The 72,089-nt window shown below is 36.6% G+C and overlaps 1 pseudogene; it reads left to right on the top strand.

Moving 5' to 3' along the window:
• The first annotated feature begins 25,013 nt into the window (after positions 1–25,013).
• On the top strand, positions 25,014–45,644 carry LOC124974650 (flavin-containing monooxygenase 5-like; annotated as a pseudogene).
• Positions 45,645–72,089: the final 26,445 nt, after the last annotated feature.

The following is a 72,089-nucleotide window of genomic DNA, read 5'->3' as shown; positions in this document are numbered from 1 at the left end:
GCAATGATGTTTCTCATTTTAGTTATTTCCTATGTTTCTATGGGAAGGATAGTTTCTCCCTTTGATAAGTAAATTTTATTTATGATACCAAAAGATGCAATTTATATGACAATAAGATTAATAAGAAGGGAGAGAGAAAACTATATTGAAGTAAAGCTTTGTATACTATTGAAATTGTTGGCATCAATCTGTTCAAAATTATTTTAAGTGAAGATGTTTATTATAATCACTAGGGCAACCATAAAGAAAATTTTTCAAAAATATATAAAGAAAGGAAACAAAGACATCAATTGGTATGCTAGAGGATATCTATCTCAAAATCAGGCAGTAATGAATATATACAGGAAGAAAAAAACAGACTACTAGCCTTGAAATTGCAGAATGATAACAGTAACACCCACTGGATCCTCCCCCATCAGATCCTGTGTCTTAACCTACAGTGTTTTGGTTCAAATATTCTGAAATAAAATCATTGAATATGACAAGATTTTGATTTATGATATTTTACACATCATCTAGAAAAATATCAACATAAATAATAAAAGTCCAGCTACATCTACTCTGTACCTTTCCATCTCTTCTTTCCAGTTGTTCAAAACAGAGGACAAATAATCATAAATGGTCCTTAATCATTTAACCATCCTGCCAAGTAAATTATGAGAGCAATCATCTGAAACAAAGCAAGAAGGCAGGTTTGATCACATTTTCCCATAAGAAACAACAAAGTTCCCACAGCTGTAGGTTGAAAACACAAACTCTTACATATGACTTGCTTCATAAAGAAATTATGTACAATCTTTCACACATTAGGACACTAGTACATTCCTAGAGCAAAATTAGGTAAGCCTCAGTGAGCTTGCTGAGGGAATTAATGGTGTTTGATTACTTCAGGAGTTAACAAACAATAAGGCTCAATATTTGTGTAATTGAACTTCTAACAGAAGCAAAAAAAGTCAGGAAAAAATAGAAATGAATGAAACCAACACAACTGATGGAGAAGAGCAGACTTACTTGAAAATATCAAGGCAGAAATGCTAAGACCTGACTATAAACAGGACTTACACATTGTGGCCTCTGCTGCTGACCCAGCTACCCTGATGAGAGTGCTTTCCTTCCTACCCAACTGTCTCCTGCCTCCTGTGTTTTCCTTCTTTCTATATAAATTTATAAAGTGACTTCTATTGGCTCAAGTTCTATGTGAACAAAACCTATAAAGGCCCTTGGTCTTTTTTAGTTGGTGCATTATGATTATACTGAATAGTGGGATTTGTTATGCCATATTTGTATATGCTCATATCTAGAACACACATTCAAGTGGGGAAAATAGACAATAAATCATTCTCATAAGAAATATGGGTATAAATTAAAACTTTGTAAATCCAAATGGGTATACTTCAGGAGATGGCTGAAGGCACTTATGACTCTAAAATTGCAGTAATATGCAAGGAAAAAGAATACTCTCAACAAATGAAAACATTTGAAGACCTTGCATTCTCAAATACAGTGATATTTCTGAGAAAAAAATAGGCTCTAAGGCTCAAATTCAAAATCCTATGAAAACTATATGCTCAAAGACGTTCACAACAAAATTAACTTAAGTAACCCCCCCAAAAAAGGGAGACTCATGACTCCTCTCAATAGAACACTTAAGTAAATTATAAATTCTCTTGATGGCATTTTATGCAGCCAGTTGAAAATGATTTTGATATAATAAAATGCAACATTACAGTGGCAGTGGTACATTAACAAATAGAAACCATACGAGCTATATGTGTACTATAATTTCATTGATAGAAAACACCTTGCTTCTTGCAGGTGGTTAGAATGCTGTGATGATAGAGTGGCAGTTCACTTTTGTTGACATGATCATATTAATTTCATAAAGTAAATAATTTTCTTATTTAACTATCCCAGCCCAAACTGTGCCCAGAGCAACCCTATAATATGTTAGTTAATGGATTAAAATCATTCTGTTTAGTATTCCCTGAGGATACAATTTAGAAAAAAAGTTTTCTTTTATTATCAAAAATCAGATGTGTCTACAAAGTTAATGTGGAGTTATTAGTGAATTATATCAAACATCTAAAAAATAAATGATAACAATTCTACATAAACTCTTCCTGAAAATTTAAGAGGAACACTTTTCAACTTATTCGATGAGGCCAGATTGACCAAAATACTAACACCAGAAAAAATTATTATAAGAAAGGAAAATTGCAAACCAATATTCTTTATAATGTAGATGCAAAAATTCTAAACACACTTCTACCAAAACAGAATGGGAGTTGGTATATATTTAAAGAATTTAAACTAGAGCTGGAAAGGCAAAGGACAAGTGGAATTTTCTGGCTCTCAATGAAGTTGGTAAGACAATTTCAATGACTGAGAAAAAAGAGATTGTAGGAAGGACACATGCAGCACTGCTCCAGCTCAAATTTTAAATATGTAAGGTGAGCATTGGAGAAGATGGTGAACTTCTAAAATGATGATGAGACCCTTGCTCATTCTCACCAGTGACCACTGGTGAAACTTTATTGGGATTAGGAAGTTTTTTTCCTCCTAATTTCTGATCAAACTGCCTGTGACATATATCATAATTATACCAGGATATCTTTGGTATCCTTCACTTAAGTAATCCTTGTGTGATTAACCCAAGGGGTGTTGTGTTGTGTTAAAGTTTTCCTTTAATTCAAGCCCACATATATCGATCCAGGGCAGTATTGCTGATTATCCTGACAGAAGCATCAATTTCAACACACCACCTACTTATCAATGCCCAAGGGGGGCACATCTGATTCTCCAGATTTCTAGACTCTACCTCACCTGCAACACCTTTTAAAAAAAATGTTAGTTGTCAATGGATCCTTATTTTATTTATTTTTATGTGGTGCTGAGAACTGAACAAGGTGCCTCACACATGCTAGGCAAGTTCTCTAACACTGAGTTAAAGCCCCAGCCCCATACCTCACACCCTTTTAAGGCCATTAGATGGCTAAGTTGTATTTTGGAAAATAGTGTACTTCCTCTTCATTTCTCTATCATAGTATAAAAATGGGAATCAGCCCCACCCCAAACCACCCCCACTGAGGAAGGGAGATTAAAATTAGAAGCAATACAGTTAACTTCATTAAGTGTTATTAAGGAGGTCAAAGTTAATTTGATCCTTGGTCAAGTATACATACTAACACAGAGAAAAGTCCTAAGCCTGGGCCCATTAACTGCACTTCTAACTCAAGTAATTAACTCTTCTCATAGGTACATGACAAAGCTCAGATAAAATAAGGGTAATGACATGATTCTTAACCACCCCCACAACTGGAAAAAATCAAGTCCAAGTTTGTGATCTCTCAATAAAAGTGAGGCATTTCACATCCTAGTATAAAAATAGATCTTGTAGCTAACAGTTAAGATGGTAATGAAATGTGAGGAGGTATTTAGGTGGAGGTGAACAGTGCTTGCTCCACACTAACATTCCTGGCAGGTATTACTGAGACCCATCTCATTTTCCAGGATGCAGCCATTCTGACGATTGAAGCATGGGATCAGTCAGTTGACTCCCTCCAGTTGATAAGGTTGTAGATTAATTCCTAGAATTAAAAAAATACAGCACAACCAGAGGGTAGACATATATATATAGTCTAAGCTCTAAGGCTCTGAATGAAGAACATGGCTTACATTCCCTTAATGTCAAACTTTAATACCCATATATTTTACTGGGAAGTTCTATGTATAAAAGCATAAGCTGATTTCCAAATTATTTATGTGCATACTTGGGTCACCAATCAAAGCCCTAAAATAGCCTGTTGCTGTTATATACTCCACTTGATAGATGAGAAACTCAGCTTGGGATTTGTTCTCTAATACCCAGCTCATGCCATTGTCCTGTCCTGGAAATGAAGCACTCCTGGTAATGATGCAACTTAACAAACAATATATGGATATTTTACATGTTTGATTAATGGCACCTATCTGAATTTGCCATTTGTGCTATGTTGTTACTAAAGAAAAGAGGAATAGTAAAACACCATAACCCTGAATGCTCCCTTTCTGTTCCCAAAAACCTACCAAAATTAAGGAAGCAATGAGAGCAAGGCTGATCTGGGAAGTTCAGACACATATTATTTTAAAGGGCACTGAATTTCTCTCATGCACACTGGGACTAGGGCAAGTTAGTGTTATGTGTAAAAAATCTACTTTCTTGTATGTAAACTGGGACAGTTGCTCCTTGGAATGCTGGTCATATAAGCAAACTAATGCTGATGTCACTGCTTCTTCAGTCTAACACATAAGGCCCCCTGAATGGGGATAAGCAAAGAACTGAGAACACTGGGGAAAGGTCACTCATTTGGCCAGTGCTACTAGGTAAAACACCACAGAAAGTGAAGTACTGCTTGGAGAAGCACCTTAAGAGATACAGATCCTTGCAATCAGTCTGTTGCCATGGAACTCTTCCTGCAGCTGCCACTGATCTTCTATAAGCTTTCCCCAATGAATCATGTCTCTCAAGCTGTCTTCAAGTACCTTCTCTGGCCTTCCCACAACCTAGTACTACTGGCTGTGGAGTGGCACCTGCTAAAGGACAAAATAAAAATAGGACTGTATGCTTCAACAGAGAAGCAGAGAGAAGAATGGAAATGTATGAGCATCTATCTATCTATATAGAGTTCAAAAGTAAAAGGTTGGAGTGGTAGATAAAGCATGTCCTTCAAAGAGTTCATGTGTAGACCCCAAAATCAGTGAGTATGTTACTTTATTTGGCAAAAAAGATTCCACAGACACAATTAAGTTTCAGGGTCTTGAGATGGGAAGTTTGTACTGAATTATTCTGGACTACCCATACACCTTTAGGAAAGGGAAACCTTTACTGGTTGTGATTAGTCAGTGACTATAGTAAAGCAGACTAGGTACACCCACCCAAAAGACCCTTGCCATAATTAAGCTTCTCCTCTTTGCAGATCAGTAGTATGTCTTGGGGTTTGAAGCTTCCCCTTTTTTGTAAATGCCAGGTTTGCACACAAAAGGTGTGACAGATTTAGTCTGCATGCTTATTGTACAAAAAGATATTATCTCTGTTTCCTTGATAAAAACTTATGAAACCTGGTCTAGGGGATGGATCAAAAAGCAGTAGTCATGTAAAACCTCCAAATCCCTCCTCCCACTGGATATAAAGTTCAAAAAATTTCCAAAGTCTTTGTTCAGAGGAAGAATTCTTAGGCAAGATTCACCCTGGATCCTGCAATCAATAAACCTCCTTCCTGAAAACTCCTCAGGTATCCAGCCTCTTCTGTCCTACATCAACAAAAGGATCCAATATATGCATGTTGCAGGAACTAAAACAGGAGAACAGAGGCCCTGGCATGTTTTTTATAATTACCTTTTTTGCTTAGTTTTTTGGAAGAGTGGCCACATATGACCTGTTGGATCTCCAGAGTTAGGCCTCAGTCCTAGGACTCCAGTAACAGAAATGTTCAGGCTCTTGACTATATCAATTAAAGTTCTGGGCCATAATATTCTAAATAGTTGTGCAAGATATTACCATTGGAGAAACTGAGTAAGATTACATGGTATCTCTATTATGTTTTTTAAACAGAATGTGAATCTGTAATTACCATACAAAACATTTAATTAAAATATGAAACTATGTCCACAAAGATAACAGTATTTAATACTTGAGACAAATGCAAAACTAAAAAAAATCCAAGAAATTTAGGCAGAAAAGAATATAATGTAGGGAAATAGTCACATTAAAATTCTTTTAAGGGTTAGAAGAGTAGCCTCCAGGTTTAGCTTCCTGGTACAACTCCTGAATAACTACCATAGAACTGGCTCATTAAGGTAACATCAACCTCCATGACCAGAAATCCAGGAACCAGCGTGAAAGCACTGGCACAACCAAAAGCATAGGCTATTTTCCCAAATGTTTTACAAAGAACAGGAACTACTCTGGAATTAGGAAAATAAAAAATTTTAACTCAAAAAGAATAATTTCCAAAAATAGTAATTTATTTTGGCAAATAGGAATTACAAGTCACAATATTCAATGATTATGCCTTGAGCTACTTTTACTTTGTGTTTCTTTCCCTACACTATCAGTTTATAAACACCCATTGACAAATACCCCCACTAATTTTTCTATATTCTTCTGCTTTTACTCATTCTATCTCATCCTCTCCATCTTCAAAACTCTTGTCTACTCATTTTCACTAACTCATATCTACATGTAGGTTGATAGGCAAGCACACACTGTTGATAGGCAAGCACTTAGCCATTTACTTTAGTTGAGATATGCTGAACATTCAAAGGCCAGTCCAAAAATTTGTACTTAGATTGGATAAACACTCTGCCAGACTCCTAGTCTTCAAACATGCATCTTCTCCATACATCTACATCCATCACTCTTCTAAGCAGAACACATAACTGCACCTTTGGTTTTCTTTGGAGAACCATAAAACCTCACACTCCATACAGTGCATAAGTATGAGTTGAATGAACACTTGCTTTCATACTTTGAAAAGCATTTTTCACTAATCTAGAAACTCGGTGGACAGGGCCCATCTTAGCTTTGTTGTCTCCTGTACCCAATGCCCAATAGCATGCTCCCACTAGCATTTCAATAAAATGATGAGTAAATGACTATATTATTATTGAGCACAATTCTGTCACTCTGCTAAGCATCACCACGTTCTGGGTCTGATAAATAAGGACAAGGAGTCTGGGAGAGGCTGGATAGAGTGTGGGAACTATGGGTCATTCCCTGCATTCTCCAGGCTTAGAAGACTAAGAGGAGGGCAGGTGGACTTGAAATAGACAACACGTGCGGTAAGGAGCCTACAAATTTTTGCTTGTTTGCATTTGTCAAAATACAGCTTTGACGGTGAATAACCAGTGGCAAATCATCAGCTGCGCCTGCACAGTCAATGGAGAAGAAATCAAAAGTGGAACATGTGTTTTCAGAGTTTTACCTAAGCATCCGCGCGGGCCAAGCCTCCAAACCACCGGAACCTGAAGGGCAATCACATACCCTGGGGCGCCAGGACATAGTCTCTGTTCTGACACCTATGTTTTCTGTACACCTTTGTAAGTTTCCCCTTTCACTGGCCTGGCCACCCCGGTTGGGCCTAGACCCAGCTCCATCCCCCATGCGCGCAGCTCAGGCTTGGCAACTTCTGCACCCGTCCACCGCTGGCCCGGGGGCCGCGGGAAAGCTGCCCTCACGACCCCGCCGGCAAAAGGCCAGTGCCCAGGAGTAGGTGGGTCTGAGCGGTCCTTCACCTTAAATCCTGCTCCTCCACCCACGTCGCACTGCCTCCGGTCTGCCCTTCGCCTGTAGGACTAGTGAGAAGCCAGGCAAGTCGCCCTCCATCTGGCCGAGAGAGGCTCCGCCCACAGGCCCTGCGTACTTGACCTTTCAGATGCTCCAGGGAGGACCGGCTGGCGCGGTGCAGCCACCAGGGGGTGCACGCTGAGGACACCTCTGAGCTGAAGCTGCAAGTCAGCCTCAAGTTTAGTACGGGATTTCTTGCGTAGAGTGCTGGAATGGCTACTCTGGTCACAGGAACGTGCTCAATTCTGTTGACTCTAGTAATAAATTAGTTTAGACTCTGAAACCTCCTGATCTGTTCCCTGTTAGCTGTAGGCCAGGTGAAAGCCTATGAATGTAGGGAATTGAAATCATCAAAGATGTTATGCCACCAAGGATGTTTCAAGAAAACCATTGGGAGATTAACCAATGTGTTAACTTAAGGGTGACTCAACATCAGTTTTGAATGAATTTATGATGAAGCATCCCACTAATACAAATATTATGATAATAACAAAATAGCTGCATGTATTTATGTAGTTCTAGGTGCTACCCTAAGGAGTTTTCACATATTTTCTCATTTAATACTCACAACAACCTATAAATAGGTCCTATTTATTATGACTTTGAATGGTAATTGGCAAAACAGGGAAAACAAACTATTATTTTCTTATTTTATTGTGTGTTCTATTTAGTTTTACATGACAGCAGAATACATTTTGATTCTTTGTACCAAATGGAGTACAATTTTCCATTGCTCTGTTTCTATACCATGTAGATTCACACCTTTCATATAATCATACATGTACATAGGGTAATGATTTGTCTCATTCCACCATCTTTCCTTCCTCCTGCCCCCTCCATACCCCCAGTTCCCTCTACACAATCCAAAATTCCTCCATTTTCCTACCCCCCCATGTATCAGCATCCACTTATCAAATATTTGGCCTTTGTTTTTTTGGTATTGACTTATCTCATTTAGCATGATATTCTCCAACTTTATCCATTTACCTACAAATGCCATAATTTTATTCATCTTTATGACTGAATAATATTCCATTGTTTATATATACCACAATTTCTTTATTCATTTATCTATTGAAGGGCATCTAGTTTGGTTCCACAATCTAGCTATTGTGAATTGAACTGCTATAAACATTGTCATGGCTGTGTCACTGTAGTATGCTGATTTTACGACCTTTGGTATAGTCAAGGAGTGGGATAACTGGGTCAAATGGTGGTTCCATTCCAAGTTTTCAAAGGAATCTCTATACTGCTTTCCAGGGTGGCTTCATTAATTTTCAAACCCACCAGCAATGTATGAATGTACCTTTATCCCCACATTCTCACCAATATATGTTCTTGCACGTATTCTTGATAATTGTCATTCTGATTGGAGTGAGATGAATCTTTAAGTAGTTTTGATTTGCATTTCTCTAATTGCTGGAGATTTTGAACATTTTTTCATGTATTTGATGATTAATTGTTTATCTTCTTCTGTTAAGTGTCTTCTCAGTTCTTTAGTCCATTTATTGATTGGGTTATTATTATTTTTTTTGGTGTTAAGTTTTCTGAGTTTTTATAAATTCTGGAGATTAGTGATCTATCTGAAGTGTGTATGGTAAAGATTTTCTGTCACTCTGTAGACTCTCTCTTCACATTACTGATTGTTTACTTTACTGAGAAAAAGCTTTTTAGTTTGAATTCATCCCATTTACTGATTTTTGTTTTTATTTCTTGTACTTTGGGAGTATTGTTAAGAAAGTCTGGTCCCAAGCTCACATGATGAAGATTTGGACCTACTTTCAGAAACTGTATTATTTTCTAACTATCATGATAAGAATATTATTTCCATGTAAATTAATCTTGGTGCTTCCATTTTAGAAGTGCACCCCCTTCAATAAATTTATTGTTAACTACAAAGTAGTTCATTTAGGTTGTTTTTTCATAAAAACTCCAACAAGTACAGTTTTATGAAGCTAATTTTGTGTCTTGAGTCTTCGTGAATACTAATCGAGCCACCTTGTTTATGTGCCAAGCACTCCTTATGATGCTAGAGATAGAGGCTACTAATCTCATGGAGCATATATTTGAAAAGGAAAAAAAATAGACAATAAATAAAAATCTGGTAGTAATGCTAATATCAATGCTGAGACAGAAAAATTGTGTCACAACATAGGGCCACGTTGATTTCGTGCAGTACCTTTCGTGTTACCCAAGTTCTACACCAGAGGCCCAACTCTGGGCATCCTAACAAATCTGAAATACCCCAAAAAACAAATGGAAAAAATAATGGGGAAAAGAAAGCAATGAACTTTAATCAGTGTAGCTGTATTGAAAAGACAAGTGATGTCAAATGTCTCATTCCTGTCCTTCAGGTTTGATTTGAGATTTGGCTTAAATAGAGAAAGAACTTGGGCCAGAGACAAGAGGTATGTGTAATAAGCAGGCATGGTCAAACTGTGGTGTTGTTTATCGTTTTCTTGAGTTATGATCACACCAAGTCCTACTGGTGTTGAGGAAATTGCAGCAGTTCCGGGGAAATTTTCTCTTGCTTCATGGATTATTTATCTATTACATCTATGATCCTGGAATGGGGGAGAATTTAGTTCCCATGGGACTATACTGCTCCTGATGAGGGAGGGCAATCTCTTCATGGTTGATCTGCCTGCAAGACTCACTGTGGAAAATGCAGGGTAATGACTGAAGACTTCTAGGCACTACTCCAGGACTCTGGAACAGGACACAGTAAAAGCAGGCAGTTTGTGGAAAATGCCTCAGTTGTTCTGACCTTGATGTCTTCAGCCTTGAATGAAGCACATTATCAACTTTAGATGAATACTCCTTAAATAATTAATATCTTTATGCTTATTTAAACTAGTATAATCATTATGAAAATGCTGTGGGGCTCCACAAAACAACAATTAGAAGTAGAACTATCATATAATCCAGAGTTGAGCAGGAACCAACCCAAAGTTTAATAAGGTAAAAAAAAGAGAGAAATACTAAATGAAGACAGAGATGCCAAACTTTATCCTGCTTTTAGTTACCCATTGGGCATGAGCAAGTCCAAGTGTAGAGAAAGGGCTTTTTAGTAAAGGCATCCTAAGTCCCTGTTTTACTCCCCTATTTGGGTGTTTTCTAAAAACCTTATGATTTATATCCTTTGATGACTTCTCTAGAAGATCCTGTTCTATGATACTACTATTGAGTGTTTTTTTGCTTCCTGTTCTCCGACTTATTTCCTCCCATCCAGATTCTCATGCACTAAATTTATCTGCTAAAGTAATGATATCAATCACCTGCCACTTAAACAAAAGGATGCTGATTATTTTTAACTTTAACATTTCAGAGATGGTGTCCTAGCTATAAATTAAGTAGACCACTGACACAATGAATCTGGCATTTAAAATATAGTTGACAAAGGCTAGCTGAGAGACTCCAGGTGTGCAAGTTATGTAAAACATTTAGAAGTTTTACTCTGAATGCTGTATGAAATGAGCCTATAGGGGAGAAGCAGAGACTTCAGGTCAGAGACTATTGCAATAGTCTAGGCAAAAGATGATAATTTGGGGGCCATCATGGTAATAGGGGTGTGGTGAGTAGACATATTGAGTAGATAATGCCTAGAAGATTCACAAATTGAGAATTTTGGAGAAATAGGATTGTAAAAGATGATTTCAAGGATTTGGCATTAGCATGTGGTAGAATGGAGTTGCCATATGGAAGGAGAAAGACAGAACGAAGAGTTTGGGGAACTTCCTGAGTTCATTTTTGTGCTGGGCAGGTATGCAGACATAGGCAAACTCTCATACATTGCTGGTGGGAATGTAAATTAGTACAGCCATTATGAAAAACACTATGGTGCTCCTCAAAAAAAAAAAGAAACAACAAAAACTATAAGTAGGGCTACCATATGATCCAACAACTACATTAATGAGTGTATATCCAAAGGAAATAAAATCACTATGTCGAAGAGATATTACTTCCATGTTTATTACAGCACTATTCATAATAGCCAAGATATGGAATTCAAACTTTGTGGATGAATGGATAAAGAAAATGTGGCATATATATACAGTGGAATATTTTTCAGCCAAAAAAAGAATGAAATTCTATTATTTAGAGCAACATGGATGAGCCTGTGTGACATTAAGTAAAATAAGTCATACACACAAAAAAAAACTGCATATTTCCACTTAAATGTGGAAACTGAAAAAGTTGATGTCATAGAATTGGAGAGTAGAATAATGATTACCAGAGTCTAGGAAGAGTGAGAAGAAGAGGGAATGGAGAAAGAATGGTTAATGGGCACAGAGGTACAGCTGGATAGGAGAAATAACTTCTAATGCTCTCTAGCACAATGGGTTCTTATGGTTGATGATAATTAATTGAATATTTCAAAATAGTATAGAGAATAGTGAATGTTTGTAACACAATGTAATGATAAATTTTTGAGGTGATCAATAAATCAATTACCCTGATCTGATTATTTCACCTTGTTTACACATAGCAAAATGTCACTGTATCCCATAAATATGTACAATTATTATGTCCATTAAAATTTGTAAAATACGTGTATCAAAAGCTTTTTTCAAAAAGAATTCATGTTGAGAAAAAAATTCAATTTTGGACAGAGTATAACGAGACAGTAATACAGATCCAAGAACAGGTTTTGAATAGTTAACTGGATAGACTATTCTAGAGTTCAAGAGAAAGGGTTAGAACTGAGCACAAATAAGGAAATCATAATTTTAGGATGAAGCTTAAGTTCTAATATCCCCAAGACAATGACTGGAACTATAAAAAAAGACTAATTCTTGGTTAACTAATATTTAGAAATTGAGAAGAGGAGGAAGCAGAAAAGACTAGGGACAGCCAGTGAAATAGTATGAGTACTAAGAATATAGTATCCCCAAGACCAAATGAATAAGGGTTTCAAGAGTGATGGTCTGTATCAAATGCAGTTAAGATGTGGAGTAAATGTAGGATAGAAAATAAGCCCTAAATTGAACAACATTATGGTTTTCAATGGTCTTGGCAAGAGGTCCAGTGCATGACTGGAGTGATTAAATAAAGAGAATGAGAGGAAAGAAGGTGGAGACAGACCATCTCACCCCTTTTGAAGAGTTTTGGTGTAAAAGGAAGCAGAAAATTGGCAGTAGTAACTACCACATCAAGGGCAGTTTATTTGGTTTTAAGATGGTGATGTTAGAGCACATTGAAAGCTGAGGGGAATGATCCAGTGGAGATAAAATCTAATGATAGCAGGGTAATGTTCTTGAGTGAGAGGAGGTGGGATCTAATGCACAAGTAGAGAGGTTGGCCAAGACAATAAAAGACACAGTATGAAAACAAATTTGGTGAAGACAGCACCTGATCTCTCCTGATTCTACTGTCTAAATGAAATAAGAATGGCATCTAGTGAGGTTGTGTGGGAGGGATGTTGGAGATTTGAGGACAGAAATTTGTGAAATTGCTGTCTAAGGAAGTGGAGGGTGAATGGACAGGAGGAATATGGTACCATTACCAAACAGCAGTGAGGGCCACTTGAAGTTGATGGTCAGGAGACCAGGCAGCATGGTATGTGTTGGCTGCAGGTGGGGAAGAGTTAGAGAATTGAGACTTACCCGGGTTGGATATTTGCAAAATAAATACAATAGAGTGATAATAAAGTTGGTCATATCCCCAGTGTCTCGAACACAGGTTAACACAATAGATAAGATCCCTATACTTGTGGAGTTCAGGTTGTAGTGATGAATAAATATAAAAAGAAAAGAAAGTACAAATAAATTATCAGGTAGAATAGTGCTAAGAAGTTAATGATATTGAGAATAGGGCTTGGTAGCAGCTGAGTAGAGTGGTTGAAGAGGCTAGCACTAGTAAGATGACATTCAAATTAAGGTCTGAATGATGGGAAGCCAGCATTGCAAAAAAAGAGGAAGAAAGTATAGGTCAAAGGGATCACAAAGGCAAAGTCATTGAGACAAGATTTGTAAGGGATAATAAATATATTTAAAAATTGGTGACAGAGCAGTGTGCAATGGAGCACACCTGTAATCCCAGCCACTTCGAAGGCTGAGATAGGAGGATGGCAAGATGGGCAATTTAGTGACACTGTCTCAAAATAAAAATGAATGTAAAATGAAATAAAAGGTATGTAAATTGCAAAGCTATGTAGCTCATTGGTAGAACAATTACATAGCATATGTGGGGTCCTGTGTTCAATCTCTACTGAAAGAAAAAATAATTAGTGAAGATGTACTTGAAAGACTTTGGCCATTGATAAACACATGGTTAAAGGTGACAGAAACAGTTTCCAGGAAGACTCTCACAGGTGTCTACCCTGGGATGTGAATGTTTGTGCCACCACTGAGGGATTATAAGACATAAAAGCTGGTTTGAATGAGGGAGGATAATAAATTCACCTTTAGGATGTATTGTATTTGTACCTAGAACAGTGTCTGGTCCATAGGTAGCACTGAGAAAGTATTGTTAAATGCTTGAGTGAGGGGCCTTTGGAGCAGTTCAAAAAAATAGGACATATAATTTTTATAATCTTGAGGAAAAGAGAGAATATTTAACAAATGGGCAAACTAAGGCACAGAAAGTTTAGGAAACCTGTTCAGTATTTTCTAGTGAGTCAGTATTAACTGCCAAAATGAAGTCTAGCTCAATTCCTTTTTCATTCATTGCTCAGGTTATATAGTAATAATGCTTGTATTAATTCTGTTTTATTCCTCCACAAAAGGGAATGTCCTCTGACAACAACAACCCAGTAACATTAACAGTAACCAAATCATGCCTTTGATAGATCTTAACATCAACCCCAACCAAAACAAGAATGATTAAAGCACAGATTAGTGAACAGGTTATATTTGCTGTCCTCTATGCCCTTGGTCTACTGGGTTAAAATAGGACAGTAGTTGGCAGATTCTAGTTAGTCAGATATGGAACTTCAGGAAAAGATGTGACCACAGGGGAAAATGTTTCAGACCTCTTCTTGCATTCATGAACTTGGACTTTGGGCCTAAGGTTAGGATTAGGTCAGTGCCCTACACTGAGTTGAAAGCAATTTGGGTTTTCTTTCTCCCAAGCAAGGAAAAACTACACTTGACTTTGATGTAACTATATATCTTAGGCATCAGATTTATATACTAAATATAAAACCCAGAGAGCCCAAGAGCCTGAGAAGATATACCAACAAGACTGTGCATTTAAGTATAGCAGAAAGTGCTTTACAGAACTCTTTCCCAGTCACCTCTGAGAATTTTCACTCCCTTTCAATACCAAAGGTAAGGGCACACACTAAAATATTATCAAAAATTTATTGAGAACACAGGTCAGAGATTGTAGATAGCTTTGCACTGAAACTTGTCTGTCTTTTGTTTGACAGAGCATTTCTTTTTGTCCTATTTCATTTGTTTAAACTACGGGAATTGAACCCAAGGTTTTATGTATGTTAGGCAAGCACTCTCCTACTGAGCTACATCCCCATTCCTTTTTATTTTCTTTTATTTGGGGCATGGATAGTCTGGCTAAGTTGCCAAGGCTGGCCTCAAACTGTGATCTTTCTGCATTAGCCTCCTGAGCAGTTATGATGACAAGCTTGTGCCATTGTGCCCAGGTTTTTGTTGTTGTTTTTGTTCTAATTTAATACTTTTTTCAAGAGCAATTTCACTCTCTTTGGTCCAGTAGGAAAACATTTACACAATCTACCTAGCTAGTCCCTGAAGCCTTTGAGTGTACTACTGCTGGAGTTTAACTTTTCTGACAGATTTTATGTAACAAGTAGATTATCTCAGCAATAAAATTGCATAAAGACAAATGTTCCTCCTGATTCAGCCTACGCTGAAATCCAAAGAACACTCTGTGACCTTCCTCTTCCTCTGGGTTGATAAGCACCCAAAGCCATCTTATACCCTAACTTCGCAAAGCCTTGGTCTTAGGTTTGAAAAATGAACATACCTGTTGCACATATATCTATATTCCTGAGGTACAGTTGTAACATTTAGCCAAGGAAGCTTCCCATTTCAATACCAAAAATGCTCAAAAATGGTATGTAAAATAATCTTCAACCTCAGAGAACTTAAATAATCTGAGAGTGCTTCCAAAAGGCCCATGATGCATAGTAATTCATAGTGAGGACAATAGTAGTTGTCCTATAACACTGTTGACAACAGTAATAGACCACTTTTTAAAAAATATTTTTTAGATGTTGATAGACCTTTATTTTATTCATTTATTTATATGCAGTACTGAGAAATAAACCCAGTGCCTCACACATGCTAGGCAAGTGCTCTACCAGGGAGCCATAACTCCAGTTCCATCTTTCTTTTTTAAATAAGAAACAAACTACACATTTGAATTTCCAGGATATTGTAAAAGACCAAAATACTGTAGCTGGAAATAAATCTGGAGATCACCCAACTGTCTGCATCTCACCAGTAAAGACTCAAGTGATCAGGAGTTATCCTTTATGGTTGAGGTTCCATGGTAATCTCATTAGCTTGTGAAGTCCACAGGCATAGTGTTTTCCTCATTTTCATGACCCATAGATGTGGTCTCTGAAAGCAAACAGAATCACAGAGTGTGCTTTATCTACTCAATTATAGTTCATGGATAGCCAACTTTGGTAGATTGTATTCCTATTCCCAACTCTCCATCTTCTCCACTATAAGAATATTGTGCATTCAGACCCTTAGTCATGTGAGTTTCTGTGTCTCTCAATAGACAAAACCCATGTGCTTTGTTTTGGAATGTTTATGAATGTGATGTATGAGTTGAAGTTTTAAAGGCGCCTGCTTAGATTGTTCCTACTGCCTGCTATGAAAGCTATATAAATCAAATAAGTTCCATGGTGATTAAAATTTTTCCTAAACTTCCATGTAAACATTAATTCATATCATTTCAAAAAGTGTATGTGTATACATTATGTGTATGTCTTAATATCATCACCTGTAGAGGTGGAACTAGAGTTGTGCCTACATTCTCCTTCATCATGCCTCATTATGAGTCCCATATCTCCTTTACATGTTAATTCTCTACCTTAGGTCTTCTGCTAATAAGGTAAAGGTAACTGTTGTTTAATTCAATGGCTATCCTGCACATGTGTTTGGCCCTCACCACCTAGAGTTGCACTTATTGTCTGGGAAATTATCTGCTATTAATATTTTCTTTATTCTTTTAATTTAATATTTTATTTGTCCTGTTTAGTTATACATGACACTACAATGTATTTTGGCATATTATACATACATGGAGTATAATTTTCCATCCTTGTGCTTGTGAATGATGTGGAGTTACACTAGTCATGAATTCATATGTGAACATAGGAAAGTTATGTTCAATTCATTTTACTGTCTTTCCTATTCTCATTCCCCCCCTTTCCTTCATTCTCCCTTATCTAATGTACTTCTATTTTTCCCTTACCCCACCTTATTGTGCATTAGCATCTGCATATCAAAGAGGATATTCAGCCTTTGCTGTTTTGGAATTGGCTTATTTCACTTAGTATGATAGTCTCCATTTCTGTCCATTTATTTTCAAATGCCATAATTTCATTTTTCTTTATGGCTCAGTAATATTCCATTGTATATATATACCACATTTCTTTATCCATTCATCTGTTGAAGGACATCTACATTGGATCCATAGTTTAGATATTGTAAATTGAGCTGCTATAAACATTGAGGTGGCTGTGTCATCATAGTATGTTGATTTTAAGTCCTTTGGGTATAAACCTAGGAGTGGGATAACTAGGTCAAATGGTGGTTATATTCCAAGTTTTCTGAGGAAACTCCATATTGCTTTCCAGAGTGGTTGCACCAGTTTGCAGTCCCCCCAGCAATGGATGAATGAACATTTTTCACCATATCCTTGCCAACATTTATACTTACTTGTACTCTTGATAATTATTATTCTGACAGGAGTAAGATAAATTCTCAATGCCATTTTAATTTGTATTTCTCTAATCACTAGAGATGTTGAACATTTTTTAAGTTTGTTTGTTCTATTAATATTTTCAAAATAGTACAATCCTCACAGGTTAGGCAGAAGTTGCTCACATTTGCTCTTATTATGTTCCTTGGTGATAACTTGATCATAAATTTACACATAGCTTAAAGGTGAACCAGGAAAATACAGTTCTTCTTTGGACAGAGCCATTCCAAAGAGATATATTTTATTGTAAGAGGAGGAGAAAGCATTTTACTGAGTATCTAGCAGTGTCTGCTACTTGTCTAGCCAGTAAAATACAATGTTAATTCTGCTCTTGATATGCTCATTCCTACCCCAAAGATGACAACTCCAAACCCATCTGGCTACTGCATCCAACTTGAATTGTATGTCTGGGTAACATGCAGTTGTCTCTGTGATTCAGATGTAGCTCCTTGTGGTTCAGTGATTCATTAACAGAAAGAATACCATCTGTGTTCTCCAACACCTGACAAACCATGGTTTAATAGAAACTGGATGGTTGTAGATGAGATGTCCTGTTCTTAAGTATCCCTTGGCACTTCCATTACCATAGATCTTGGGAAGGATGGAATGGAAAACAAATTATTCCAAAATATCAAAGGATATTTAGGTAACTGAAAAAAAAAGAACATTGCTTTACCTTCCTAGGAGAAAGTAGCATTAGACAGAAGGAAATGTACTTGGTGACAAAAGGCACTCTTTTTGGTGGTAATCTGTGAGGACAGACACTAGTTAAATAAAAGTTTTAGTGGAAGTGTTGCAGGAACAAAGTGAGACAAGAATTCAGAGCAAAATTAAATAGCAGCTCTTTTAAAATAAGAACTTCTTGACTAGGTCATCTTTTTTTTCAAATTTTTTTTATTATTGTAAACAAATGGGATACATGTTGTTTCTCTATTTGTACATGGAGTCAAGGCATACCATTTGAGTAACATAAATTTACATAGGGCAATGCTGTTTGATTCATTCTGTTATTTTTTTCCTTATCCCCACTCCTCACACCCCTCTTTTCAGTCTATACAGTCCTTCTTCCTCCATTCTTACCACCCTCCTTATCCCTAACCCTAAACCTAACCCTAACCCCAAACCTACCCTCACACCCCCCATTATATGTCCTCATCGGCTTATCAGTGAGATCATTCGTCCTATAGTTTTTTCAGATTGATTTATCTCACGTAGCATGATATTCTCCACTTTCATCCATTTGCCTGCAAATGCCATAATTTTATCATTCTTCATAGCAGAGTAATATTCCATTGTATATATATGCCACAGTTTCTTTATCCATTCATAAACTGAAGGGCATCTAGGTTGGTTCCACAATCTGGCTATGGTGAATTGAGCAGCAATGAAAATTGATGTGGCTGTATCTCTGTAGTATGCTGATTGTAAGTCCTTTGGGTATAGGCCAAGGAGTGGGATAGCTGGGTCAAATGGTGTTTCCATTCCAAGCTTTCTGAGGAATCTCAATACTGCTTTCTAGAGTGACTGCACTAATTTGCAGCCCCACCAGCAATGTATGAGTGTACCTTTTTCCCCACATCCTCATGAACACCTATTGTTGCTTGTGTTCTTGATAATCGCCATTCTAATTGGGGTGAGATGGAATCTTAGGGTAGTTTTGATTTGCATTTCTCTTATTACTAGAGATGTTGAACATTTTTACATATATCTGTTGATTGCTTGTATATCTTCTTCTGTGAAATGTCTGTTCATTTCCTTAGCCCATTTGTTGATTGGATTATTTGTATTCTTGGTGTAGAGTTTTTAGAGTTCTTTATAGATTCTGGAAATTAGTGCTCTATCTGAATTATGAGTGGCAAAGATTTTCTCCCACTCTGTAGGCTCTCTCTTCACATTACTGATAGTTTCCTTTGCTGAGAGAAAACTTTTTAGTTTGAATCTATTCCAGTTGTTGATTCTTGCTTTTATTTCTTGTGCTATGGGAGTCCTGTTAAGGAAGCCTGATCCTAAACCAACAAGTTGAAGGTTTGGTCCTACTTTTTCTTCTATAAGATGCAGGGTCTCTGGTCTGATTCTGAGGTCCTTGATTCATTTTGAGTTGAGTTTCGTGCAGGGTGAGAGATAGGAGTTTAATTTCATTCTGTTGCATATGGATTTCCAGTTTTCCCAGCACCATTTGTTGAAGAGGCTATCTTTTCTCCATTGCATATTTTTGGCCCCTTTGTCTAGTATGAGAAAATTGTATTTATTTGGGATTGTGTCCATGTCCTCTATTCTGTACCATTGATCTACCTGTCCGTTTTTGTACCAATACCATGCTGTTTTTGCTACTATTACTTTGTAGTAGAGTTGAAGAAGTGGTATTGCGATACCCCCTGCTTCACTCTTTCTACTGAGGATTGCTTTAGCTATTCTGGGTTTTTTATTCTTCCAGATGTATTTCATAATTGCTTGCTCTAGTTCTGTAAGGTACATCATTGGGATTTTAATTCGAATTACATTGAATCTGTATAGCACTTTAGGTAGTATGGCCATTTTGACAATATTAATTCTGCCTATCCAAGAACATGGGAGATCTTTCCATCTTCTAAGGTTTACTTTAATTTCTTTCTTTAGTGTTCTGTAGTTCTCATTGTAGAGGTCTTTCAACTCTTTTGTCAGATTGATTCCCAAGTATTTTATTTTTTTTGATGCTATTGTGAATGGGGTAGTTTTCCTAATTTCTCTTTCTGAAGATTCATCACTTATGTATAAAAATGCATTGGATTTATGAGCATTGATCTTGTAACCTGCTAATTTACTGAATTCACTTATGAGTTCCACAAGTTTTCTGGTGGAATTTCCAGGTTCCTCTAATTATATAATCATGTCATCAGTGAACAGGGATAGTTTGAGTTCTTCTTTTCCAATTCGTATCCCTTTAATTTCTTTGGTTTGTCTAATTGCTCTGGCCAGAGTCTCAAGGATGATATTGAATAGAAGTGGTGAAAGAGGGCATCCCTGCCTTGTTCCAGGTTTTAGGGGGAATGTTTCCAGTTTTTCACCATTTAGAATGATATTCACCATGGGCTTAGTGTAGATGGCCTTTACAATGTTAAGGAATTTTCCCACTACCCCAAATTTTTCTAGTGTTTTGAGCATGAAGGGATGCTGTATTTTACTGAATGCTTTTTCTACATCTCTTGAAATAATCTTGTGATTCTTATCTTTAAGTCTGTCGATATGGTGAATGACATTTATTGTTTTCTGGATGTTGAACCAACCTTGCATCCCTGGGATAAAACCCACTTGATTGTGGTGCACTATCTTTTTAATATTTTTTTGTATGCAATTTGCTAAAATTTTGTTGAGAATTTTTGCGTCGACTGTTCATTAAGGATATTGTTCTGAAATTTTCTTTCCTCGATAGTGTCTCTGTCAGGTTTAGGTATCAGGGTGATTTTGGCTTCATAGAATGAGTTTGGGAAGATTTCGTCCTCTTCTATTTCATGGAATACTTTGAGGAGTATTGGAGTAAGTTCTTCTTTAAAGGTTTTGTAGAACTCGGCTGAGAACCCATCTGGTCCTGGACTTTTCTTTGTTGGTAGGCTTTTGATGACCTCTTCTATTTCACTGCTTGAAATTGATTTATTTAAGTTTTGTATGTCCTCCTCCTTCAGTTTAGGTAATTCATATGTCTCTAGAAAGTTGTTGATGTCTTCGAGGTTTTCTGTTTTGTTGGAGTATAGATTTTCAAAATAGCTTCTAATTATGTTTTGTATTTCAGTCGTGTCTGTTGTGATGTTTCCTTGTTCATTCCGAATTTTAGTAATTTGAGTTTTCTCCCTCTTTCTCTTTGTTAGTGTGGCTAAGGGTTTATCAATTTTGTTTTTTTTTTTTCAAAGAACCAACTATTTATTTTGTTAATTTTTCCGATTGTTTCTTTTGTTTCAATTTCGTTGATTTCAGCTCTGATTATAACTATTTCCTGTCTTCTACTACTTTTGGGGTTGGTCTGCTCTTCTTTTTCTAGGACTTTGAGCTGTAGTGTTAAGTCATTTTTTTGTTGATTTCTACTTCTATTGTTGAATGTGCCCCATGAAATAAATCTTCCTTTAACTATTGCTTTCATAGTGTCCCATAGATTTTGATATGATGTGTCTTTGTTCTTGTTTACCTCTAAGAATTTTTTTATTTCCCTCCTGATGTCTTGTGTTATCCATTCATCATATAAATGTGTATTACTTAATCTCCAGGTATTGGAGAAGTTTCTGTTTTTTATTCTGTCATTTATTTCTAATTTCAATCCATTATGATCTGATAGAGTACAAGGTAGTATCTCTATCTTCTTGTATTTGCTACCTTTACCTTTGTGGCATAAAATATGGTGTATTTTAGAGAAGGATCCATGTTCTGCTGAGAAGAAAGTGTATCCGTTCTTTGTTGGATGGTATATTCTATATATGTCAGTTAAGTCTAAATTGTTGATTGTGTTATTGAATTCTATGATTTCTTGAATCAATTTGTGTTAGATCTATTAAGTGGTGAGAGAGGTGTGCTAAAATCCCCTAGTATTATTGTGTTGTGGTCCTTTTGATTTCTGGAATTCAGAAGGATTTGTTTGACGTACATGGAGGAGCCAATATTCGGGGCATAGATATTTATAATTGTTATGTCTTGCTGATTTATGCTTCCCTTAAGCAGTATGTAATGTCCTTCTTTATCCCTTCTGACTAGTTTTGACTTGAAGTCCACATTATCTGAAATGAGGATGGATACTCCAGCTTTTTTGCTGTGTCCGGTGTGCATGCTATGTTTTTCCCCATCTTCACCTTTAGTCTATGGCTATCTCTTTCTATGAGATGAGTCTCCTTGCAGGCAGCATATTGTTGGATTTTTCTTTATAATCCAATCTGTCAGTCATGTCTTTGATTGATGAGTTCAGGCCATTAACATTCAGGGTTATTATTGTGATATGATTTGTATTCCCAGTCATTTGAGTCATTTTTGTTTTTTGACATGATTTGGTTTCTCCTTTATTTGGCTATTCCTTTAGGCTAGTTCCTCCAGTTGCTGATTTGCATCTTTGTTTTTCATCTCTTTCTCATGGAATATTTTGCTGAGAATGTTCTGTAATGCTGACTTTCTTTTTGTAAATTCCTTTAGCATTTGTTTATCATGGAAGGATCTTATTTTGTCATCAAATCTGAAAGTAAGTTTTGCTGGGTATAAGATTCTTGGTTGGCATCTGTTTTCTTTCAGGGCTTGGTAAATGTTGTTCCAGGCCCTTCTAGCTTTTAGGGTCTGGATTGAAAATCTGCTGATATTCTTATTGGATTCCCCCTGAGTGCAATTTGATTCTTTTCTCTCGTGGCCTTTAAAATTCTGTCCTTTTTTTTGTATGTTAGGTATTTTCATGATAATGTGCCTTGGTGTGGGTGGGTTGTAATTTTGTATATTTGGAGTCCTATAAGCCTCTTGTACTTGGTTTTCCATTTCATTCTTCAGATTTGGGAAATTTTCTGATATTATTTCATTGAATAGATTGTTCATTCCTTTGGTTTGTTTCTCTAAGCCTTCCTCAATCACAATAATTCTTAAATTTGGCCTTTTCATGATATCCCATAATTCTTGTATATTCTGTTCATGATTTCTTACTATCTTCTCTGTTTGGTCAACTTTTTTTTCAAGATTAAATATTTTGTCTTCAATGTCTGAGGTTCTGTCTTCCAGGTGTTCTATCCTATTGGTTATGCTTTCTATGGAGTTTTTAACTTGGTTTATTGTTTCCTTCATTTCAAGGATTTCTGTTTGTTTTTTTTTTTCAGTTTCTCTAACTCTTTATTGAAATGATCTCTTGCTTCCCATATTTGTTCTTTAGTTGTTGATTGGTGCGATAATTTAATGCCTGCATTTGCTCTTTCTTCTCCTCGTTTGCTTCCCTGATTGTTTTAATTATGTACATTCTGAACTCCCTTTCTGACATTTCTTCTGCTGTGCTGTCATTTGGTTTTATTGATATAGTATCTAGGTTTGTTTGGGACATTTTCTTCCCTTGTTTTCTCATATTGGTCAGATGTCAGTGGGACTCTGAGATTTTGCAGATTTCCTCTATTGGCTTATAGTGTCCCTGTAGATTTCCAGTGTATCACCTCCCAGCCTTCAGTTGTCTGAATTCTTGGAGGAACTTGATAATGCAGTGTTTCCAAAGAAAGCTGCCCTTAACCTGCTACTGGTTCCAGGTCTTGGAGCTGGTCTGTGCGGAAACGCTCTCACCAGGGGGCCTGCTCCAAGAAGCTGGCCGTGTGGGAGGAGTCCACCGTCGAGTTTGCAGGGCTACCTGAGGAAGTCTCTAACTGCCCTGCCCTGCTCTAATAAGACACCTTTATCTGGGCCTGCCACCCAGGCTGAGCTTCACCCGGTTGGGGAGACTCACCCGTGGCTCTATTTTAGTCCAAGTCTCTCAATGCCTCCCCTTCTTGAATCCTTGGTTCTGGAGCGACTGGAGATGCAGTCACCCTTGGTCCACCATCTTGCATCGCCCCATGGAAAGAGCCTGCAGCTGGAGGGGTTAGGGCTGCCCAGAGAAGTCTCTGGCTGCCCTGCCCTGATCCCAGAGGCTGCTTTGGTCAGGAGCTCTCTGTTGGCTCGGGGACTTGTGGCTGGTTCTGTGTAGAAAGGCTCTCACTCGACTAGGTCATCTTGATGTGTCCATTGAAAGATTAGTATATTTTGATGAGTAAATTTTGACAGAACCACATCAAAAAGTTAAAACATTCTGCCCAGTGCTGTGGCACTCACCTGTAATCCCAGTGACTCAGGGTGTTGAAGCAGGAGAATCACAAGTTCGAAGCCAGCTTCATAAAAGTATTGAGGCCCTAAGAAACTTAGTGAGACCCTGTCTCAAAATGAAAAATATTGGGTTGTGGCTCAGTAGGTAAGTGCCCCAGGTTCAATCTCTCATACTCCAACCAAAGTGAAAACATTCCTTTTTATTACATATATATACATATTTATGCACACAGACACAACTTCCCTTTGATCCTCTTTTCTTTCATTCTCCCACTAGGTGATGTGGACATTATGTGTTTCCCATTGTGTGCTTCCTATATTTTTACATAATTCAGACCATATAGTGGTCTAAGACAGGCATCTTCCTGATGGAGTAAAATAATTCTCCAAGCCAAAGATCTATTTGTAACCATATTTAAAAGTAATTGAAATAAAAACAGTTATATTTCATCTAAAAGTTTTTCTCCCTCCTCCTCACCTCATGGACTGGCTCTTCAGATCTACACTACTGGTAGAATTTACTTTAAAATCCCCATTAATGTTTTAAAAGTAATTTCTTCCCATTAAGAGAGGGAGAATTGCTGCCAATGAGTGAGTGGGGTGTTGGCTGAAAAGAGGTGGAACAGAACAACTCCTCTCCATTGACTGTTGCTGCTGTTTTTACTTCTGTATTTTCTATTTCTTTTATTACAGCAGAAAATCAGATTAACTTCCAGATTGCAGCTGAAGAATCAGCCAGATGCTTCTGGAAACAGTATGGACCTTCTCAGCTCTGGGTCCTGCAGGCAACAGATCTGCCCTATCCTGTGCAGGAGATTTCTTCTGAAGAGGGCAACCAAATCTGGCTTTCTGAAAGTCACCTTTTGTTACAGCATTTATTTGAGTGTCGTGACAACTGTCTTTCTTAAAAACTGTTGACAGATTTGTCCTTTCTGTCTCTTGTCATTCTTTTTTTAGGACAAGTGACATTGCCATAGCCAGGTGAAGAACTGTGGAGACCATGACCAAGAAAAGAATTGCTGTGATTGGGAGTGAATCCTGTGGACTCTCTTTTGTCAAGTGCTGCCTGGATGAAGACTTGGAATCTGTTTGCTTTGAAAGGACTGATGACATTGGAGGGCTGTGTAGGTATCCGGTAAATCTCCTTGTCCCTTAATACTTGAAGCCCTCCCTGCAGATGGGTGCATGCAACATTTTATCTCATATTGGGTAATATGAGAGCTTGATAGTGACTAAACCTGATAAAATTCTGCCTGTTGACTTAACATCTCCCCACCCTACATTTATGAGGGTTTCTCTTTACCTCTGTTGGCTGCAAAATGCATTGCACATGTCCCTTTTTTTCCTTTTCTATTGTCTATGAAACCCACAGACAATATTTTCATTTCATTAGTTTTTCTGTTTTTCAGAAGAGGAAAATGATCTGGTGAAGCAGGGAGGATGAGTAACAGAACAACATATATTAGAAAGCACAAAGGGATTAGAAAATATAGAGTGATTGTTTCTGATATGTCTAAAAGGCAAATGAGCTAGAATTACCTGCTAACAACTCCTTCCAGGAGTACCTCCCTCCAATCTTCAACTTTACTTTTTCTATTAAAAAATATCCAGGTATTTTTCTGACATTTCTTGTCCTTGAATAAGGTATAAAATTTGATAGTATTGTTTGCTGTAAACTTCTTGCTTTGAGAAGTTCAAAGTCCTTTGTCTTCCAGAAGAGGGTAGAGGGCACTGACAAATGGGTTTTCTTGTCCTTACACATACTCAGTTTTAAATTGTTTTAAATTGTTTTAATATGCACATCCAACCCTACAACTTGTTAGTAACCATTGACAATATCATCTATTTAAATGGTATGCTTAGTAACTGCCAAAAAGTATCAGTCACCTTCATTGATCTCTAACTTGGTTTACTTTTAAACTCATTTTCTGGACAAGTGAATGGAATTGAGGTGTCACAGGTATATTTCACATCATAAAAACTAACACAGTGTTGGCCAGCTACTTAAAAGTGGCCTAATGACATTTCTTAGTTGAACAAATATGTTGTATCTTGGCTCCATTTTGGAAACTAATTCTGACTATAGTCTTATTCAGATCTAAAATGAATCCCCTTAGCAAATCCCTATACCTTTATCATAATCAGATGTGGGCTGAAACCCCCTGTTAATTTGTTTTTAGTAACAGAAAATTCTACTCTTGAAATCCAGTCACACCTTAGTGTATAGGTTAAGAGCACTGTTTTAGATTCAAAGACTGTCATTTACAAGAAGTATGGCCTTGGGTATATCATTAAACCTCTCTGACCACTGCATTTTTAATCTTTAGAAAGGGATAATAGTAATACCCCCTTTGTACAGTGATCATAGGGAGTAAGTGATGAATAATTACATCCATCACTTATAAAAGTGACAGCTCTGCATACGGTTACATGTCAGTTATTATTCATGCCTAGAGTGAGACCCCCACATTTTGGGTCTCCTTAAGCATCCTAGCCAGGTTTAGCAATTACTGAATGGCAGTGAAATCAATTGAGACAGGGATAATGTTGGGAGTGTAGCCTTTATTCTGCCTGATTATAATTTTTTGCTTTTTAAACTCTAAAGGGATTTGAAGTTAAAATCTGCTGAATATACAGCCTGAGGATTTCTTTTTTATTATCCTCTGGGCAAAATTTCTACACCTTATGAACTGCTTCTATAAAAAAATAAACTTTCATTATAATGCTCTGACTTCTCTGACTTTTCTTAACACAGATGTACATATATGGCTCACTATTATATTCTAAAACCAAGAATGATGCCTGGCATATATTTCCTACCCAATATATGTATTTTTAATAAGTGGATTTTGAGAAGAAAGCTGTCCTGAGTGGCTGCTAAGAATGTTTATGGAGCTATAGACCGTCCTTTTCACATTTTTCAGTTACATAGCTGTAGGTATTGTAAACATTCTTTAATGGACTGAACATATTTTGCATGTTGCTGGTGGTTACCTTGATAACTTTTTCCTGAGATGTACATCTCTATCAGTTCCATGATTATTATTTGGAGTCTAGTTGTCCTTCCATCCCCCAAAACTTTTTTATAATTTGTTAGAGGTTTCATATGTAGAATCAATCTAAGCACATTGAAATTCCACCTCCACTGGAGGTGTCCAATAAGAACACTGGGAATTCAGGGTTTCTATTTTCTCATTTTTTGTGACAGTTTCCTGGGATTCAGTGTATTTTTATTTTCTTCTCTGGTAGTACCACTTACTCTCCTATCATGATTCCTCTTTCATTTTTCTATCTGCCAAACAAGTATTTTCTCAGACACCACTATTTCTATTTTCTGAACATGTTCCACCTACCAAACTGGTGTTGTCTCCTCCTTGTACAGCTGAAAACTTTCTAATAATAATTATATGAGCTCTCAAGACATTAATTTCAATCAATTCTTGATCTCTTCTTAACATTAAGTAAGATTGATGGTAGAAAGTAAGTTGTGATATGATATATATATCAGTTTACTCTGATGTTACCTTATGAATGAAATTACTTGAAAAGTTAATAAAATTTCTTTCAAAATGCTAAGGATTTAATAAGTACTCAATGCTATAAAATAATCTTGATATTTTTGAGTCAAACTGAAGATCTAAAAATCATTAAAGCATGCTAAACTGTGCTTTTCAAACTTTAATGTACACATGAATTACTGGAGATTCTCATGAATTAATTTGGAGTATACCAAAATTCTCCATTTCTGATAAGCCCTAAGTGATATTTATGCTGATGATCAGATAACTATTTCACATAGTAAAATTTTAAAGTATAGCAGATAGACAAATAGTTGCCATGTGGGCACACTATAATATAAAATGGTACTGTTACTATTTAATCAGAAAATTAAATAATATACACCCTTTAATGAAATATGTTTTTTTAAAAAATCATAAATTTCATAACTCCTCCTTCCTCAAAAAAATGGCAAAAAAGATAAAAAGACAATAAATGGATTGAAAAACACTTAAAAGGATATATTTGTCCACTTTTCTACATATTTAAGAATTAATCACTGGGAGAACATTAACAAAAAATGATGTCAGCCCATTCATGAGATTCTGGTTATGTTGATCTGGAGTCCCAATAAAGCACTTTGCTAGGTAATATAGGAAACATGAACAACTAAAATGTTAATTATGGCAGAGATATAGTCATAAACACAACTTAAATGAATACTTTGGTTGAAATAGGTAAAATAAATAAGAAAATACTTGAAAGAAGACTGCTGAAAACCTTATTAGGAGTCAAAAAGAAATAATTATTAGGCAGACAAATGAGTGTGGTCAATTTCGGATTCCTAGACTAAATAATTATTTAATGAGAATTGGGAGGAAAATAAACCTGAATGTGGGAAATCCAACACTCTCTTTTGTGGATATTTAATGTTTTGTATTACCCACTCTCCTAATATTTATTCATTTCTGTAATAAAAAGGAAGGAGAGGGTCCAAATTGGTTAAGGTGATTTTCTATAATCAAAAAGAATTTAAATGTAATAGATTTGAAAACCTGTGGTTTGTGACATTTCAGTGAGAGTGTAATAGGCTGGATTCATAATGCATTATTTTATTGGATTACCACCTTAACCCCATGAAGTAATTAATTGGAAATTTTTGAGTAAGCAAAAAGTTTGTTGTAGGAAGGAAGACACTGAATTAGGGATTAATGTCATCTGAACCAGTGCTTCTCAGTTTTCATGTGCATCTGAATCAGTTGAGGATTTTGTTATATTAGTTCTGATTCATTAAGTCTAGGGAGGGGCCTAAAATTCTGCATTTCTAACAATATCCCTAGTGATCCCCTTTGTGCTGGTCCACAGACCATACTTTGGGAAGCAAGGATCAAGAACAGTGTTTCTCAAATTTCAGTTATTTTTTCTTAAGCATTTAAATTGTTTTCATTTTTATTTTATGAATAATGCTGACAGTAACATCCTTTAACAATAATCTTCATTTGCAAGTCTGAATATTTCTTTATAAGGCTACATAAATTTCAAGGATTTTTATATACATTGCAAAATCACTCAGAAAATATTACACTAACTTATACTTTCCCTAGTATGTTTTGATCTAACCCATTTTTATTCATTTAAATTATTGTTACCCAGCAATAGTAACAATGGGGTAAATAACAACTTATACTGGAAAGAGACTTAGTACATTTTCTTGAGAGCAATGTCTCAATATATACAAAAATTCTTGAGACTTATTCATTCAGCTGGGAAGTTCTCATTTGGAATTTCTTGTGATGGCCATCTGATCGGTGCTAAGACTGAATGTAATGTGACTACTTTGTTCACATGTTTAGAACTTTAGGTGGGATAGCTAAAATTTCTGGGGGCTATTTGAATATTTCTCTATCCTAGGTATTTTCTTCCATGTGCCTAGGTTGGGCTTCCTAACAGTATTGTGGTCTCAATGTAGTTGGATTTTTTATAGTAAAGATTTAGAATATCCCCAAAAAGCCCAGGTGTTCAAATCTTGGTATCCAATGCAGAATTGTCCAAAGTTGGGTCCTTTGGAAAGTGATTCTTTCATTAGGGCTCTGACATCATCAATGAATTAATTCATTGACAGCTGAATGGATTACTAGGCAGTGGTAGAAACTGTAGCAGGTGAAACATGGTTGAAAAGCATATCATGGGTTCAGGGGGGTTACCCTTGGGGACTCTGTCTTGTCCTGGGCCTCTTCCCCCAACCCCTGCTTCCTGGCTACCATGAGCTGAGAAGCTTTCCTCTGCCATACCCTTCCACCATGGTTTTCTGCCTTGCCTGAAGCCAAAAGCAGTGGAACTGAAACCTCTGAATCCATGAGCCAAAAGGATTCTTTCTCATTGTCAGGTATTTGGGTCACAGCTGCAAAAGCTAAATTCTTACATGGCTGCTGGGTTCCACCAAAGTGAGCCTTCTGAGACACCCAGGTGGTAGATGCAAGGCTACTTATTACCTAGTATTGAAAGACATTCAGTGCCATTTCAACTGTATACTGTTGGTCAAAAGCAAGTCATAAAGATACTGAGATTCAAGGGGAAGAAACTACACAGAGGCCCAAGTACTGGGAGATGTATGGAGGTGGTGTATGTGTAGACTTTTTTTTAATTGGCATTTATTTCAGGAAATTTTTCAACTGTTCACTGGCTATTTTTAAATCATGAAATTAGTTCTCAAGTTGCCATGAATACTTCTAATTTACTGCAGGAAAATCCTGAAGAAGGGAGAGTCAGTATCTACAAATTGGTGATCATCAATACTTCTAAGGAGATGATGTGCTTCAGTGACTACACCATCCCAGATCATTATCTTAACTTCATGCACAATTCCCAGGTCCTTGAGTATTTCAGGATATATGCCAATGACTTCAAACTTTTAAAGTATATCCAGTTCAAGGTAGGCAGTTTTGTGGGTGTCTTTGTGCTTGAAGTTCTTCATGAAATAAATGAATAATGTGGCTTCATTTACCAGTGCTTATGTGTAAATATTAGCTTGATATGCTTAAGTACAAAGACTCCACTCTTTGATCTCTCTCTACAATATCCCTGGGAGAGTCTCTCATATATTTTCACTGCAGATACAGAAAGATAACTGCCACCAGTATTTTCATTGTCTTCATTTCATACTCTGCTTATAATAAAGGAGATGAGGGGAATGAATAGGTATGGGAACTTTAAATCTTTCTGGTTCCACTTTTCCACTATTGCTTTATTCTTTTATACTTTCTGAGGCACTTTTCAATATATTATTTTATGTGATCACCAAAAAACCTGGTGAAGTACTTAGTGACTCAGAAGTTATTGAGGAAGCAAAGAAGTTAAATCTGGTGGAGAGAGCAGAACACTGAATTAGGAAACAAAACCCTAAATTATGGCCCTTGTTCTTACCACTAATTAACTTGTGACCTGAGATGAGTTAGTTTCTCAACTTGAATTTATCATAATTTTCTTTTTATGTAAAAGAAGATGATTGTACTGTATGACTTTTGGTTCCTTTCTTCTCTAAAGTCTGCTGTGAATTTCCCATAATTTAAAATCATGACCATAAACAGATATATCACCTGGCTTAAAGTTCAAAACTTCCACCTTTTTCTGTTTAGCAACAATAATAAAATGGTAATATCTGGTGACAATTTCCAAAGTCAGACATTTATAGCCCAGTGATGCATCTTTGACCTGTTTAAGTGACAGTTCTTGAACAAGTTTGTTAATGTACTAAGCAGTGATGATGCAAAGACAAAATAATAAGTAACTTAACTAAGTAACTGTGTTTAAAGACAGAAAAATGAAGAAAATTATTATTATACATATAAGTAGTAAACCAAGTGATAAGTGCTATAGAGATCTATGCATTGCAGCTCAGAAGAGGGATGTTTAACCCATCAGGGAAGAGGAATCAAGTTCCAGGAAAGACTTTTAGAGAAGATAATGTCCAAGCTGAGTCTTGAGTAGAAAGGATTCTACCAAATGAAAAAGAAATAAAAGGATGATCCAAGTAGAAGCACCAACTTGTGTGAAAACACATGACAGGAACTATAAATAGTACAGGATGGTTTAGGCTTAGTGTCTCTATTATTCAACCAAGACATTATAGTCAAGGCCCTAGAAGCTCAATGGAATGCATTCTTGATGTTTCCTTAGGCTGGCAGAGTAACCCATATTTATTGCTTTTTTTAAAAAACTAAAAATTATACCACTATTTCCCTATCTCAAAGCCTCTTTCTCTATAATTATTTGTAAAGTGGGCATATGTAAAAGGCAAAGAGAGATTCCTTTAAAAAATAAGGGCCACTGAAATATTTTCCTGCTCTAAAATGAAAGGGAGCCTCATAGTCACATGTTTGAGGTTAGTCAAAGAGAACAGAATTTGGGTGTCAGAAGACATCAGAGAGTTTGGGGATGTCTGGGGTTAGTGAAGGAATAGATGTTTAGTGCATAGAGTTTCACAGAAGTACAGGAGAAATTCAGAATTTATTCAGGTGCTACAATGCCTTAATACAGAGACTAAAAATCCTCACAAATCCTACTTTTCTAGAGGCACAGGAGAGTACATTAGTCTGTCAACTCCATTTTACTTTATCTGCCTTATAGAAGTCTTCCCATTTGGACCACAACCTCAAACAAAACTGTTCTTTATGGAATATGAAAATCAAATATTCTTGCAAAGACCCTAATGATGTGATGGCACCAGTGGTATCAACATTTTGTGTAACATTTTGCAGAATAAGTCATGTCTGGGAAGATATACATTGTACTGGTTATGGTTACAGTCCCCTGTGTATGTTACTTTTCTTTCAGACCACTGTGTACAGTGTGAAGAAGAGGCCTGATTTCTCTACTTTAGGTCAATGGGAGGTAGTCACTGAGTGTGAAGGGAAAAAGGAGGTTAATGTCTTTGATGGATACATGGTTTGCACTGGCCATCACACTAATGCAAACTGACCCCTGGAAAGCTTTCCAGGTGAGTGACCTACCAGAAACTTAACTAAGAAAGGAGGTTGACCCTCAAGCCATGCCTTTGAAACTGAGGAATAGAAGGTTGTCGTCTGAGTGATTTTCACCTTGGGGTGAAATAAGGCTTACCCTAATTGTGCATGTTCCCTTGAAAATGGAATAATTTGTATTATTGTCATTTGGATATGGTAATTTTAGAGTTTAGAGGTCTGTGAACAATCATGCCACCACATAATGCCATTTCAGTCAATGCTGGAATACATACAGAATGGTGATCCCATAAGATTATAATGTGGACTGAAAAATTCCTTTTGGTTGAGTAGTATTATAGCTATTATAATATCATGGTGATGTTGATATACAAACCCATCTGCATTGTCAGTTGTATAAAATTATAGCTCACACAATTTTGTATATGGTACATAATAATAATAAACAACCATGTTATGGATTTATGTATTTACTACATTTAGCGTAGAGTATACTGCTTCTACTTATAGAAACATTTACTGTAAAACAGACTGCCATGTTACACCAACTAGTCTCACATGTCTCATGTTTATTGTGGGTCTTGATTGTATCAGGAGGCCATATCAAGTGACTGGCCTAAATAATCTATGCTTACATAAGTACTTCTGTGATGTTTTCACAATAATGAAACCAACTTGCAGCAAATTTTTGAGAATGTATGTATTTCTAACAAGTAGAATATGATTGTATTTAGTTTCACAATGACTTTGGTCTTCTTAAGGATCAAAAAGAAACACTGTGGAACTCTTACACAGCTTTGGTTCAGATGTGGAATTTTTAAGTGATTGAGAAAACAAACAAATATTGAGTTTCTAAAGGTTAAATGAAAGCTTGAATAATTTAGTTTCAGTTTGGGGCCTGAACTTTCTTTTTCTAAAAAAAATGCACTTTATGTATGTCCTAGAGTATACAGAAACATATATACACTAATTGAAATGGGAGTATGTATCTAAGCGAATGAAAAGACAAAAGAGAATGGCAGTTTTCTGAGGCAGTTTGGATTTGTGTATCTGCAAATACAAAATACAAACTACTTATGATATAGGAATCACAAGTTACTATTGTAACTATTGGGGCTATGGAAGAAAAAATAAGCAAATGTATTCAGAATGACAATAATAGCTGAATAAGGGGAGATCATATGGAGAATATGTGCTTCAACTTTAAATTCTACAAAAGTATGAATTTACATATGATATCCATCATATAAACTATCATTCAATACTTATTTTATGTTCTCTTGCAGGAATTGAGAAGTTCAAAGGACAGTACTTCCATAGTTGAGACTATAAAAACCCAGAGGCATTGGCTGGAAAAAGTCTTTATAATTGTTGGAAATTCTGGAGTAGATCTGGCTGTAGAGATTAGCTACACAACCAAGCAGATTTGAGTCAATGATTTACTTTGCTTCATTCTATCTTCAGTCTTATCAAGAAGGTAGACCCAACAGAGTATGGATGGCTGCACATTGCCTATCAGTACCAGTGGCAAATATGGGGCTTGGTTTCAATGCCTCAATTGGCATCATGATTTATGCTAATGGAGGGGCATGATTACTGGTTAGAGTTCCACTATTCATTTGGCTTTATACTAAGGAATAAGTTCACTACTTCAGGCTGCACTCAGAATCCCAGTTAGGGCTGGGGCTGTAGCTCAGTGGCAAAGTGCTGGCCTGGCATGTGTGAGGCACTGGGTTCCATCCTTAGCACCACAGAAAAATAAACAAATAAAACAAAGGCATACTGTCCATCTACAATTACAAAAAGATTTTTTTAAAGAATCCTAGTTAGCCTCTCCCTGGCTTTGATGAAGACCAGGTATTTGCTGGAAGAGCTTGTGTAAATGCAATATTGAGAGTGTGAATTGTCCATTGACCAGAAGAAATGCCATGTTCTCATATAAAGGAAGGCACATTTTGGTAATTAAAAATTTTTATTTGACAGGATGGTGGGTGATTTTCCTTTTTGCCATTCAAATGGAAAAAAAAAAGAAGCAATCTAATCTTTCCAAAAACATATGGATATCAGCACTTACCCACTGAGCCACTTCCCCAGTCCTTTTTATATTTTATTTAGAGACAGGATCTTGCTGAGTTGATTAGAGACTTGCTAATTTGCTGAGGCTGGCTTTGAACTCATGATCCTCCAGCCTCAGCCTCCAGAGCCACTTGGATGATAGTCCTGCACCACTGATCTCAGCCTATTCCATGATTTTTAATGAGTCCTATAGGTGATAAGTGCTAGTGAAGTTCAGAGGATGGAGAGAGAATTCTCAACCTGAAAGGTCAGTGATGTTCTCATAGAGGAAGTCTACTTGATCTGGATCATAAAAATGAATGTGCTGAGGAGAATTTAAAAGAGGAGAACTTTTCAAGCACATTAAACAGAAACATGGATCACAGTGAAATATATTCTTCAACAGTTTTTGGGAAGGAAAATGGCAGAAATTTTTTTAAAAAGATTGTACAGAACCAAAATGCCACACTAGTGAGTTTGAACTTAATCTTGAATAAAGTGCGAGTACTTTCAGATTGTGAGCCAGAATGATAAAAGTAAACAATATTTTCCATGCATTAGGTATTCCTCAGCACCAGGAGTGGGACATGGATCCTGAATCATGTAGGGGATCATGGATATCCTTTTGATGTGGTACATTTTTCTCAACTTAACATCTTATATCAAAGATATGTGGCCAAGCATTAGCAAATACATTTTTGGAAAAAAAGTATGAGTAAAAGATTTGATTATGAAATGTTTGACCTGAAGCATAAACACAGGTATGTTCTCAGGATGGGAATGGAGTTGATAATGGCTAAGATACAAGAACAAGAATGGTTCACACAGGCTAACAGAGCTATCTCTACCCATACATTAAGAAAATCCAGGGGCTGGGGTTGTGGCTCAGTGTTAGAGTGCTTGCCTAGTATGTGCGAGGCCCAGGGCTTGATTCTCAGCACCACATATCAAATAAATAAATAAAATAGAAAGAAAAAAGAAAATCCAGAGAATTTCAAATTCAATTTTTACCTTATCAACCACAGAAGAACAAGATCTGTTGGTTTGAAGGATTTCTGTCACTTATTCTCATTGGCATTAACCATTTTCTTATTCTCTCAGGTATCAGTTCTTTTAATATTGTGCCCAACAACAACAGAAAGATAGTACAGGGCAGTGCAACATTCAGTCAGTCAACAAATATGGGGCACCTGTTGTGAGCAAGGCATTATATTGGGCATGAAATACATAGAGAAAAGACATGATAATACAAATAATACCTTAACTTTTTTGAAGTGTTTTTAAAGACAAGAACAGTGATGAGTTATATGTATTATCTCATTTAACCCTCACAAATGGCCCTGGGGGTCTGTACATTTTTTATGACTATTTTACAGATTAAAAAAATTGAACCTAAGTGAAACTAAGTAATTTTCCTGAGGAAAACATGGGTAACAAATGGAAGACTTCAGAATGGATCTTACCTTAAAAATATAAATGAGAAGACAGACAACAGTATATGACAAAGAAATGCATAGGATGCAGAGTATAAAGAATGAGATTCTCATACAGCCAGGAGAACCATTGTGAAATCATTTTTATATACTGACTTTAAATGATTTTTTTCTGTCTAATCTCTCATTTTTGAAAATGTTCAGATCTACAGAAAAGCAGTTCAATAATAAATACATTGAGCATTCATATATCTTTTACCTAGATTCACCTATCAAATATGGCCATATTTGCTTTTTCTGTTTTCCCTTTTAGAAGATAGGAAGATCCAAAAAATATGTAGTATACATACATACTTAAGAACATTTTTTTAAAGTAAGTCAAAATCATTAATATATACCTAAGAAAAAGGGCACTCTGGTATATACCATAATACAATTATCACATTTGGGAAATTTAACATTGATAAAATACATTATCTAAAATATTGGCATATTCAAATTTCCACAGATGTCCCAATAATATTCTTTTATTTTTTCTTTTGGGTACTAGGGATTGAACCCAGAGTCATTTTACCACTGAGTTACATTCCCAGTCCCTTGTATTGTTTTAGATAAGGTCTCACTAAGTTGCTTAGGGCCTTGCTAAATTGTCTCAGCAATTTGAAATTAATTAGTGAGATGACACTTGGATGCTGTGTTTTCAACAACTTTTTCATTTAGTTATTTAAGCATGAATATCTTTTGTAGTTGCAAAACAAATTGAGATGTTATGGAATAATAAGAGGTACATAAATAGTGTCAGCATGTAGCATTCTAATTATAATATCTTAGAATAGCAAAAGGCACATTATAGCCTGAGACCTGCACATAGTCTGATATATCTAGACTATATGGCAAAGGTAGATGAGTAGTTAAATATATCTGTAGGTCTATTATGTAAGAAACTTTTTGTATGCTCTGCTAAATAAAAAGTTTGGGGGTTTGGGATTTAGCTCAGTGGCAGAGCATTTGCCTAGAATTTAAGCAAGTGAGTGACATAATAATAAATCTGTAATAAAAGTATTGTAGAATGACCACAGCACCTGACACAATAATATTCTTTATAGCTTTTTATTTTATTTTCTAAATTGAGGATCCTAAAATCATGTTTACTTGCCTTTCTATTCTAAGGCAAACTGTATAGAAGGCAGATAGGAAGGGAGCCCTAAAGACAACTGTAATAGTTCAGGCGAGATAGGGAGGAAACAAAACTATTCTGGGTAATCTTCCTTTTTAAGGGATAAAGAGCATAGTCTTGGTAAGCAGATATGAGACAATTTTGTGACTTGGCCACCTATGTAAATGGTGGTACTGCTAGTGAAAGGGAATAGGTTTAGAGAGAAAAATGAAATCATGAGGTTGGGATGCAGAAAAGAATCTTCCTAAAAGTTAGAATCAAAGCAAATTAAATTCAACAAATCAAGGATAGTTGTAAACCATACAATATTTCTGAGACTAGGCCAGGAAGATAATGGAATGAGGACTGTCAGAGCCTACTGACTTAAAGTTCAGAAATTAAGACTCTTTTAAAACTGAATTAAGACTTTTTTTTTAAAGACCCAAGATACTGAAAACTTGGCTTACTTATTTTGATACCCTTATTCCATGCTGTCTCTAGAAAACACTACTTACCATGTCCAAAGTATCCCAAAAGAGTTTATAGAAAGCTATTTTAATAGAAATTCTAAAATACTAGGCTGTATAACATTGGTCAAGTCACTTCACTTCTCTTGACTTTGGTTTCCACATCTATACAACCTAGATAATGACACCTATCCTATCTCCTTCATAGCGTTTGTGTGATTGTCAAGTTAATGAATGGAAATATAATTTAAATTCTAAATTGCTATATGGATGTAATTTATTACACAGTTTGGGAAATGAAATTCTAAATCTACCTCTTGCACCTTTGGAATTACAAATGGAACTGAACAGAATATTAACAGACAAGTTCTGCCAGACTTAATAATATGTGTACAGAAACTATTGGCCTATGGCCTTATGATACAACAGAGTGTTAGTATTATTTAAGAAACCACATATGCATTCCTCATTTAAGACTCTTCTTCCTTCACTTCTCCAGTGCTTTCCCCTTTCAGTGACTTCTAGCCCTAAAAAGCTGAGGTAAAGTAGAACTTGTATAAAGTAGAACTTTTCCAAATTTCATTGGTAGACTGAGTGGAAACCATTGACATTGTTTAACCACCTCCACCAAAGCAAAAATTTACTTACATGATTTATTTCTCTCTTTCCCCTTCTTTCCCTCTTTCTTGGTCACTCTCATTTCTCCTCTTCATCTTTATCAGCACTCATAGAGTTCTGAGCCAGCATCCAACAATAGATGATGATCTGCCAAATATATAATTTCTGACTTGGTAAAAGTTAAATGATATGTGAAGGAATTCACAAAGACAGCTGCCATATTTGAGGATGGCTCCAGAGCAGACAATACTGATGCTGTTATCTTTGCCACAGGCTGTAGGTTTGCCTTTGCTTTTCTTGAAGTTTCCATCAAAGTGGTCAAAAACAAGATATCCCCATATCAAAAGGTCTTCCCCCAACCTAGAAAAGTCAATTCTTGCTATCATAGGCCTGATTCAACCCTTTGGAGCCATTATGTGCATTGCAGAGCTCCAAGGATGCTGGACCACTCAAGTATTTAAAGGTAAGTGACTGTACAAATTGACTACTTAATTACTTGATTATGTTTAATTGTGTTTATGTACTTGCTTTTAAATAGCAGTATGTATGACTGAAATATTGAGGGTTGCATAATATTTGGCATAAAATTATTACTAGAACATTTATTTTTAAGTGACTCTAAACTAGTATTTTATAACCATAAACATATATTAGAATCACCTGGGATATTTTCCAAACTTAATGATGCTTTGATCTCATCCCTGGTGATGCTTATTCAGTACATCTGGGTGGGACAGGCATAAGATTTTTTGACAAAATTGTTCCCCAGATGATTACACTCATCTAAATTTTGGACAACTGGCGTGTATTTGTGAAGTTAAAGAATGCCATCTTTCATTATAGAGAATGTCAAATATAGAAATGGTGTGACTTAATTTCAGATAGCAAATTAACACCTGGTAGGAGACTAGTCCAGAATGTAGAATATTCAACTTTCAAATCCTCACACCCTTTTTACATACCTTCTTTCAGTTTTGGCTAGGAGTACTAGAAAAAACTTTGAGGTCTGGGATAATAGGCTCAATATGAGTCAGCAGAGGATAAGGCTTCTAAAAGGCATGATTAAATCTCGCATCATCAAAAAATTATTATGTCCCAGAACACATAATTGTTCTCTAAATTGATCAGACTACCACCTGAAAACATTATAAAATTGAAACTGGAATTCAATGAATAAGGAGAGAGATAAGAATGATTTAAGGAATGAGAAAACATATTATTTGAAATGCAGATGAATTTGCTGGAGAAGTTTAGGCAAAATAAGTTAAAATCTGGGGGAGATCTGAGAGTTCCCTTCAAATATTTGAAGGAATAACCTACTTAGTAGGGCAAAGAGTCAAACTAGAACCAAGCAGTGAAATCTTGAGGGTTGAATAATATCAGCTTAACATTAAAAAATAAAAAAGATAAGACCTTTTCCTTTTTTGTCCATATAAAGGTTTTTTTCTTAATTTTTTGTTTTTAGATATACATGACAGTAAGGTGTGTTTTGACATTTTATATACATGGCGTGCAACCCATTCCAATTTGGATCCCATTCTTGTGGTTCAACATGTGGAGTTACACTGGTCTTGTATTCATATATAAGCTAAAAGGCTGAACTGGTCTGTAAGACCAGTATGACAGCCATATCTCTTTTCTCTTGTAACATTATACCAAAATGTGCAGGGAAAGTCAGGATTTCAGAAAGTCAGGATTACACAAATACAGCATGCCTTACAAATGAGAGTAGACCTTGAAAGACCCCTTACCATAGAGCTTAATTTAGACTCTCTTCATTCCCACATTATTTTGGGACTCTGGAAAAATAAACTTCAATTCCTCACTGTTCTTCAACAACATTGTTCAGCAAACATTTACTGATATCTCAGTATATATGATCTCCTAGGTTCAGAAAAAAACAGTAAAACAAAAAATTCCTATTTTCATGGAACTCAGAGTCATAGAAGGAAGATAGACAAGAAACAAACATTTAATGTGTTCATTCACTTCACACATATTTACTGAATTCTAAGCAGATGATCTAGTAACAATGTAGAGGAGCTACTATGGGAACAGTGGGCAAGAAATACCCAATTCTTCCATGGATTTATACTAAAAGAAAAAAGAAAATTTTGATATATGAATGGGAAAATCACCAATATTTACATAAAGTTAGGGGAAAATGACAGTAAATTGAGTTCTGGGTATTACAAGTAATTGAGAATGTTGGGAAATAATGTTATAGAAATTAAGGAAAATGAAGTCAGGGGTACTTATAGAGGTAATATCAAGAAAGTTCTTGGCTGCCATGCAAGAAGTTTTTTTTTTAATTGTCCACTGTAGAGAACCACTGAAAGATTTTAACTGAGAGAGGAGAACTCAAATCAGATTTGCAATTTAGAATACATGTTAGAGGGAGTAAAATGTGAATGTCAGTCCAAGTAAGACCTCATGAAGCCTTTAAACCAAAGTAATGGCAATGTAAATGAATAGGAGGTGACAAACTTGAATGAAACTTCATAGGAACTTTTAAAAGGATTTGGTGAGAATACATGTTGGGGATAAGAGAGAAAAGAATCTGCCCAGGTGCTGTGGCCATTATTGTAAAATAGAAATATAAAAAGGGGATCAAGATTTGGAGGGAGATAAGAAATGTGATACAATATTTGTCTAAACAAGATAACATGGAAAGTTAATGAATTCAAAGAGAACTGCATCACAGAATGTTGTAAATATTTTTGTCCATCAAATCTTAACAGATTTTTGTTATTGTTGTTTATGCACTGTCACCATCAAGAAATAGTTCTCCACCCCCTCCTCCATAAAATTTCAAGCAAATAAATGCAAGATTTACTTGCATTTATTTACTCCCTCTGAACTGTATTCTAAATTGCAAATCTGATTTGAGTTCTCTCCCAATCAAAATCCTTCAGTGGTTCTCTATAGCCTACATTAAATACAAATTTCTTGCATGGCAGCCAAGAACTTTCTTGATATCACCTCTTTGAATACCCTATAAGAAGTAATTGGAAATTACTTCTCAAAATGTATTTCTTGAGCATCCTAAAAGACCTGTGATTAATTTCAAAGGAAACATTCCCATTCTTCCTTATTGATTTATAAGTAATAATTTCTGTAGCTAAGATCAGAAAACACATCAGAAAACACAGTAAGCTCTGAGTATTGAATTTCCAACTTCTGTGTTTCAGGAGGAACTTATCAAGATAGTTAATGGAGTGTGCCCAGAAAAGGGCAACAAGAATGTCAGAAAGCTTGAAGCCTGTTATATAAGAAACCTGTGCTTGTTATCCAGATAATGAGAAGATTAAAGTAGTTATGACAGGTGCTTTTCACATATTTTAAGAACTGTCAGGTGTTAAAATTCATTTCTGTGGCTCCAGAAGGAAGAGCTAGTTCCAATGATGCAAGTGGAATAGAAGTAGATCTGGGGATCAGTACAAAAAGTAATGTTCCAGCAGCTACAGCAATCAATTTTATCATCTCCTTAGATGGTGGTGATATCTCCAAGACCAGAGACTTTTAAGGAGGAATGAGTTTGTCACTTGATATTGTATTGTAGAAAGAAGGATTGGACTGAGTAAGACACATTCCTGTACTGAAATTCTACATTCCAGAATTTTGTAGAGTAACACTTTAGGATTGTGACTTAAATTTTCATATGGCATAGTGCCAACATATCTGGTCATAAGACTATATATCTGGGCAAAAGGCTTATTGTTTGAGCTAGAGTTGTTTATATGAACTTAAATGTAATTCTGCCTTTGTCTAGCCATGTCCTTGGTGTTAGATCCTAGTACAGAAACTGTTTGTATATTAATTCTTATATTTATTTGTCAAGATTGGGTACTATGAGTTACTGTTGACCTTACCCCCCACACAAACTCCTATCTAATAAAAGAGGTCAGAAGGTGAGACTTATCTTCCATAGGACTTTAGCATAAAATGTGATTGAGAATTTATGTTTACTTCTTTTGCTCTCTATTGTATAAAATAGCTTTTTTATTAAGATACCTGTGTAGGTGCATTTCTCCAGTCCTCTCCTTTTTGGAGATGGCATTTTATTACATTGCTCAGGCTGATTGAACCCCTGGACTCAAATTATCCTCCTACTTCAGCCTCCCAAGTGCTGGGACTTCAGGTTGTGTCACCACATCCGACTTGCCTCTTGACCTTGTGTCTCATTTTCCATGTGCTTTTAAGACCATTTTTCATTTCCATGTGTCCATATTTCATTTACCAATTCAAAGACTATGTTAGGGAGGAGGCAAGTATTTTTTGGAAAGCAGAGTACAGTAAACATGTTAAGACAAAGCAGAATAAAGTAAGCTACACATATTGATACAGGTGAATATTCTTTATCCAAAATGCTTAGGACTAGAGGTGTTTTGAACATGCATTTTCAGAGTTTGAAATATTTGCATATACATAATGGCCTGTCTTGGAGATGGAACCCAAATCTAAAAATGAAATTCACTTATTTTTCATATATACCTTATACCACATATGTACCTTATTACCACAAGGTTATTTTATACAATAGTTTTAATGTGCCTGTTTTTTGACTGTGAGCTATCACATGAGGTCAAGTGCTGCATTTCCTACTTGTGGCATCTTGTCAGTGTTCAAAGAGTATTGGGGCTTGGAACATTTCAGATTTCTGTTTTTACAATTAGGTTTGCTCCACTTATTATATTTTGATGGTGGAAGGATCATGTAATCAAGCAAACTATAATCTCTTTGAGTACAGAAAATTATCCTATATTTCTTTGAATTCCTCATAACACAGTAATTGTTAATAGGATCATTGTTTTTACTGAGGTAATTACTAAGGTAAAATTTTTTTTCTTTAGGGCTAAAGAAATTTCCCTCACAACATGAAATGATGGCAGGTATAACTAAAACTCAAGAGGAAATGGCAAAATGATAAGAAATTCTCCGAGGATGATGTATGGTAACTTTTTCTACTTATTTCTTAATACAAACAATATGTTACTACAATTCAGTTTGCTCTTGTTAATTTGAGAATTCTGATTTAAAAGGGAACAATATTTGTGACAACTGAATGGGGAAATATTACTAACAGTTTCAATATGGATGAGAAAGGAGAGAAAACTCAAGAAAAGGGTATAGAGTCTATGTTTTGGACTTAAAAGAAAAATTATGTAGAAAAAATCATGGAGAAGAAAGTTAGGTATGTTATTTTGGGAGGAATTACTTGAAGCAGTAATAAAGGTGCCAAAGGAAGGAAGAGTATGTTGAATGAATAATAATTTCAAATCTGTTAAGTAGATTTACAAATCTGAAGTGACTGCTTTGCTGGCTATCATAAAGTGAAAAGCACATGCAGATTACAGTGGATTGGAGCATGAAAAGTCCATGTTACTTGGTAAGGTAATAACATCAGCTGGATGCTTAGTGCTGTGGTGAATACAATGATTTGGAAGTCTGAACTTGAGCTCAATCCTAGGGTTGTTTTTATTCAGAAAGAGTGGAAATTGATTGTTGAAGTCCCCAAAATGGTGGTTTTCTGCAACTGACTATACTAACATAACTCCCCTATCTTGGAGAAAGATAAAGTAATTTTTTATTTAATCTTCTTATCCTTACCAGGTGCTCTCCTATTTTCTTCCCCTCTTTCATTGCCAAAACATCTAAAGTTTCTACATCCTATGCTCTCAGGTCTCTCCCCTTGCTCCCCAGTGTCCTTGTATTTTAAACTCACCTCCTTACTCCTGACACTGTTCCCTTGGAGGTCATCCGTGACTAGATTCCAATCTCTCACTACTGAGCTTGGCATTTTTAAACATTTTCCCTTGGAGTGCTTTCTTTCCCTTCTTTTCTGGCACTAAACTCTTTTATTTGTACTTTTCTGCTTTCTTTCCTTTGACTTGTTCTTGTCTCACCACCTTCTGACTATAAGCAGTCCCCAAGGATATAATTTGAACTTTTTAAGGGTTGACAGTTACATTCAGCATTTCATGTACATGGAGCTTACTTAATCCTTATAACAATCCTGCAATGCTGTAACTAGTGAATCCTTTTGTGAAACCTTCATGTAAACTCCAGCTCTTGACCTACTGCTATAAGATAAATAAATGCATGCATACAAACACCTGAGTTAATATCATCTCCAGAAAGCAAAACTCTCAAATTATTTCCCATTTCATCTCTTTGAAACTCCAGCCCCATTTTGATAAAGTACTACTTGACCATCTATCAGTTCCTTTGGAATTCTATCTCAAGAATTCTACCTAAAATTTATTTTCTAATCATTTTTTCCTGTCTTTGTTTTTGGATCCCTCAATCAGCTTAATTTGACTTTCCTCTTATTTCCTTTGTGTTCCATTGTTCTTTCTTTTCATTATAGAAAGTAGCAAGTGAAAGTCTCCTAGTCAAATTTCTTCCACATATTTTACTGTTCACCAGATTTTCCCACTAAAAAGTCTTTTAAGGTCTCCAAATCTGCACTTGGTATAATCATTTTATCTGGTTCCTTCTGAAGGGCCACTTCCTTTTATAGGATAAGTCACCCTCCCTCATTCTTTCAGAATTCCAAGTTAACATTCTCCCTGGAAAGCCCTGATCTTTGGACACCCACTACCCCAACACCACTTCCCTCATAAAATAATTGAGAATCTCATGTTTGAGGATTTTTGTGATGAGTTCCCTCTTTTGCATCAGTCTTCTGAATCTGAAATGCTGTCCATTCTTGTTTTCTACTAATTTAGGCAATGACCATAAATATTCTTTTACCCATTCCTGCTTTATTCTTTCACTTTGCTGCTGTCCCCTGATTTTTAATTCTTTTCTTTGTTCTCATCTTATCTATATCTTTCACATCCTTCAAGGGCCTAGTATATCTCTCTTTTAAGTGCCCTTTTTTCATTTCCATTTAGCAGTCAAACCCACAATATTTAGCAGAACCCTTGAGTTCCGTATGTGTATACCTATCTTATCTCTTACTAGAAGATTTGTAAGATTTTTAAGGATGGTGACAAATATAATCTTTTTTTACTATTTACTACAGCTTATAGTCCAATATAAAATCAATACCAGCTTCTATCTTCTCTACTTTTAGGTTTGTGGAGAGCCAACATCATACCATTCAGGGAGACTACATTGATAGCATGGAAGGGATTGCTGATTTGGTGGGAGTCAAGTCTAATCTACTGTCTCTGGCCTTCACTGGTCCAAGTTAGCATTACAGTTATTTTTGGGACCCTGTACTCCACTCCAGTTTCATCTATAGGTCCCTGGAAAGTGGAATAGTGCTCAAAAAAACATCTTAACCACAGATGATCATATAAGGAATCCTATGAACACAGGGGTAATTGAAAAGAGTAATTCCATAGCTTCAACAAAGAAATGGGTAGGTTCATGCTAGCTGTTATTTTATTTGAGGTGATTATGGCTTACTTTTAGATGTCTCATTGTCAATGTCCTGGCTTTCATTGGGAAGCTCAATTTAGAAATGTCTTCCAAACCTAACAAGATGGAACAACTCTCAGCTTCATATTTCCCAGAATTTACCTTTACTTCTCTTTCAGAAGCATTGATCCTCTTTCTTCTTTTTTCTACAATGAAATCCTGGGTTTTCATTTGGGTTGATTCATCCCCCCTTACTCTTGTAATCTGTCACTTTTTTTCCCAATAATTTCTAGACTGTGAACTCACAGAATCCTTTAGTCATTTTTATATTATGTCCTTAGGCATGTTGATTATCAAATATTATGGTGCGGACCTTAAATCAGCATCTCTAAAAAATGGCTGATTCCATGTAATTCTTCTGATAGGATTTGATTTTCTATTAAAAGCTAAATTCCTGTTTGTTTTTAATATTATAACTAAATATATGTTTTCTGAGAGATAAAAGAAATAGTGTTCTTAAAATAGTTGTCTATGATGAGACATTTTGTTTTACTTACTCTTTACTAATGTTACTGATAACAGGTCATTTTTGCTCCTCTACCTAAGCAACATGTCTTTATTTTCTTAATAAAGAAATTACTTTCAAATTTCTAGGCTCATAGGTTGTTTTAATAATTTAGCATCAACCCATGGGTTCGACTTGGTTAAAAAAATTGGGATTTTTTAAAGTAGCTGTCCTATCTTTTGTGATCTCTTAGTTCCCAGATTGAATCTAATCAGAGTTTTACTTTAGGAAATAAGTAGCTGACTGTTAGGCCAGATGTTAGGGGCAGTTTTGGTTCATCGATAATTCCCAGAAAAACGCTTTGCAGACACAGGTCCCACATGAGGAACTTTTTATTTTATGCAGACAAATCGTGCCTGCTTGGGGAAAAGGGAAAAGGAAAAGAAGAAGATGGTGCAGGGTTTCTCCTCAGTTATCAGAATTTCACGGACTGGGAGGAACCAATCACGGAGGAGAATTATTACAGACTGACTGATGGACCAATGACATATTAGAACGTAATGTGGGAGGCAGGAAGGTTATGGCAATGTAAGCCAGAAATTTCTGTAACGGGAGAGGTGGGCGTAGCGCAGATTGACAGGTGGTCCCTGTAGCAGTAGAGAAAGGTGGCTTTATACCTTACACTGACAACTATTGTAATGTGAACTACAAATGTGTTTTGTCTCCTCTATTCTAATTTTCTCCCATTCCTTCAAGTAGATTCTAAGTAATAAGAATTCAAAGAGGTTATGTCTAAAACATAGGAATATTTTTCTAAAACCTCTTTTTCTTATGTCATACATTGTGGTTCTGAAAAACAGAGCAAAGAAATAGAAAGCAGGAACTTGGGTTTACATCCAGTGCTTCTGCTGATTCTTTTTCTCATCTGTTGAACTTTTGCTTTGTTCTAGTTCATGAGAAATTGTCAGCTGACAAGCACAATGAACTTCATAGGGAAAGGTGCTGAGAGTACCAATCAAGTGTATGTTAATTAATAGCTGTTTTGCAATATGTTTATAAGTTTGGATTGCTACCAATTTCTTAACTACAGGATAAATTAGCAGGATAAATTACAGGAAAAGTAAACAACTAAAAGGACATCCAACAAATACAAATGCACAAAAGAGAATTAGAAATGTGAGAGCTAAAACTTCTTAATCACATAATCATTTTGACAGCTGCCTATCATTTCACCTTTTTATGAACTAAAGTACTGAAAGTTGATATTATGTCTTAGGTCTTTTTCCTTCTCTAATATTTATGATACAAGGTATTTGTCATCTATTAAAGTAGAACTAATATTTTTTGATCTTCAGATTACTCTTGTTCAAAAGTAAATTGAAGGTCTCTTAAATTTTCTCCTTTTGTAATATAAACTTACCTCTGTTTTAGAATAAAAATACATTGAATTAATAATCCTCTAATAATTCCTAATTATTATTAGTAACACCTCAATTTCCTCTTTAAAGTGTTTATTTTTAAATTGATTAGATTTCTATTATGTAAATCTACCAAAAAAGAAATCTTCACTCATTTTCTCAACCAAGCTGAAAGCAAGATGTGAATAGGATATTGCCCTCAGAACATCTCAAGATGCAAAGCCTTAGTTATTGATGCATATATACTAATATTTAACTTACTTATTTTGCTCTTTATATTAAGATCATATACATGTATATATATACATATGTAAAATTTTTCCAATTGTATTAAATCTGGTTACCAAAGAAAAATGCATTCTTGTAATGCCAGAGAGTAAGAAAGTACTCAAAGCAGAAACTGAATAAGCATATGTCAAAGGAACACCAGAGCCATCATATAGTGGAAAATTTGAACAATAAAATAAATAACCTAGTATTAGAATATAAGACATAAAAACACATGATTCTATAGTGATATAAATAAATGATTGAATGAATCAATTAATAAATGATATGTAACAGACAACTCTCCCATACAAAAGAATTCTGAATTTATATAGATAGTTTCTTCTCAAGGAGATGAAACACAATTTTCTACTTTTTAAATGGGCTGCATAGATTGACTTCCCTCCAAAAATTGCAGTATGGAAAGGGGAAAAAGTGACTGCAGTGGAAAAATTTGACAAATACCACTGAGACTAGGTGATCAAGATTAACATCAACAGTGATAAGTCATACTGGCAGTATGTACCCTTGAAATGATATGACAAGGAGGCACTTACTTCTGTGGTATTCCTCCCCTAAAACATAACCCAGTTTAACCATGATAAAAGTATCAATACTCTCAAATTGAGGAATATTCTACAAACTACCTGACCACTTCAAAACTTTCAAGGTAATCAAAAACAAGGAAATTTTTAGCAACTGTCACAGTATACAGGAGCTAAGGAGATCTGTCATATAAATGTAATGTGTATTCTGGAATAAAGAGAGGATCAATTTAAAAAATAGGTGAATACAAATAAAGTGGGCATTTTGATTAATAATAATGTGTCAATGTTGGTTTATGAGTTGTGACAAATGTACCATAATAATGTGTCAACAATAAGGAAAACTAGGTGTGGTATATCCAAGAACTATGAAATATTTTTGCAATCTTTCTTAAATCAAAGACTATTTCAAAATTAAAAACTACTTTAAAAAAGAAATGTATTTAATTGATGCAGTATTTGACCCAAAGCTACAGTCTAGTGAAATTTTCTTAGAGGAAGAACATTAACTATACCATTCATTTATATTACTATGTGTTTACCTGATTACTCTCAAATTAAGTTGATCTATTAAAATAAAATCTACCTTACCACAGCAAATTTTGCCTCCTTTACTGAGTAAGTATTGACTGTAATTGTATTGACTGAGAAATGGTGATACAAAGTCAAAAGACAATTTCTTCAATTCACTTAGATAAGTTTTCTTGTATCTGAGAACATGAAGTCAGCAGTCCCCACAAATGACATTTATATTAAGGGCAACTACATACATAACTAAGGTAATATTACTTAATACTTGGCCTGCCTTGTTACTGTGGCTGATAGTAATGCAATAATAAACATTCTCTAGACTACCTACTTGGAAGTTCCCAAAGTGCATGATTTTCCATGCTTCTGTACATTCTTTTGTTGTACTTTCAGTAAATTCTCCAGCTAAATAATACCTCCATCATCTTCAAGATTCAATTCATCTTTTTTCTCTTTCCTGAACCCCAATATGAAACACTGGGCTCCTTTGTGCTTTTACTACACCTGTTGAATATCCTTATCAAACTACATTGTAACAGTTCTCTCACATGGTTCCTCTTTCAATTAGTAAACTCTTGGGAGGCAGATACTTTGCAATCAATTTATGTGTTCCTAGTGCTTAGTGTAGTTCCTGGAACACAGTCAAGTGTCCATAGATTAATTAATTGAATGAATACGTGTAACATGGGAGATAAAAATTTAATCAAGTTTTTAAAGACTTAAATAGTGAACAACACTTTGAGAAAACATTAACGAGATCAAACATATCTAGACCTTCAGTACAATGAGATTTTGAAATGTCTGTGGGCAAACGTTCTTTCAGAAGATATCCTGGAATGGATCACTGATCTAAGTCAATGTCTAATATTCTGTTGTGGTTTGAAACACAAGTGTCTGTCTGTAACTTATTTACTCAATGAAGTAGGTCTTTTAAAAAAGTCAGTATCAATATAAAAAATCAAAGTGGGGTATGTCTTCTTCATTCCTCATGCTGCCTAGAGTTACTCATTGCTATTTCTCTTTACTTTCTCAAATCCTCCTGCTCCTTTGAAGTACTGGCCACCACCTCTCCTCATTGTAGTTATTTTCAGACACATTCAATCCCCTTCATTCTGTAAATATTTTAGTATCAAGCTTTGTGCCTTTCTCTGTAAACATAAATACTCCTGCAGTTGACTTTAGTATCTAGGTAATAACTTTCATCAATCTAACATATTAGTTAGGATTAGGTTGGCTATATATAATTGAAAAGGCCCAAAAAATGATGTAAACAAGACTGAAGCTTATTTTTCTCTCATATAAAAAAGTACAGAGTGGACTGATGCATAACAGCTCCATAGTTCTTTTTTCTGCTGTACTATTTCAGCTACTTCACGATCCAAGGTGACTGCTGGATTTCAGCCATTATATGAACAGCCACACAGAAGGGAGGAGAAATGTAAGGCACACCCTTTCTTTTAAGGAGATTTAACAGAAGTTCCATATAGAATTTCCACTTACATCTCACTGGAAGAATGTAATCACATATCTAGCTACTAGGGAAGCAAAGAAATGTGTCTTTATACATAAAGAAAACATACCAAGGTTATTGAAAAGGAAGAGGAAATGAATGTTAAAGTGGGCCTTTAACATTCTGTCATCTAATTTTTCAGTTCTGTAACTTATTTCAATGATTTTATGATCCACCTCACTTCACCTACCTACACCTATGGTCATATCTAAGACAATGCTAATAATTGCAACATCACTGAAATAGCAATGTCAAACATCCTACTCTTCCAAACATCTCTTACCTACTAAGCTCATTCCCTCTTGTATTTACTGCCATCATCCAGTTCTTTGACTCCACTGGCCCCTCCATCAATCTGCTCTTCTTTTCCCAGATCAACAGGTTTAAAATCCACCACCCAGCATTATAATTCCACCCTGCTATGCACTCTCAACTCTTTTGTTGCCCTTCTCCATACCTGCTTGGATAAACTTTACCTTTGGTATATGCCTGCACCCAAAAAGCTAAATATGGTAAGACAAAAATACCACTATGGTGGATTGGCTTGTCTTAAATTCATAACCACCAAACATATCTAGACCTTCAGTACAATCTGCCATTCACACTTAGGTTTTCTAGTCAATTCTCTATCCTACTATTCTAGTTGATTATTTCACACCTCCTACCTATTCAAACTTCAAATACTTGTCTCCTCTCCTCAATCAGCTAATCACCTTGCTGCTGCTTTTCTTCCTTTAAGAGAACAGAAACAAGGCTCAGGATATAGCTCAGTTGGTAGAGTGCTTGCCTCACATGCACATAAGCCCTGTGTTCAGTCCTCAGTCAGTCCCCAGGGAAGGAAAGGAATTGGAGGTGAGAGTGAAAAAGTAAGGATAACCAAAAGGAGGTACTCAGGCAGTCAAGAATTTGGAGGGGTGAGCAAGAAGTTGTGGTAAAATTGCACCTCTTCCCTTAAACTGTTTTTGATCAACAGCAAATATATGAGTTCATAAAGAAACAGAGCAAAGAATGGAGGGTGCAGTGTATATTAAGTAGATTTTTCCACTTCATAATACAAGAACAGACTTTACAACAAACAGTGCCACTCACTCAGAAACCATGTCCTGTGTGAGTTGGAGTTCCCCAACTTTGGCTGACTTCCCCATCATGATGCCTAAGTGGGATATCTTGTTAGAAATGTAGTGAGCAGTATTCCTGTACTCTTCACTCAGCAAATGTTTAATGAAAGCTAATTATCTACATGGTGTGTGCAGAATATAAAAAGGGATCAAATATGGATCTATGCTGTTATCAGCTGTCAAAGCAGTGATTCTCACACTTTAAAATACACTTGTTAAAATGCAGATTCTGGTTCTGTACATGAGGATGGGACCTAGGATCCTGCTTAGATTCTTACAAGCTCCCAGGTAATACATGAATGCTGCTGGTCTGTATATATAACAAATATTGAGTAATAAAGGTTTTTCATAGGGAATGTTCAGTTCCATTATCATAAAATCTTGGACTCCTCCAAACCCTAGAATTGTCTGTGACATTTTTATACATTTTGTGTGCCTTCTAATTTTTTTTTTAAATTGCTCTTTCTCTTGGAGTTTATTTCTTCTGGAGTTAATCATTGCAAAAAATGCTATTTCTTAGTTTATAAGAGCATTCTCCTTCTAACAATTCACTAATTTGTCAGGGTCTATCTACTATTAGACACTCCATCTCGAATTATTCCCCAGGACCCCAATTCAGGCTGACCAGTCCTTCCTGTGGTTCTGCACAGTATCAGCTTCTAACCTTCACCTCTACTTCCCTCTCCCTGGAGATGAAGTCCACGGTATTATTCCTCTCCCGGTCACTGCTCAGAGAGACATGGCTCATAAAATGTTTCGGCACATCTGAGGCCACGTGAGGCAGTCATAGAAAAGCTGCACTGGTCCTGCAGCACCTAGCCCATGGCGTCCTAAGAGCTGTCCACTCACCAGGCAGTGCAGGGCTGCAGCTCTGGCGCTTCAGGCATGGCATCCACATGGGCCGGTCCCTGTCCAGCGTCCCCATGCAGAGCTGAAGGCTGTTTGTGCCCACCATCGAGGTGGAGGGCAGCTAGATAGGCGGGCATGCCGGGGAGCCAAGGTGGCAGGCGGCCGGATCTCACAGGAGCGGCCTAGAGCTACGGGCCTTGTAGCCATTTTAGGAGGAAACCCAGGTCCCTGGCCTGGGTGCGGCTTCAATTTCAATAACTTTGTTTGTGGCCTTGCCTACCCAACGGCCAACTCACCTGTGGTCCTGGGGAAAAGGAGCACATCGCTGGAGGTGATCAGGGTGTGGGAGTGGGCACGGTACTTTGGGGGAGTCCCCAGGGCGGGTTTCCAGAGTGGGGGCGGTGGGAGACCAGGGTCTTGTGGGAGTCCCTGCCAGGAGGTTGGGGACCATGGGGCACAGTTTCCTGTGGCGGGGATTCCCTTCCCGGGTCCCCAGGCGCAGAGGCGAGGACAGGATGCCCCTGACGCGGCTGCTGGTGTGTTTGTTCACCGCCGGGTGTAGCTCTATGCACCAGGTGGTCCCTGAATCGAGCTGCAGCCATGGGAAACACCACCAGCGACTGACTGGGTGTCCGGGGAACATCACAGCGCCAAGGCTGCATGCTCAGAGGGTGATGGCGATCATGCCCTGGACAAGGAGAACAAGATTATGGTGGGGAGCACCAGCGACTCAGGCGTCTTCAACCTGCTGGACTCCAAGGTCTCAGCTCCGTGCCCCCTACCGTGGCGGTGCAGCTGCTGCTTGGCTTCTGGACACCTCCTCCTTTCCTTGGCTCCTCTTCATCACACTAAACTGGGTTACAGTAATTTTTTTTTTAATTAAAGGGTTATTCCAGGGATGGAGGTGTTGGATAGTAAATTCCTCTTGTGGTGCTGCCTCAATATAAGGCAGATGTGGAGTTCTTGTTTTCTTGGTGGTTTGACCAAGCCTTGAGCCACATATTTAGGGCAGGGACCATAGACACCTTCCCCGCCATCACCATTCTTGGTTCTTCTAACAATTTATAGGTTGTAAGCTATGGTGGAAATCTTGAGGGGGTAGATTGTTTGGGCTGCTGGCCCTAGCTCAGTTGCTTACATTTTCCTTGAAATGGCTAAGTGAATTTTTTCCTGGAATTTTCTGTTTGTTTGTATCCTTTTTGCTCTTTTAGGAACTCTGCACTTTGGGTCCTTTTCCCCTTTGGCATGGCTGTGAGAACCCACCACTTGTTAACTAGAATACTTGTGCCTAGACTTGGAGACCAATAAAGGGAAACATTTAGTTGACAGTTCAGTTTTTGTCCTATATTTTGTAGTTGTGGTGACTGTGCTTTCAGGCCAGCTTCTCAAGTGGGAGAGACAGTAATTCCCAGATAGCTCCACTCCACAGTAGTCCTTCAAAATTTTTCCTTAACCTAAAAGCAATAATTCAATGCTTCACTGAAAACCATACTTTTAATTGAAGGAGTTACAGGAAGAGGTCAATTGTGTTCCCCCCTAACATAAAAGACAGATGGAATTGACACCAATGTGATTACCATCCTAATGTTTCTAATAACTTACAATTTTCAGCATAAATACATTTAATTCTTTCTGGTAGGCTCTTCAGTGATGAAATAGAAAATTGGAGGGATTGAGGCAATTGGGGGATAGGTTTGAGGCTTTGGACAGAAATTAGTTTTATTTGCCACAGCAGTAGTACATGGAATTTGGATGCTATGGTTTATTTTTTTGGAACCCAATTGAGAACATCATCATAGAGGGAGAAATAAGAGTGGTTGAAAGGGGCAATTTGTGGGGCTTTTTCTCCATTTCTTTCTTTCTTCTCCCATTTCAGATCTTCTTCATCATGTGGCCGGTCTACACAGCCATCTGTATTTACTTCTTTAAAGCTTTCCCAAGGTGATCGACCTCATTGTATTTTTACCCCTTTTTCTACATCAATGACTCAGGATTTGAGTCATTGATTTTTACCCCTTTTCCTACATCAATTGACTCAGGATTTGAGTACATTGTATTTGTCCAACCATGACTGAAGTTGTTGGTGTCCTGAATTAAGGACAAATTGTTCTGTGTGAATTGGGGCCTATTCTGGATCATTCTTTCCCTCATTCCAATCTTGCCATTTGGAAAACAAGAAAATGGTTCATATAATTCTTATGGTCCCACCCAAATCTAAGGGTTTTTGACCGACCCTTTTCTTCCCTCTGTATTTTACTAAAGCCTCTTCAAACTATAATTTTAATTGTTGTTTTGCCTCTTTTATCAGTGGTTCTGCTGTTTTACTTAAAGTAATCAACCTTTTTTTCTAGTCAGCTACATTAGAATCCTACCACAGGAATGTCAAGTCATAAGTGGAAGATCTTTGCTCCAAATGTTGGAGCATTAGTAGTTTGTGACTTTCAGATTCTAAATGAAAATCTTAAGTTGTAAAATAATTGATAGAAACAGTGGCAGTAGGGCCTCCATTCAATGCAAGCATTTTTCAGCAGACTAATTCAATGGTTCTCAATCTTATTTATGTATTGGAATCACCTGAGATTTGTTTAAATACTTTATGGAAAATTTGAATCATTTACAAAGTATGAAGAACAGTATAATGAACTCTGTGTACCTCTCACCAAGTTTAGAGATTGATGAAAGCATGAATGATTGTATATCATCAATGTTATGGGGTGCAACTTAAGAACAATTCAATCACCACTGAGAAGTTCAAATTTGAAAGTCTTTATTAAGCTGGCTGACTGTTCCATACAATGCCCCAAAAAATGGCTATTGGGAGAACAGCCCCGACCACAGGGTTATAGGGGTTTTTATACCAAAAATCACATCAATCATAAGTGTCTGTTGCTATGATTCAAAATCACAAACTAACATCATGAGATCATCAACAGAGGGAGAATTGAGTCAAAATGACCCTTACCTAGGTAAAAACTAAAGAATGGTTACTAACATCCACACAATCATTGTTTACATGGTACATTGTTTAGGAGCAATAAGAATCAAAAGAGAGCAATTTTCCTTTACATAAGAATTATCATTCTGTATTGTTAAACTTGTCGCACCAAGTAACTGATTATGGGTACAAAGGCAGGGTGTTCCCATGGGAGAAGCTTATTTCCTACATAGCATGGAGTCTGAGAGCAAAATGGAGTCTGTTCAGTCATTTCCCTTATAGAGTGGCCTATAACATTCTCATGGAGTCAGCTCTGTCAGCCCAACACAATTCATACCCTAATCTTCTATTCCTCCACCAATTTTTTGAAGCAAATTCCATGTTATAACAAATTATGATGTATCTCAAAAGATGAGGTTTTCTCTCTATTTTAACATAATCACAGTCTTATCTGGGATGATTTTAAAAATAGATTTTCAGATTCTATGTCTGAATCAGAATCTCAGGTTATTCTTAGGCATATGCAAAAATTCCTGTCTAATGCAGCCAGTCAGACAGAATGCATTGCTTTTAGAATATGGATACTAGGTTTTCTCTTATGCTGATTCCATGTAATATTGTAAAAGCCTCTTCAGTTTTCTTTTTTCAGATTTTTGCTGTCTTTTAGTTAATTAAGTAATTAATCTGTGCTTCTGGGGCTGGAACCCAAGGCCTCATGTCTTCTAGGCAAGTGTTCTCCCACCAACCTACATCCCCAGACCTTGAATTTTATTTTAGATTATGTGCCTGGTTTCTCAGACTGTAGTTTTGAGGAATAGAGAGAGATAGTACAGAAAGGAGACTTTTCCATTCCCCACCACCTTCACACATGCAAAAATCCTAAGTAAATAAGCTAGTCTTTTTTTTTAATGCGCTTCATTTTGTTTGGTAATATTTTTACTTAACAGTGTAAAGTCCTTTTTACCTGTTACCAGTTTAAGGCAGGGCTTACCAAATATTTTCTGTAAGGGACCACATGGTAAATATTTTAGACTATGTAGATAATACAGTCTTTCACAGCTGCTTCCATGGTGGTGTAGAAACAGCTGTAGATAATAGGCATACAAATGAGTGTAGCTATTTTTCAGTAAAAACTTTATGAAAGCACCTGCCTTACTGGCTCTAGTTTGCCAACTACTGGTCTAAAGGGATGGTAATAAAAAAAATCTAAGGAGTTAATATTTTTCAGAATCCTGCAAACTTTATTTGATTATATAATTGTTTTTGTTAAAGGAAAATGTTTTATTGTCTTTTGCTTTTTGAGGTGCCAAAATTTGCATTCCTATACCTTAAATAGAATAAGCCTGTCATAGGTGAGCAAATATGATTTCATAACCACTTTTTTGTTCTAGCACTGCCTCTCATTAGCTAGGCCAAGTCCTCTACTACTAAGCTACATTCTCACCCAGTATTTTTCCATTTTATAAAAGGAATGATCTGTTTTTTTTATTTTAATTAATTAACTGATTAATCTGTAGTTCTGGGGCTTGAACCTAGGGCCTCACATAGGGTAGGCAAGTGCTCTGGCACTGAGCTACTTCCCCAGACTTTAATACTAAATTTTTAATGTCCCTTCTTTGTGTAACTTATTAGCTAAAATAGAGTTTATAAATTTTTTATGAAATTTGGTATCTGTAACTTTCTTTGTAGTTGATAAATGAGGGCTGTTTATAGTTGCTTGTGAAAAATATATACCTGACTTAATTTTTAAAAATATAGCCATCTTTTGTTTTTATTATTTTCTCTCTCTTAAGAGGTACTCAGAAGCATGTTATAATTGCCTGCCTATGAATTAAACTGGCAGTAGGCAGTAGGGTTTTCTTTTTCTTTTTTTTTTTTCTTTTTTAAAGGGCAATCTTGGGGCTATGAAAGGTTAAGTAATATATGCAAACTCAAAAGTTAGACTCTGATTTATGCAGGACTTGAGCGTAAGCCATTTGACCAGTTTTGGTTCAAGATGAGTTCTTTTTCTATGGTTTGTAAAAATCTGATTTATTCTAATTTTAAGGCTTATTTCCTTAGTTGAAGCCTAGCACCCCTTTCTACTCTAAGAAGGAGAATGATCTTTTTAAGAATTCTTGGGTCACAATTTATTCTAATGATAACCTACTCCTTCTTACAGCTCCCTGGGGACAAATAGTTTGTATCATGGTAGCAGGATTTGAACAACTCCATAAAGCCCACCCAGCAGGCCCAGCCTACTGTTATCTGCCATTCTGAAGGAGGCATGGAGGTCTTCATTTCTGGGTCTTTCAACAACTGGAGCACCAAGATTCTACTGATTAAGAGGTGAAGGTAAGTGTTTTGGTTGAGACTGAGGGGTCCAGGAATACAACCTGACCTGTTATTCTTTCTAATAAGAGTGAACAGGCTGGACTTCCCATGTCCATCCACTAGATGCTTTCTTTGGAATATACCCTATTCTGTGACCACTTAGTATCTATGGCATTGGTTTTTAACCTCATTGTGTGTCAGATGCTTTACCACTTAGAATAACATTACCTCAAGGGAATTTATAATAGCTTTATGAGTGTATTCTTTAGGATGGTGTTGCACAGGTCTTTTCTATGCTTGGAGGAAGTGTGTAACTGACAAAATCTGTTGCTGTGACTTCTGCATTAAAGCAAAATGCACTGTAAAATTCAAGGTGGTAGTGTTATGTGGTACTTGCAGAGCAATGATGAATTAACTGATTACTAGAATGGCCCAGATAACCAGATAGGTCATTTTACAGTAATGACTCACCAAAGTATGGAAAGTACCCTATATCCCAAATCTGTTAAGGTACTTATACTTATGAGGGATCTGTTCCGCAAGAGCAAAATAGTTATAGCAAGATGAACCCATTTGGGAGATCATTGACTATTTTTTTCTAGGCATTGGCTTAAGAACCAAAGTTGTTGGAAGGGTTGGAAACATATGTCCAACATGATATAGATAAAGAGATTTGATGAATATATTATATTTTTTACACAAGGGACACAGTGGCTTAGGGATAAGGGAAGTCATTGGTATAATGCTATAATTACCACTTGGTTTTCTATATTCTGTCTTCTTAAAGGAACTTGACTGACCTTGTGTTTTCTTCTACAGCCATAATGACTTCATTGCCATCTTGGATCTCCCTGTGGGGGGAGAACCAATACAAGTTTTTTGTAGTTGGACAGTGGGTTCATGATTCATCAGAGGTAAGGCTTTGATCTCCAAAAGTCACCATGACTTAGCAACCTCATTTTAACTATCATTGCTCTCAGAATTGATAGTAGCAGTTCCCTTACCCTAAAGGATTCCACTTGATAAAAGATGGAGATGCTGAGTGTGATCATTTGTAATTTTTAGTAGATGCAGAGAGGAGGATGGGTGAAAGAGAGGAATTCAAAAGGGAATTCAAGAATTTTTTTCTGCTTATTGATTCAGCCTATGGTTACCAGTCAACTTGTCACGATTAGCTATTTGACCCATGTCAAGAAATCTGATTTTGAGGTGTTTGATGCTTTAAAGCAAGATTCTATGAAAAGCTCTGAGACATCTTGTCAAGGTAATTTTATAATATTTACTCTCTTTTGCCTTGTCTTTCTTGTAATCCAGAAGTGGTTTTTAAATTTTGATCTTGAAAGTAATCTTTAAATTTTGTTTTTTATTTCCATTTCTTCTCAGGAATCTTCTGAATCCTTTATATATGTGCACATATTTCTTATATAAACATTTAGATCCTATTCTTTATACCAAAAAGTCTCAGTCTAGTGTATTTTAACTTTTTAACCAAGTATCTACAGTAAGACATTTATTTTGCTTTGCAGCCCAATACACACATAACAGATATACAGAAGTGTAATATGTGGTATAATGTTTGCCTTTATTCTCTGTGATGTATTCTTTTCTGTTTTTTTAAAAATATTTATTTATTTATTTATTTATTTATTTATTTTGGTATTGAAATTGAACTCAGAGACCCTCTTCCAACTGAGTCATAAGCACAACCCCTTTTATTTTGAATCAGGGTCTCATTAAGTTGCTGTTACTTGCCTTGAACTTGAGATCCTCCTGCCTCAGCCTTTTGGGTCACTGGGATTACAGGCTTGTGCCACAGCATGTGGCTGCTATTGTATTTTTTACAGCCCATTAGTGGACTATAGCCTATTTTTTGAAAACTCTTCCTAGTAATATTTCAAGTTTTCCATTGACCTTTGGTGGTATCACCCAGCAGAGACTAGATGTGCCTTGTTTGTCTTATTAAGCTGCCTCAACTTAATGTGCCAGCTTGATAAATCAGTTGGCAGTTCTGTAGTTTTATGAGATCCTACAATTATAGTAGTCGTTGGGACAAAGTAGCTGAAAAAACAAGCACACACACAATATCAAGCAATTCTTTTGCATATAATCAAAATTTTGTAAATTTTTGATTTAAAAAATTCCCTAGTATGGGAAAAGATTTCTATATACTTTTCTTTCTTTTTCTTTTTTTTTTTCTTGCAGTGCTGAGGATTGAACCCAGGACCTTGTGCTTGCAAGGCCACTTTACAAGCTGAGCTATATCCTCAGTCCCATTTTTTCCTATAATATTTTTCCAAGACCTTCATCTCTACATAATTTACTATGTCAGTAATGAAAATATTCTCCAAACCATATTCATAAATACTGGTTTGCTACTTTACAGTAAGAGCTATGCCTGTCTAAGGAAGTGTGTGCTGTATTTACACTGAGTACTCTTCTCGCTTTGAGTTCAAAACCTGCTACTAAGTAGTTTTACCATTGTGGACAAGGATCTCAATTCTTTTGGTTCTGTATTCCATAACAGTAAAATCAGGGGTTGGACTCAGTGTTTCTCAGCAATCACAAGTCCTGAAGTGGAACATATTAATAATCACAGGGCATAAGGATGACATGTTGTTTCTAAAACTGCATAGTATAATAATTATTTAGAAAATTTTGGATAATAATGTTTTCATTATATAAGCTCTCAAAGTTAAGGCAGACATTCTCTTTGGTGGGAAGAGATTTAAAAGGGTTTAAAGATACCAAATTAAATTATGAGGCCAGAGGTAACTACATTTTTGCATTATATGATTCTGGCAAAGTAAGCTATTAATAATAGTCAATAATAACTATACAGAGAGAAGACCAACATACTTTTGATATTTCTCACTTCCCTCTTTCACCTAATTTCCCAATCCATTCTGGTAAGCCTTAGAATACATTTTTATTAGGTTTGAATTTGCACTAGGTTTAGTGTAGCCAGTTACTTAACCAATTTGTATTTTTTTTGAGATGAGGATAAGGAAATAAAAAAAATATATTTTGTATACTTCCCAGCAGTGTTTTGTGGATTACATGACATAATAACTGGATGAGTTTTGGAAAGTTTTTAAGATATTATAAAATATCACTGTATTTATTAATTTTGCTTTTGCTTCATATATGTTTAACTGAAATCAGTTCTTTAAATGAACTATTATAATCTTCCACTGGAGACTATAAAACATTTTTTTAAATCTTTAAACAAAAACAATTTTCTTTATTGTTAAATTTTTCCTTCTAGGATGCATTATTTTTTTTTCCATTTTTGAAGTATAATTTACATACCATAAAATTCATCCTTTTAAATTGTATGGTTTCATAAGTTTTAGTATATTCAGAGTTGTGTTACATTACTGGTAGTTCCAGAGAATTTGTATCATCCCCAGAAGAAACCCTGTACCCATTTGCAGTCACTTTCCATTCCTTCCTCTCTCATACTTCTATCAACCACGAGTCTACTTTCTGTCTTTATGGATTTGTCTATTCATGGTAATTTTTGTGAGACTCTTTCACTTAGTTTAATGTTTTCAGGGTTCATTCATATTGAAACATGAATCTATTTATGACACAATAATATTCCATGGTATGGACATACCATTTTGTTTATTTGTTATTGATAGACATTTGTATTGTTTCCATTTTTTGGTACTATAAACATTAACATACGAGTTTTCATGTGGGCACATATATCTTGGATATATACCTGGGTATGTAATTGTTGGTTCATGTGGTAACTTTCTGTTTAACTCTTTGAAGTGGCTATACTATTGTAGATTCCCACTGGCAATGGGACTACTGTAGTTTGAAAGTTCCAACTTCTCCATCTTTGCCAGTATTCATTAGTTTGTCCTTTTAATTATAGCCATCCTAGTGAGTATGAAATGTCATCTTCAGTGGTTTTGAATTGCATTTCCCTAATGACTACTACATAGATCTTGTTCTTATTGCTGCAGTCATTGTAGTATCAGAAATCATAGAATTTGTAAACTTGTTATGTGTTGCTTGGGTGGGGGAAAAATGAAACCTAATTTGTTCATGTTGTTTGAAAGTTTGCAAGGCCTCTTCACATCCATTATCTCTTTAGTTTCCTCAATGAAATTGGAAATAGGGCAAGGATTCTTTTTATTTTTATGGATGAGGAAACAGGTAAAAGCATTTTTCAAGGTTATAAAGCTGATAAATATGGTAACTCTTTCCTTAGCTCAAGTCTATGATCCCTCTCCTCTTCATACAATCTTGTTGCCATGTTAGACAACTTTTTCCTTGTACTGCTTGACACTTGTAGACCCAAAGGGTAAAAAGTTATGATCCATGACTTCTATATTTAATATTAGTGGCCATGTATTTTTCTATGCATTGTCCTAATTTTTGTATTTTTCCTCATATTTATGAAAATATCTTTTAGAACTTGCCAGCTCAACCCCTGGGCCTTATGGTCAAGAAATGTATGTATTTTGATCTGAAGAGAGATTCAAATCCCACCCATCCTTCCTCCTCACCTACTCCAAATTATTCTTAACAAGGACACTAATATTTCTGTAAGTATTCTGAGAATATTGCTGGAGGATCTGGGGAACTGTAGGATTAATTTGGCCAAAATTCAGTAATCCTAGAGGTTGGGATTACTATAAAGGTGTATTGAGATTATAAATCATATACATAGGACTAGCACTATAGACTCCTTTTATCAAGTCTAGTTTGTTAGCTTATTCAGGAACTAAAATCAAAGCTTATAGTTGTCTCTGTTCCTGAAAAAAAACCAGGATCACAGTGTATTCTAGAACTAATTTCTGAGATTTCTCTTCCAACATGAGATAAGGAATACTTATCATTTGTGAATATACAAAAGAGTTACAATTTTTGCTTGCATATAATTGACTTCTGTATTTATTCTCATTGATTCTCACTAAGATTACTTTTGCCATTTAGTGCAAATCTTCCATAGTTGTTGTAGGTAAGATTTTTGTTTTAGCTTTTTTAAGATTAGCAGATCTTGATGCTTAGGGTTTCTGCCATGAACTGAGAATTTTCCAAATTTTCTGTTATAAGAATCTATTACTGATACATACTGGAGTGGATACACTATTAAAAGGAGATAAAGATAAGGTGTTCTTAGCAATCCCAGAAAGCTCTGAGAAAGAGTAAGCTGATGGTTTGTCCATACAACTAATGTTATTCTTTTTAATTTTTTTGTATCTTAGTGTGATCCAGTCTTACTTCCTGATCCACCCATGTTATGCTGAACCATCTCTATGCATTATCTATTAAGGCAAGTGGTGTCCTTGGTTCTTCATATCTCAGCTATATGAAAGGTTAGGGGTAATATGTTGTGCAGTGGTTACTTGCTCAGCTACTTCATTTTACCTGAAGGTTACAGTAATTGTTAAGAAGAACTTTCTTTTTAGACAGTATTCAATTTCTGTGTCTGTGTTCTGGCTAACTGACTTGTCCAGTGATTGAATGGTCTATTTTATTTCCCAGTTTCTTTTTGGGTGGCTAGAACCTTTATGCCACCTACTTATTTGAGTTCATAGCACTAAGACAGCATTTGCAGAAAGTCAGGTTTAGCTTCTAGTTCAAAGAATACTTGAATGTGAGAGTAAAACTTCTTTCTCCCATTTTAATTGTGGAATTGAGCTACTTTTGGGTGTCACTAATGTATATACCCAAATGCTTGCTTCTTTCCTGTACAGTAGGCAAAGGAGAAATGTGACCAGAATTACCCTGTCCCCTCTAGCTCTAGAGTCCTCCTTGCTTTCTCTGCTATTTTAGATTCTGGGATGAAAATTTCTGTTCTGTTCTATCTTGTCATGTCTGGGCTCAGGCTGTTAGAATAAACTTATATAGCTCTGTGACTGTCAAACTAAGCTGATCATGATCAGAATGACCTGGGAAAGTTTGTGAGCATACAGATTCAGTGGCTCCATCTCCAAAGATTTCAAATAAGATCATCAAGATCCAGTCACATCCCCAACACTTTTTGTGTTATTTTCATTTTGAAACAGGGTCTCACTAAGTTTCTGAGGCTATGTTTGAACTTGGGTTCCTCTTGCCTCAGCCCCCCAAGTCACTGAGATTATTGCCATGCACCACCATGCATGACACACTGCTTTTATTCCTTAGATGTGTGTACCTAGTTTAGGGAAATCATTGGTAGAGTGACTGTAATAGATTATATGGTTATACAGAAAATTTAGAAATATATTTTTGCATTTAACTTTTATAATTACCTTTTGAGCTATTATTTTTAACCCCAGTTTTATAGATAATCTAAGGCTCAGAGAAGGTCATATTGCTAGTAATTAGCAGAAAGGACTAAAGTTAAGTCTCCTTATCCAAATTCCATATTATACTCTCTGTGTCATCATGCCAGGTTTACCAAATAGGTCTTTCTTTGACCTGCTTCTCATTTCTACAAAATTTTTGCTGGAATTGTGTGTGCTGGTGTGTTTTACTGGGGCATGTGCATGCTAGGCCTTTGCTGAACTCCACCTCAGCATTTTTATTTAATTTTGAGACAGAATCTTGCTCAGTTGCCCAGACTGAGCTTGAACTTGCCTTAGCCTCCTGAGTAACTAGTATTACAGGCATAAACCACCATGCCCAACTAAAGTTGAATTTTTACCCACCTTCTGTAATATTTAGGCTATGTGTCAGCATACTCTGGTAAAAGTGTTAACCTGAGATGCATTTATTATGGATAATACAGTATGGGGGGAAGGTAGGAGAATATATTGCTTTCTAAATTAGATTGACTTGGGTTCTTTGGCTACTGAAATAAATGACACCATGATTCCATTAAGGCTGAACTTGAATTGGCTTCTGCTTTCTGAAGCATCTTTTTCTGGTCTACTTGACTTGTGGCCTTTGCCTTATCCCTTCTAAACCCACACTGCTTCTCCTTCAGTGACAAGGACCAATGACAGAGGTGGTTCAGGGACATCCTGAATTTCTCTTCCCCTTTTCCTCTGGCCTCTGTGGTAACCATCCAGGAGCACATATGTAGTTCTGGAGTGCCACCTGCCTTTGTTTAACATCCCCTGGCTCCAGGGCACTTAAATTCACTGAAGATGAACTGCTTCATGTTTTCTGTCCAGTTAGCACTTTTTATGTACTCATTCATATTCTGAAAGAAGCTCCTGTCTTGAGTTTTCCTTTTGTCAGAAACCAGAAGGCCTAAGGTAATATGCTATGTATTTTAAGACCCCAGTAGTTTTTCACATACTTCTCTACTACTTGGGATCTAATTTCTCTTCACTACTGCTTCCAAAGTCCTTAATAGTGACAGTTTTTGAAAAGATGAAGTAAAAGTATTGGATATCTGAAGGAGTCAAGATTAGTGCAGGCCTGTGTACCTGGATCTTAAGGGGGGAAATTCTGACTTCCATTCCCATTGATAACTCAGAACTGTGACCCTACAGCTCTTCTTAATTTCAGGGATTTCTGTTATCAATTGCAAAATTGAAGTTTTGAGTCACAACTGCAAGTTGGGGGTTAGAACTGAATAGTGGCATGTGTGTTGCCCTTAACAGGGCCTTATAAAATAAGAAAAAGGGAATTTGGACAGGCTAAGGACATTTTAAATACACAAATGTTTGAAAATGTTTGTGATAACCTGAAAGTGGTGTTTCTCTTCCCCAATTAGTAGAGTGGCATTCTGTAGGTTGTCTGTGAGAGTGATTTACATTTAGAGCATCTATAGATGAAATAAAGGGAATTGACAATCCAGAGATCACCAGATCAAGAGTTAGTCTGAGCTCAGAGGATTCTGAGTGTAGCATCTTATTTTCTGAGGCAGCAGAGAACTGTGGTAGCAACTACAATTAGATGAGCTAAAAGTTCAGGAGAAAAGGTAGAACTGTCCAAGGTGAACTGAGATCAATAGTCATTTTATACTCTGGGAACATTTGCTGATTATGGGTCTGGACTGTGTATGACCTTTGCCTAGTCAGAGGATATCTGTTAAGGTAATAAAGCTCCTAGCAGTATGAGCTAATAGAGGGTGAGTTGGAATCATGAGGGACTTCAGACGTGCAGCCGGTTTTCCCCCAAAGGACACTTACTATATGGGAAGTGTAAAGAGACACCACAAAATCTTATAAGAAGCAGAGTAAAATCTCTTAAAGATGTATCATGCTAAGGTCATAAATACTAACTAAAGCAAGGGGACTCAACTAAAGCACATAGTTCTAAAACATTTTCCAAGTATTAAAGTAAGGCAGAGTATTATAATAAAGAGCTTCCCAAAATATTTTTGAAGAAGCAAACTGAATAACATAAAAAAACTCAAGGATACCTGTCAGAATCAAAAATATCCACCTCTCAACATGGTAAACAGCTACCATGATTGACAGCCAATCAACAATTACTAGGAAGACTTCTAGGCAAGATGGAATAACATGAACTAGATTTACCCTGCCACCAAAAACAACATTCCAGACACATTATATGAACAAATAGCTTTCAGGCATTGTATTAGTCTATTTGTGCAGCAGTAACAGAATACTGAAGATTCAGAAATTTGCCAAGAAGCCAACCATGGTGATATATACCTGCAATCCCAGCAACCCTGGAGGCAGGAAGAACACAAGTTGAAGACCAGCAGACTCTAACTTAGTGAGGTCCTGAGCAGCTTAGTGAGAACTGCTTCAAAAATTTTAAAAATGGTGGGTACATGCCTCTGGTTAAGTACCTCTAGATTCAATCCCATGTACAAACACATACACACCATATCTGTATATGTACACATACACATATAAAACATTTATTGATTATAGTTCTGGAGACTGGGAAGTCAAGAACAAGGGGCTAGTATCTGACTAGGGTCTTTGTGCTATGTCATCCCATGTGGAGGGTGGAACACAATCTTTCATAAGGAATTCATACCTATGATAATACACCCACTCTCACAGTAACAGTATGAATCCACTAATGATGCAGAATCTTCATGGCCTAATCACCTCTTAATTTTACTATAATGGAATTTAATTTTGTAACATAGTTTTGGGGAGATACATCCAAACTACCATAGATATTAAATACCAAGTAATAAAGAATAATGACCTCTGAAATATGGGAAATAAAAAATGTGGACCCCTTAATTGATTGCCTCAGCTTACTACCCTGAGAATATTTCTGAGTTATGACTGGAAATTTCTGAGTTATGAATTTCCAGCCTACTGAACTGCCTAAGTTGAGAACATGGAGTATAGAACAGAAGGGTTTTCCATTAGTAGTAGGGAACATTTCTCTCAAGATTGAATGCTGATAGTAGGATAAAAATGACCCTCCAAAGATATCTTTGTGTCCATTCCCAAAATATATGATTAGTTTAGCTTATATGCCAAAGTGTAACTAATATTATAGATGGAATTAAGGTTAGCTTGAAATGGGGAGTTTGCCTTGGATTATTCAGTTGGACCCAACTATAAATGGAAGAAGCTCTGAGTGATGTGATATGAAAAGATCTTGATCTATTTTCTGATTTTGAATTTGGAAAAAGAGGATAATGAACCAAGTCATGTAGGTAGCCCCAGGGAGCTAGAAATTAAGAAAATGGATTCTCTCCTAGAGTCTCCAGGAAAGAGAAACTTTAATATTAACCCAGAAAGACCCATTTTGGAGTTAGAAACCAAAGAAATGTAAGATAATTTGTGCTGTTTTTAAACCACTGAATTTGCTGTAATTTGTCACACTGATCATAGAAAAACTAATGCAAAATCTAAATCTTAAAATGGCATGTCATCAGGATCAAGTTACTTCAACGTATCTGCATCCCAGAAAAAAGCTCAAACATATGTACAGAAAACAAAAATACCTAGCACTGAGCAAGATAAAATTTACCATATCTGATATCTAATATAAATATTAAACATTCAAAAATAGGAAAATTAAATCATATTGAGAAAAAATAATTGAAATTTACTCAAAACTTACAGAAAATAAACACAGAAGACAATGGATATTGAAAGATATAATTTTTTCTACATATTTGGAAAGATTAACTATATGTCCACACATGTACATATTTATATCACTTGAGCTTCAAGAGATTAGAACTATAAATCATGAGAGGAAAAATACTCAGATAAACATTAGACAATGCTGTTGGATATGGAAAATGAAAACCCCAAAATAGTGAGGCCTGAGAAAAGGGAGTGAAAAAGAAATCCTACATTAATAGCATTGATTCTATCCGAGTTCCATTCCTGCAAAATGACAGAACAATTCCACAGAAAGGAATCCAAAGCATTGATCCTTCCCCAGATAAATCCTTTCCCATTGGCAGTACAATGGGACCCTGAAGGGAAAGAGATAATTACTGAACATTAACCCCAGACCCTCCATTCTTCAAATAAAAAATACTACCCAGTAAAAACAAATTTTCAAATTCTTACAAAGCTGTTTCCTGAGTGCTCAAACTGCTGACTCCAGACCCCCTCCCATTTCACCCAGTAAGACAGACCCCAAATTTCTGAGTGCCCAAGCAGATGTGCTTATTACTTAAGTCACCTCTCAGTATAACCTATATAAACCCAGTCTCCTCCTTTATTCAGTGGCCCATTTTCCACCAGGAGAGTGGGTCCAGTGTTGTCACCCCATTCCATTCCCACCTCTCATCCAGTCCTGCATGAGACTTCATTCCTGAATAAAGAGCTGATCTGTGAAGTTTTTTTCCACACCAGTCTTTTTGTGCTAACAATTGCAAAACAATACAAACCACTCAAAATGAAACACATGAAAAAGGCTTTTTAAAATGAACAATGCAGGGGAATTCAAGATGGTGGCCTAGGGGAATGCTGTATTTCTTGTTGTTCCATGAACTGGGATTTGAACAGCAGGAATACTGCTTTGAGAGGTTGGTGAAAGAGGGATTTTACTAAAACAGTATTGGGCTGTCAAAGTATCTTAGAGACTCAGAAACTTGGATACAAGGTTATGTAGAGGGAAATGAGAGGGAGAAGGGGTTTCAAAAATGGTGGAATGGGACAGACATCATTACCCTATGTACTTGTATGATTACATGAATGGTATGAATCTACATCATGCACAACCACAGAAATTAAATGATGTACCCCATTTGTGTACAATGAATGAAAATGCAGTCTGTAAAGCAATAAATTAATAGTTTTTTTTAAAAAGACTACATTAGGGCCCAGCAGTTTGCAGTGCTGGTTCAACAGAGGGAGGGAGAATGCAGAGAAACGCAACAGATTTTGTAAGAAAAATTCTGATCTGAAAAGCAGCCTGCCCTCAACTGATCCAGAGGTTGCACTGTACATGGTGATTACCAACTGCTGCCAAAGAACTGAGGCAGAAGGCATCTTGAGGTGGCCATACTGCAGCAACTGCTGCAGGAGATAGGAGATCTGAGCAAATGCAGCTATATTACTATCTGGGGTGCTGGCTTTGTTGTCTATGTTCAGCACAGAATCAAAGCACAGGACACAGAGATAGCAAGCAAGAAGCAGGTTTATTGCCAAAGGTAATAGAGATAGACTTTTCTGAAGAGAAGTGGCCCCAGAACTAGGAATCCATTGGGTGGGTTTTGGCCTGTTCTTTTTATGGTCTCTGGAATTTTCACCTTTCCTTATCTCTTCCACTATCTACACACACCTCACTGTTATCAGTTGGTTCCCTCTCTGTCCATATTTCTATTTTAGCTTTTCTATTAGACAACTGCCCCCTGCCCTTTGCTTTGTGGCACAGAGCATATTTTACCCAGGGGAAGTCAAACCAGAAAGGTGAAGGGGAGTCTGACTCACATTCCCCTTTGAGTCTGGTGGCTTGCAGAACCAGGTCAGGAATTTGAACAGGTAGGTGTATAAGCTCAAGGACCAAACCCAAGAAGACTGGAAAGGCTGTGTCCATGGGCAGCAGAGAGGTGAAGGATTGGCTTCCCTGTCCCAGGAGTGGTGACTCCTGGAATCCACACTCCCAGCAGAGATAGGGCAAGTGCTGAACCCTACATGTTGATCCAGCTTCCCAGAGCAGTCACCACCCCTGGGACCTCATTAGACCTAAGCCCCACCTACAGAAACTCCACTGTTAGAACTCTGCAGCAGCCACACCCTGGGAGTCCAGTGATCAGCTCTGTGCCAACAGAACTTCAACTGGTAGGACTTCCTATCCCATTCTACCTCAAACTGGTGAAAAGGGAAGCAGAGAATTGTTGAACTCCAAGTGGCAACTTGGTGAGCAACACAAAAAGAGGAAGGTTTAAACAACCCTTTGTTCTTATGCTCATGCTCAGTACATCATTCAAGAACAAATGGAAAGAAAGACAGTTGGACATAGATAGTGAATGAAAGTGAAAAGGCACCCAGACAAACCACTCCAGACATGGGAACTCACACATGATATTTTATTAGGTAGACTAACAGTGTCTGCCCTGAAGAGAGAGAGAGAGAGCCTGTGAGAGACAGCATGGCAGGGGAGCTTCGCTTAAGTACTTGAATTGCCTAGGCTAAGGATGATCGGGCCAATTGCTGAGCAGTTCAAATTTGTGGGCTAAAGATTCAGCCAATGACTGCCAAACTCAAGATGACAAGTAGGCCAATGACTGACTAGGAGAGTAGACTGACAGCTGGGGGTGCTGTCTTGTTTCCTTGCCTTCCCCCACAGGCGTGTTCTGTGCCAAACCCCTCAGGTAGGAGCCCCAAGAGTCCTAGGGTGCACTGGTTGTAGGCAGCCCAAGACCCAAGGTGAAAGCCAGACTGCAAACCCACTCTCCTCCTCCTACCTGCTACTGCCAGGTGCCACCTGGCAGGTTCATGCAGGCAGGCACTGCATCAGCAGTTGCAGACCTGCCATGCTGTGTTTGCTCACCAGGCTGCCCACTGAACACTACAGTGAATATATATTCTAACTGACAATTTTGATCACCTCAGTGGAAACAATGCCTTAATCTTTCACTAGGAATTTCTTTGTGTGTGTGTGTGTGTGTGTGTGTGTGTGTGTGTGTGTGGTGCTGATTGGTTCATGGACATATATATGTACACATATTTGTTTCTTTTATTCTTTTTTTCTGATGTCCTTTTTTATTGTTCTAGTTCAAGGATGAGTTTTATGAAGTAGAATTACAAGTAGTAAAATTCATCTTTTTGGGGGAGCACAAATACATCAGTTATGTAGCCACCACCACAGATAAGAGGTAAGACAGTTTTATCACTCAAACAGCCCCTGGGTGCTGTTCTTTATGTCCAACCTCTCCTACATTCTGGCAACCACCCATTTGTTTGTTCTATTGGTATAGTTTTGCTTTCCTTGGGCATCATATGAACAGAGTTGTCAGTAGCCTTTTTTTTTTTTTTAATATACCGGTGATTGAACCCAGGGTCTTATCCATGTGCACCACACAAAACTACACCCCTTTTAAATCTTTTTGTGCTCAAAATAATAGTATATTTGAAACAAAGTTTCTATTGTGTGTATCAGTAGTTGGTTACTTTTTATTGCAGAATACAATTCCATAGTATAGATGCAACAGTTTTCTTATCTGATACTTACCAGTTGAAGGATTCAAATTTGCTTAAATTAAAAAATTAATCAATGCACCTTGTGTTGCTGCTAAAATTACTGTCTGGCTGTCTGGCCCATGATTGACCAATTAAATTAAGAGGCAAGTTGTTGAGTCAAATAAGGTGACTTTATTTGGAAAGTCAGCTCAACAAGAGAAAAGGGGAACTCTTGTCACAAAGCCCTTTTTTCCAGGAAGCTGATCCAAGATGGCTTATATAGATGACCTTTGGTTGTTCCCCACACTGGTGGGAATCTTCCTGCAGCAGGAGACCTGGATGATGCACATCCTACCAGATTACTTAGTTATGAGGTGTTTTTCACTTTCATCAAGTCTCAAAAACCATGATCAGGGCTAGGGGTTATAGCACAGTGGAGCTCATGCCTAGCATGTGTGGTGCACTGGGTTCAATTCTCAGCACTGCATCTAAGTAAACAAATAAAGGTACCTTGACAACTAAAAAAAACTTTAGAAAAAAAAGAATATCCTTTTCTATTGTTACATACTACAAACTCCCCCACCAAGGCATGCACATCATCCTTCCTCTCTTAGTTGCAATTCCAGCTAATCCCTGAAACATCCTCATGCATGGTTTCACTAGTTTGAATGAAGCCATGTGGGTGGGGCTCTGCATGGCTGCCATTTTTTTCCCAGGCCTTCTCCTTGAGGGATGGTGAAGGGTGTAGATGAGATCAAGACCTTTGCTCTCAGTACCCAGCCTAGACACAGCCATTTCATGTGGGGAAGAGTGTGTGTGAAGGAGGGTGGGGTGCAGTCACTGAGGGAAGGTGCAATGTGTGGGTGAAGATTGAGTGCTTGGCTTTAGGAAGGACTGAACAAGAAAGCACCTTCTTCTGAGAGTAGAGCAAGCCAGAGTGTGTGAGTGTGTAAGAGCAAACACCCTCAAAAACTAATCCTTTCCTGGATCTGGGAAAGCCAATGGATGGCTGGTAACCAGAGAGCTGCAG

The sequence above is a fragment of the Sciurus carolinensis genome, unplaced genomic scaffold, assembly GCF_902686445.1.
Source record: "Sciurus carolinensis unplaced genomic scaffold, mSciCar1.2, whole genome shotgun sequence".
Lineage (NCBI taxonomy): Eukaryota > Metazoa > Chordata > Mammalia > Rodentia > Sciuridae > Sciurus > Sciurus carolinensis.
Note: the sequence above shows the minus strand (reverse complement) of the source record. Positions and strands in the feature narration are given on the sequence as shown.